Genomic DNA, 67698 nt, shown 5'->3' on the forward strand with positions numbered 1-67698 from the left:
CATGCCACGCCGAATTGAGGCAGTAATTGAAGCAAAAAGAACCAGTATTGAGTACATGTACAGTAAATGAACATACTTTCCAGAAGGCCAACAATTCACTAAAAATGTTTTTTTATTGGTCTTATGAAGTATTCTAAATTGTTGAGAGAGTGAATTGGTGGGTTTTTGTTAAATGTGAGCCAAAATCATCACAATTAAAAGAACCAAAGACTTAAACTACTTCAGTCTGTGTGTATTGAATTAATTTAATACAAGAGTTTCACAATTTTAGTTGAATTACTGAAATAAATGAACTTTTCCACGACATTCTAATTTATTGAGATGCACCTGCAAAAATCTTACCGATCCCAAACCTTTGAGTGGTAATGTACATTGGCAATATATGTTCAAAACAAATTCTACACTCTGTTTTGATTTGAATTTATTTAAATAACAGTATATATATATATATATATATATATATATATATATATATATATATATATATATATATATATATATATATATATATATAAACATATTTAGCAGAAAGAATGACAAAAGTAAAGCATACTATATTAGTCATTTATTAGTCAAGTTGTTTGTAAAAAAAAAATACAAAAAGTATTAGCTGCATTAAAGTTAGGATGCTATATACCAACAAGGCATTTCACAACAAGTTTTGTAACAGAGCTAGCAAGTTTTGTGTGTGTGTTGGCTTGGCCATCACTTCCTGTTTCTGTCTATGCACATCACTGCCATCATTCTTGTGTGTGTGTGTGTGTGTGTGTACGAGTGTGCAGTTGTAACACACACCACTCAGGCAGTGAGAGCTGTGCTACAAGAGTCACAGAGGGCAGTCTAGGGGGTGACAAGCTAACACATTCAGCCATGCACATGTAAGGAGATCTGTCTCTCTACACCATATCCCTAGGGGCAATGGGCCACTCTCTCTCTTTCTGTGTGTGTGTGGAATAAGAGAAAAGACACTAAGTTAAGCTTGTGACAGACTCAAAACCTTGCAAACTATGAACACAAAGACAGTGGTTGGAGAGAAAGGACACCTGACTTTATCAATGCTAAGCGCTGTGCAAGGTAACAAGAGCGTATAACATTACAAACAAACAAAACAAGGTGGAATGCTAGTCAAACAACATTCACTGAAAAGCTAAGAGCTCAGAGTAGGAAGTTCGAAGGTGGTTGAGGCAGCCTTTAGCTGTTTTTCCACAGTATGATTTGTTTAGGACATAAGGGGAGAGCAAGTGTTGCTTTGACTTTTTTGCACTTTTTTCCTTAGCTGATAGGTTAAAGTGTCTCACCATAATGCATTGATGCAAAACTCTGAAAAAAGTTAATGTGCAGAACACGGAAAACAAGAGTGTTCAGTTTAACAAGTTGATTTATTTTGATTAGTCATATATGTATATATGTATATGTATTATAGTAACATGATCAAAAAGACAAATTCTTTAATCAGCAAAGATCCAATTAAATTGTTTCAAAATTACAGTTTATAATACAGTTATAACAATGTATTATAAGTTTCTATTGTGTTTTTTCTCCCCCTAAAAAGAGTATCTGAGTTTCCGCAACAGTAATGCTTATAATAAGAAATGTTTCTTGAGCACCAAATGTGTGTATTAGAGTGATTTCTGAAGGAACTTTAGATTTTGAAGATTGGAGTAATAACAGTTTAATATTTATATAAAACTGTTAATTTAAATTGTAATAAAAGGTCATATGTTTACTGTATTTTAGACCAAATAAATACAGCCTTCGTCCAAACAAGAAAAGTATTTCAAAAACATCAAAAAATAAATCTTATTGACCCTAAACTTTTGAACGGCAGTGTATGTACACATATGGTATTTTTTAAATGACTGAAAGCCCTACTTTTTGATATATCCTCGTGCACCTGGACTGAAGACAAATGTGCTTCAGAATTAAACATCTATAAAACTAAATGAAACGATGCTCTCCACCGAGACCATTATGCCTCAACTTATGGAAAGAAGTGCTTTGACAGGTTGGCTCGCTGCCTTTGTGGCTTCCAATTCCCCCATTCTCTTCCAACAGCAACTTGCGCTAACATATTAATAATCTCTGACTTTTGTTTCAAATGGAAAACAAATAAGGGACTGTGGCTTTTCTCAAAGCAGCAGTTCTTCAAAGTCAACATTTATGGTGTGGTTTAGAAAGCTCTGTGGTGAGAACTTTTAGCTTGCATTTAGAAAACTACGCTTTGCTACGCTGCCTTATGAAGTTTTTACACAAACATGGCACTCTTGAAATGTTGAATGAATCGAAGAAAGAAGCCTCTGGCCCTTTTTAGCCTGGAAATACCTTCAATGGAGTAACAAAGGGAGTATATTCACATTAGAGTCAAGCTACTTGAACTTGACACCTCGGCTAATTGTTACCGTAGCCTTGGGAGTAAAGCTATACAGCGCGAGATTCAGCGCAGCGTAAAGTGCCTTTGCAATCTGAGTGCTAACGATGGGACAATGGTTTATACTCACTCTCTCTCTCTCTCTCTCTAACATACACTAGTGTACCAAACATAGACCTTGTTAGATAGGGAGGGGTAATAGTTTCCATTAGGTAGGCTGATAGCAAACGTCTGCTGCAAGCGAGGAGTGATTTAACACACAATCTCAGGCACGTACTACTTTAATTTCTCAGTTTAACAGGAGCGATTTAACGGATGCTGCTTACACCAATTAGAGTGCATCCGGAAGCTCGGCATGTGGGAACTGTTGATGCAAGCACTCTCTGTGGGCCTCTGTAGCACTCTACAGATTGGCTGATTTAAGCTTTTTGCTCTAGTTGTCCTGTGAATGAGAGCAAAAGCATCCATAACGTGAGACACCACAAGGACTTTTACTTGCACGTCCAGAGAAGAGGATTTGCTCTTTCTCTACTGAAGTAACAAATGAAGGTTCACTGCATCAAATGAGGAGACAAAGATTAAACAGACTATCAGAGAGAGACAGAACGGGAGACACGGCACAAAAGAAACCTTACTTGCTCGGTCACTGGAGAAGCCAGGCCCCAGAGAGGAAGAGATTCATTTCTCCTTTAGGGTTATTCATGTGCTCAAGCACCGGAATCGCACCACTTAAAAATGAAAAGAGATTGAGTTTTCTATTAGTATGGCACACAGGGGGATCCTGTGTGTGGGGGTGAACACATTGTCCTTGTTCTGTCAGTAGTAAACCAAGTGCAGGTCAGGACAGTTTGAGGCAATGTGTCTCACAGATTTCACCAGCCTAATGTAATGACATGTGACAGCAGAGCACAGAATCTCTCCTTTAATGGTGAACTATGAAGGATTACAATATGTTATCCTGTCCAGGTTTAATGAACAACCACATAAGTTATGCTACCAAAAAGTAGGGTTGAGAGTGAGACCCAAGAAATGTTTCTTATTCCCAATAATTTCTATTTATTTCTAAATTCTGGTGGCGCATGGCATCGGGTTCTGTCAACGGTTCTCAAGTGCACATTCTGGAACATCGCAACACAGAACTCACGCAGATTTTGCAACAAGTTCAAGATGGTCTTGTGATTTTGCCATGTTGACCAACAGAAAGTTGCTTGGCATGAAAGTGACTTCTTTGTTGGCTGTGCTTGATACAATCGCTAGCGCTGCAAAGAGGTGGAAAATTTATGGTAAATTTCAAGAAACATTCCAGGAATTTTGGAAACTTATCAGGATTTTTTTTGGAAGTGAAATTACCCACCCCTTTGAAACCCTATACAGAACAACACACAATGGACCTTGTTGCCTCTGAAATTTAGCTGAAATTAAACATTCTAGAACTTTTTGAAATTTTACAGGCCTTTTTGAAAGCGTTTATAAATGTTCCGATTTTTTTTCATTTACTGCAAATCTTCCACACCTTTGCAACCCTATAGATCCCGAAACTACTGACAATCCACAATGGAACTTGTTTCCTGCTAAATGCAGCTGAAAAGTTTGATTTCCAAACCAGTCTTATAAGTGAGCTCTTTTTAGGTAATCAAAAACAGAGCGTGAGCAGTTCAGTCTGATTTCCAAATGAATTACTTTTTAGTGAATGAAACATACAGCTTAAAAGTAAGCTTTATAGTTATGCTAAGCCTTTAGTTGTGGACTCTTTTGACTTTCAAACGCCTAGCAACCTCCCAGAAGGATAGTTTTGTGGTAGCAACATTGCACAGAGAGAAACCACTCGCATTTATGTGATTTTCCTTCCAAACCAGTTCAGCGTAGAACCCTGCCCCACAACCAATTTCATTAGTTAGCTCAATCACGCAGTCACCTGCCAAGAAAAGTTCACACTTCATGTATTAATGACCAGTGAAATCTTAAAAATTAGCTGCATGGTGGTTTTGTACTGGTATGGGAAATCATGCCTCATATTTTCAGATCTAGTCATTTTTGCATTTGCAGTTGGTGTCAAAATGACACCTTTGAGAACATTGACAACTGGAAATATTAGTACCATGTTCATACATTTATGAGCTGTTAAAGTTTGATTTGAGCAACAAGATACCAGCAAAGCTAATTTGGTCACTCACTGTTATGAGCTTTCCTGGCAACATGCGCAAACAACAGTTAAAAATTGAGATGTAGCTGGACTTTAATGAGCAGCTTACAGCAGAGAGTCAGAGCTGTTTGTAATTACTGCACACTGCAGAGGATGGAGGGAAGAAAAGCATCTTGAAACATGACCGCATTCATACAGTTTTGTCAGCTGAATACATTTAAAAGGCACAAATGTCCCTTTAGCTGCAGGTGTAACCTATTAAAAACTTGGCTGGAAAATGCTCAAGCCAGCGTACGGTGTGAAACACCAGTCCTGCTCCCAGGGGTAGGCATCATAACGGGAAATATAGGCACCTCTTTACCATGAAAAACGGCAATTCGACAGAGTGTCACTTAATCAATGTTGGACCCCAGAGGGGAGAGGCGGCTACAGCCTGTGGGCTCCCACAAGCTACTGAGCAATGAAGTGAGAATAAAAGATGGAGGGATGAAGGAGGAGGGTTTGATAGAGGTCGCAAATGATTAGGCTCCCAAGGTGCTGCTGGAGAGCCCGGTCGGTCCCACTTGGAGGCAACTACTTTAACGACATCATCTATCCTCAACACACTGCGACAGGAAAAGATACAAAAAGGAGAACTGTAACGAGCAAGGTAGACTTAGCGATAGGGTGACAGACAAAAAATAAAGAGCTCTAGTTACAGACAGAGACAGCGTCTGTCTCCAAGATATCAGACAGACTCAGGCAGAGAGTTAACATGGGAGACAGCCAACAGGAACACATGGCCTAAAACAGCATTTCATCCAAGCTGCTCCTCACTTTAACAGCTACCAGACTGGCAATGACAAAGTTAACGTGAAATGGCATTCACCGGCTATTCTACTTCTTTACTTAGGCGTATTTCTGAGCAGAAAATCCATAGACAGGAACAAAAACGAAGAAGGGGGCTTAATTGTATCCACTGAATTAATGAGAGTTACATATCAGAATAAAGCCAGATATTAATTTGATTTTGTGGATTTGCATCTTTCCTGTAATGCCAGTGGCCCCACTTTGACAAGAGAAGGAAAAAAAAGTTCAATTTCAAACTGTCTGTTTCCCAGTGTCAAATATTGCATTATTTTCAAAAATTTACATTACTTGAAATTAACAATTTGCTCAATTAAAAAAATTAGAAATTTAGATTTTCTTAATGACTTTGCATATTTAATGTGAAATCATTACCTCCTTCGAAGTTGTTGCAACCCAATCTCAAATGTAACTATTTTATGTGCTGAGAATTAGTTACAAGTTAAGTTGTATGAAAGCGTTTTTTTTTTTCAAAGTATGACATTTCACTCCTAAACATAGATTGTATTGGTTGTTGCTTTATTTTAAAGCTCTTTACTAGACAAATGTCTGTTGAATTGAGGCGTGTTTGCTGACTGCACTCAGTTGAATGCCATGTGTTTTCTGAAAGGATGGAGGGGGAATCTTAACACCTTATCTCCTCAATATCCACTTGCACATTACACAGTTCCCCATCTCTATCTGTTTGACAAGTGCTTCCCTGTTTGATATCTCGACTCTCCGCAATATTGAACTGTTTTCACCTATACTCCTCTATTCAGCGCCAATCAATCAAATCCACTGCAATCAAAACTGGTGCAATTGCGGCTGTTCTGCCATGCAAATTTGGACTTGGATAACAATAATCTTAAGTCAAAATATATATAATATTTTTTTATTTTTTTATACATAAAGAGTATATACATTTAAAACATTACAGTTAAAATAGTAAAAGTTTAGAAGCACAAAACTATTTAGCAGAACAAAAGAAAAAAGAAAAAAACTAAACGTGCACCTAACAATACATGTCTTTAGTTATCATGCTAGCAGGATGGTAACAGAACATTTTTCGGAAAAGAGGGCTGTTACTAACATTTCCTGTTGATAAACCCCCACCCCCATTTTCTTCTGCTATCGTCAAACGACCACCTCCTACTCTTTGACTTCCAAGGAAATGACAACGTGCAACCCAACCATGCTAATCTGACACTCATCAGAGTAGAGGACTGATACGCGATGGATCGCGCTTCACCGCAAACAGGATGCATGTAAATAACAGCAGCATCACACTGCAGAATCTCACTGCAAAAGATCAGTTCATACAGATAAAGAAACCCGAAAATCTCTGTGAAATGCCACAGGAATGGAGACATTTGCCTTGAATGGGTATTATTTTGAAGACAACACTTCATATTTAAACAAGACTTGCTGACGTGTTGTTTTGCAGAGGAAGCTTTTAACTAGAACAAAAAGGAATGCACTATTTGTTGCACCTAAAATAAAATATATATATATATAATATATAAAGTATATATATAATTTATTTTTGTTTAAAGTACATACCCTTCAAATTATTATGTATATAATAAAAACGGTATCTTATTACTGATATTAAGTGCTAATATCAATAACACTAAACTTTTGTGAAAAATTTGATTTGCAAAAAAATACTACAAAAAAAAAATAATATAAAACTACCCAGAATGACATAAATGTACAATGGAAAAAGTCGTATTTATTTAATACTGTGAATCAAGCAATTACGACAATGCCACAAATGAAATCAGTAATTTTTCACAACATAAATCCATGAAAAAGCAGAAGTTCCTTGACTGAAATTAAGGATACATCCGTTAGTCTTAGAGTGAAGGAATCGTAATGTCCAAGCAATAATGTGCCCACTGAGGTCTTTCTTTTCCCACCGTAAGAAGTAGGTCTCCATCATTGTCACTGTCCAGTTCATCAATGCTTATGATATGCAGTGGAATCCTCTGAAGGCACGGATCAAGTAGCTCTCTTCTGGTTGCTGCTTTCATGGCGTGTCTTTTCGTCTCAGCTGCACACTGATGGTAACAGTCTCCCTCGCTCTATCTCTCTCCCTCTCCCTCTGTGTTACTGCTGCTAATAGAGCGTCTTTCCCGAGGCACATCCTCTTGACTCGTCAGCCCCGCCTCCAGCCTCCAGCCTCCAGCCTCCAGCCTCTCTCCCAGCTCCTCAATCAACCGTCTGGGCTGTTGCAGCTCTCCACCGCCACGCTGGAGCTGGAGAGTCACACCATCTACCTTAAGCTCACCGTCCTGTCTGGTTATATCTGTCTTTTCTTCAGGTTGTGTTTCTTTAGGCTGCTTTTCCTCACTCTCTTCTTCATCCTCAGAGTCAGTACCACTGCTTGAGTCTTCCTCCTCTTCTTCTGCTTCCTCCTTCACCAAAAGTTCAGCAGCTTGTTCGAGTATCTCCAGCTCCAGGTCTAGATGGTTCTTCTGCAGTCTGGCATCATGTAGGGATTCAGCAAGTGCAAGCACATGTTTGGATCTGATGAAAACAACAACAACATTCAATTGAGGTTATTAAAGGTATTTATGACTGGACTTTTGCATTTAAGTGGCTCATTGTCCATATACATTAAAGATCGAAAGGTTCATAACACATACTCATACTTGTATGATTCTTTTTTTTTTGTACACCTTGTCCCTGGGGCAATACCCTCAAAAAGACAACTGTGTGCCTTATTTACCCATAAAAGTTTCAAAGTAGTACTTAAGGGTACATATTACTATTACATAATTAATGTACTTAGGTACTAAAGTCATTTTCTGCTGAAAATTTTTGGAGCTTACGCTTTTATCCAAAGCAACTTACAATTGCTATATATGTCAGAGGTCGCACGCCTTTTTGGAGCAACTAGGGGTTAAGTGTCTTGCTCAGGGACACATTAGTGTCTCACAGTGGATTCAAACCCGGGTCTCTCACACCAAAGGCGTGTCTTATCCACTGTGCCAACAACACCCAAAATCTTGCCCTTCACCTTAATTCTCAACTCTTATTTGTACCTAATTCTATACAAATAACTCTGAAACTTTGAAAGTTTGACAGGACATAATTATGATGCTTTTTTTTTGGAGCTCAATAGCTCACCACTTACTTTGCATTTTAAAGGAGCAGCATGAACATTCAGTTAAAGATCTATATTGACATTCAAAAGTTTGCTTTCAGTAAGATTTATTTGATGTAAAATAATGTAAAAACAGCAATATATTTTTTATTTCAATCTATTTAATCTATTTTTTTACTATATCTAATTTATTCCAGTGATGGTAAAGCTGGTAAAGCTAAATATTCAGCAGCCATTACTCTAATATGCAGATTTGGTGCTCAAGAAACATTTATTATAATAAATATCAATGTTGAAAACATTGGTGCTGATTAATATTTTCATTTAAAATGTAATGATTAAAAAGAAAAAAATTATGAACAAAAATAAAGTCTGTATTTGAAATAAAATAGTCACTTGTGATCAATTTAATCCATCCTTGCTAAATAAAAGTATATGTTTAATATTTAGTGCTGTCAAACGATTAATGCCGATTAATTACATAAAAAAATTTAATAACAGAATATATTTATTATGTATATATAGATACAAACTCATTCATGTATATATCTAAGAAAAATATGTTACAGTATGTTTATATATTAAATATATTTATATATAATATAAAATATAAGAATATGAATATATACAGTACAGACCAAAAGTTTGGACACACCTTCTCATTCAAAGAGTTTTCCTTATTTTCATGACTATGAAAATTGTAAATTCACGCTGAAGGCATCAAAACTATGAATTACATACATAACAAAAAAGTGTGAAACAACTGAAAATAAGTCATATCGTAGGTTCTTCAAAGTAGTCACCTTTTACTTTGATTACTGCTTTGCACACTCTTGCCATTCTCTTGATGAGCTTCAAGAGGTAGTCACCTGAAATGGTCTTCCAACAGTCTTGAAGGAGTTCCCCGAGAGATGCTTAGCACTTGTTGGCCCTTTTGCCTTCTGTCTACGGTCCAGCTCACCCCTAAACCATCTCGATTGGGTTAATTTTGGATGCGATTAATTGCGATTAATCATTTGACAGCACTATTAATAATAATAATAATAATAATAATAATAATAATAAAAACAGTACTGACTCCACAGTTTTGACTGGTAGTGTACCTTTGCATTCTATTGAAGAAAGAAAAGCATACAGGTTTAAAACAACATGAAGGTGAATAAATGATGACAGAGTCTTTACTACTGGCTGAACAAATCCTTAAATAATTCATGTACAGCCAACATGTTTTTGTGATCCAAAAAACTGGGTTTGGCAGTTGAGTGAAATGTGGCAGAGAGTATTTTAATATTCAGTTCACAATACAGATGTCTCCATGGCTACTGTAGGAAGAACTCTAGGACTTGAGCACATGCTTATCAGCTAGTGGAGAACTCACTTTACAACAGACACTTCACAAGCACATATTTAGAGTGATATAAACATTAACCAGAGACTAAACACATTTGTACTTACTAGTCAATAAATCAACTGAAAAGTATACATACAAAGTTTTAACAAGCATAGAAATGATCTGAAAAGTAGGTCATTTATATTAACAATATTATTAATTAGGAGATTTAAAATTAAACCTTTAGTCTAGGGATGGGCGATACCACATTTTTTCCATGCGATACGATACCAATACTTTTTGTTACAATTTTAACGATACCGATACCAATACCGATACTGCTTATAATTTGTATAAAGTGTTTGTGATTTTTCAAAATAATCTTAATTTAGTATATATATGAATATATATATATATATATATATATATATATATATATATATATATATATATATATATATATATATATATATAAATTTGCAGTTACCATGGCTACAAGAACAATGATTTGTGGTTTTATTGTTAAAACCATGGGTAATTTTCGTAAGGGAACCTGAATTTTTTTTTAAATAAATTGTGTTTGAGCCCATGTGAAAAAGTAGCACAATTTACATATGATTTACAGTTTATTTTAATAAATATCAAACATTCAATGCAATTGTGCATTATAGCTGACACCTACATGAACAATTACAGTTGTTTTTATGACTGTAAGTAATTCTCCTCAAATGCTACTGACGTTAGAAAAGTGTATACCAATATCGCATGTAACTTTAGAGATGGTCCCTAAATTTGAGACTCTTGAAAGTCCAACGTCAAGCCAACTTCATTTTTTCATAGTTTTCTTTTCTCTGCGCCGGATTGGTAATGTCCTATACCCAGGCATAGATGTCCATCCATCAATTATGAACATTCAGGCGCAAACATGAGGTGCGAGCGGTCGCGAGCGCAGATGGGAGAATGGTGCAGTCCAAACCCCTCCGGGATTTGGTGCCCTACGCAGACTGCGTATAGGGAGTGGCAGTACTGCTGTCATCTTTCGCGCAAGTCGCGACCGTGCATGCCGTGTTGTGATGGTGAATGGCACATTGCACTGCGCGCAGCCGCATACCAATCGGTGTTAACATCATACCACCGCGAGACCTTTTCTTTTTATATCATACACACACCATCCCGATTGGCCTACACACACTGCTTAAAAAATTTAGTTATAAAAAAATTATAAATATAATTAATTATCGATTCTACAATAGAAGCTTCTGAGTATCGAAATATCGATACTGCAGCATCGATGTGCACATCCCTACTTTAGTCATTATTTTAAATTAGGTAAACATATACATATATGTGTACACACACACACATTTATATCCCTTTTTTTGTCATTAATCACTTACCCCCATGTCATTCCAAACCCGTAAAAGCTTTGTTTGTCTTCGGAACACAATTTAAGATATACTTTCCTGGACCTTGACACTGTTATTTATTTGGCAGTCTATGGAACAGTCTCAAGCCTACTGGTTTTCATCCTAAATATCTTAAATTGTATTTCCGAAGACGAACAAAGCTTTTACGGGTTTGGAACGACATGGGAGTAAGTGATTAATGACTAATTTTTTCATTTTAAATAGCCTACATAAATGAATAAATGAATGAATAAATAAATAAATAAATATTTTATTATGATTTTTTTTTTATTATATTTTTCTTTTTCACTAAGACAGACTGATCTTATGTGAATCACGCACAATATATGTAATACACGCAATATTAAACGTCTGGACAATAAAATAAATACATCAATCTGCGTTTCACTAATATCGCATGCTGCCACAAAGTTACCCTGGGGATAAGCAATATGCAAATCAACCTGACAAAGCATTCACCAGGGAAAAAAATATATTGCAACAATACACTCAATGCAAAGATCCCAGTGCTACAAGGGGCCTAGAGGCATACATTATTCATGTAGCAATTGCGACCGGGTGCTGCCAAAACTCAAGTGGCCACTATACAGAGTTGCGAGCTGCTCAAATCCTTCATCACCATGGTGATTAGCGAGCGAACGGGGGGGTCACGCTCCCTGACGGTTTCGAGGTCGTGGTCATTCACAAAAAGGATAAAGCATGCATGTCTGAGCTGCCCCGTCTCTGTAGAGGTGCGTCGCCGTACTCTGTGCTTCAATTAACCCACCGCTGAGAACCAAGATGCCTCGTTATCAGGGCGCAGGCCTAATGATGTCCCGCGCCGCCGGCAGACAGGGATTCCTAGCAGGAGAGCAGCGCTGCGGTCTCAGGAGGATACTGTGTACACAACTCTTTAGTCACAAGTATGCTCGGCGCCTTCAGAAAGTGCTTATCTGAGATAAAGAGGCTTTCTGTGATATGTCGAGGAAAAGTCATGGTTGGATGAAGAAGCAAAACCGGTTGGGCGCATTTCAGAGACTCTACAAGAAAAATGACTCATACAGGCCTTGAAGGTGCTATAAATTATATTTTGAGAATACCACACGTCCTTAAAATACCACAGATGTTACTGATAAATATGTCTTGAGTAATTTAAATAGGAAGTATGTTTTTTTAACAGGGGAGTGGCCTGCTTTTAACAATTTTTTTTTATAAAGCTTAGCTAAACAAAAAGTGCTTATGAATCATTTCAGTAAATCATCAGCGAATGATCAGCAAATATCTGTTGTTTCCTAGACATACACTATTTTTATTTTTAGAAATTAATACTATTTTTCAGCAATAAAGCGTTAAATTAATCAAAAGTAGCAGTAAAGAATAACTTTTTCATTCAAAGAATCTCATACAATCCTATCCCACAGTTTCCACAAATCAGCATCTGGATCATGTCTCACTAAAGTATGGAATAATGACTGATGATTTTCTCAATATTCACAGCACACTCGCGCATAAATTTGTCCCAACATTCCATGTTAAGAAAATGAAACAAAAGTAGAAAAGTAACAAAAAGCAAGTCTTCAAACAGCATAAGGGGTCAATGTGATTATATTTACTAACAAATCCATTTACAATTTGTTCTATTTTCAGCTTTAAAGAATCTACCATCAAAGAAAATCATATGACTACAGTAGCTTCAAAAGAAAAAAAAAAAAAAAACATGTGCTTTCAGAAGAAAAAAGGTCCATAAAACTATTAGACACTTCCTGGAGTAATGCGATTGGTGGAAGTCCCGTAGCAGTGGCGGCGGCGCTTCAAACATTTGCCATATTCGTTTTCTCCCCGTGGGAAGTCATTATTGAGTTAGCATTGTAGAGGCTTGCTTGTTTTCTCTGTCTCCCTCTCTCCATCTCCTTCTTCACTTCTGCAGTGAGAGAATGCGCACTTGCGGTGGAAACAAAGGCCCCTTTTGGGGCGAAGGATAATGTTGTACACAATTCAGTCATTACGATGGCACTGTTGTGGTTCGCCTTAATTAACCAAGAAGGGGCGGCTTTCAAGGTTGGGAGAAGGGGGAAATAAAAGCAAGCTTTCGGAAACAAAGACACACTAGAGGCAGCTTGAGAAAATAGCAGAGACTTTATGTCTAGAGAGACGGGGTGAACCTGCGGTGAATTACTCGTCTACTTCAAACAGAGCTCTTGGGCTGTGTCTACATTAAGCCCTTAAGATACACAAATCAAGGACACGCAAGGATGAAATATACCTCAGACTTTTCAATGAGAAAATTAGTCTTCAACAACATTTAAAATGGCATTGTCACAGATTCACAGTGTCATGCAAACTGAGTAAATTATTCATTTAACACATTTCAGTCAAGCCCTTACTACATTTGCATTCATTGATTTTTCATTCAAAATGACTTGCGGTGTACTCTAGGTATACATTTTAGGAAATTGTACCATTGCTTCAGTCAACCCTTTTCATATTACAAGAATAGAGGATTCTGGGACACTGGAAGAAGAGACAGCACAGTCATTGCTCACACACTGACTGTACGAGCTGAAGTGTTCAAATGCCGCTAAACCACACACTGAGAGGGAATATGATCCACTTATCTGTGTGAGCTCTAAGACCAGGATCACTTTCCTCACACCAGCGGGACACTTCAATCCTCCCTCCCTCCCTCCCTCTCTCTCTGTATTTCACGCATTCAAAAAATGAAGACACTATGTCCTACAGAGAATGGATAGTATAATTGTTCAAGACTTTCCTGTCATAGAACTCATATAACAAACAAAGTAAGACTCTTGTTTAAATGTTTCAGCAAAATCAATAAATAATAACAAATCAAATCTGTACTTCTGCTCACACAAAAAAAATGTGCAACTAAAGAAATTCACATTTTTGTTTTGTTGATATCGGTTTAACAAATAAGGTTGTGTTCACATGACCACCAAAACGCTACTCATTTTGTAATTATAAATAAATATTTTGATGTGCTTTAATATTTCACAATTTTACATGGCATCCATGTATGCTTACTATGCAACAGAAAAGTTTGAAATGATTTTTTTAAGATTAAATAATGAAATAAAATAATATTAATTATTATATGCGTTATTTCATAATGAAAATAGTGATTTGTGTTGAAGAATAATAATTACCGTATTGTCATCAAAATAAAACTATTAAAAGAAAATGAAAAATAAATTTTTGTTTTTTGCATATGGTTAAGGAATACTTAAACATTAATTCTTTTTAGACTATAATTTTTATCATTATTAACTCTATTGATATTCAATTGTAATCAAATTCAGAATTTGGGTGGAAAATACACCCACAGGTATTTCTACATTGGCATGGGTAAGCAAAATACTTGTGTGTGTGATGCTAAGTTTTAAAATTGTCAGTCCAGTCCAACATCATAAATAATTCCTTTTCATAATCACCATGCAGTCTTTTCCCAAACAACACAAAAGCTGATCACTATGATCAGAAGTAAACCTCTTGAATCGGGTGGCGAGCTAGGGTAATATTAGAGAACAAAACCAAAAAAGGTCACGATCAAATTCAAAATCATCCAAACTGAAGTGACAGCAATCCTAAATAATCTAAACAGCGCTATTAACATGCACACACACCAAACCCAGATATTTTAAGCCTGATTTTCTTCAATGCTAGAGGGGGGTTCACATTTCACTTAGCTACTGAAGCAAGAAGTGAAAACAGTTTCCCACACCTCTTTACTCTTTCGTGATTTAACACTAATTGACAACAGTAACGTCCACTCTGGGGCAACTGACCACAAAGCTTTACGAAACCCCTGACCCATGTGGCCCCTGGAGGCCTCCTTACCCTCAATCCAGGGGCTCGAATCCCTGGAGAGAAACACTTGGCTGAGCGTCAATACTCTGACAATGTGTCATTTCTCAATGTCAGAGAAAGCAACTTTCTCATCCTGTCAAAAGATAAACCCTTAAGCTCACCTTTAACAGGTTGTCATGGTTGCCGTTCGGAATCCGACTGACCCAATTAAGGAGTTTGAACACAAAGGGAAAATGGAAAGCAAGGCTCTGTCAGATAACAGTGCCATTGCACTTAGTGAAACACAGTAAGTTACACCTTATCTTTTCTGATTTCTGAATTGGGTGAAGAGTGGACTCACTGGAGTGATTCTGAATGCTGGATGGGAGGGGAAGAAACGATAAGGAAATGCCAGTGGTCTCCGGTAGTCTGGCACTGAATCTCAGAGCTCGGCATCAATGCCACACACTGAATCTCAGAGCTCGGCATCAATGCCACACACTGAAGCCTCGCTGAAATGTGTAACTGAAGTTCATCTGCACTGACCGTAATTGCCTGCAGATTTTGGAGTTGTTGACTTGGTTAACAGTTGACGAAAGTATATATTGTATGGAAGTTTTGCAACTTAGCTAATGCCTGTAGGCTAAATTTCGTATGATTTTAGTCTCTCTAGAGCTATGAGATCATTCCATACCAGATATTTGTTAACACAAATGCGCTTTTTTGTGTGTCCTCCAAGTCTGTTGTTTTCAAGAAATTTAAACCTCCGGATACGAACAAAAGGAAACAATTTCATCAGTCTGTTTTCATTTCTGAATGTTAAACATTCCTGTTAACAATCAGAAGTTCACTAGAAGTTTGTAAACCAACCAAATTGCTAAACTAAATAAAATAAAAATGCATTTTAATTAATAACAAAAAGATAGAAGCTTAGTGTCTCTTTATTTAGTCATCCTCATGGAAGTTCACAAAAACTTCAAACAAATTCAAAATCATTTTATATCTACAAGGACTGTCAAACTCCAACAAGAAAGTCCATTTGACTTCCTAGAAGTCTTCTGAAAATATATCACAGCTTTGTGTAGAGTATATTTGACTATATTTATGGTGTGTTTTTCTCAATTTTGTAGCTTGGCAGTCTGTGATGACTATATAACTGACACTGAATGGAAAAATGCATGTTTAAAAATTCCATTTTGGAACACCATGAGAATGAGCAAATCATTTCAGAATATAAAAAAAAGGCTTGGGATCCTCTGCAATAGCAGATGGCTATGGAACAACTTCCCTGACACTATTCCGACCATTTATAAAAGTGATGGTGGCTACTTGTCAGGCATGTTGCCATCAGCATGACAGACCATGAATTCATGGATCCATGTCAGTCAAACAGCCAGAAAGAGGAGTGTCCGACTCAATCCACTTTGTTTAACTGTTGATCGGGGGGCCGGTACAGAGATTTAAATCACACTTGAAGTCTTTAAGACATCATAAATTTGAGCACGACATTCCTGCAGTCTGGAAGACTTCAAGAGTGAGAACGCCGGTCGGATTTCAGAGAGACGGTATAAATCATGCCCACAGGGGCAGCTTTTATTAATCCCAGCATTCATCACGAGCAGCTGATCGTGTCTGAGTGCCGATAAGAGATTTGAGGAGGAACCGCTGCCACAGACGAGCCTGGATAACATCTATAGTCTAGAGATCTCACAAAGGCTACTTTCACACAGTCAGAGGTTCATTCACTAAACAGTTGCGCCACATTTCACACCCAAAACCCGCAGGAACAGGTTGGAACAATGATAGAACAATGCACAGAGGAATGCATGGAACAATATAAGGAGGAATGGATGGGGTAAATGATAGAACAATAAACAGATGGATTGATGTATGATAAAACAATATACAGATGGACAGACGGATGGATAAACAGATGAAAGATAAGAAAAATATACTGTACGGATGGATAAGTGGCTAATTAGATGGACAGAATGATAGAACAATCTACGGATGGATGGATGGAACAATAGAACACTATACAGATAGATGAATGGATGGACAGATGGATGGTTAAATGGAAGGAAAGATAAATCAATATATAGATGTATGAATGGAACTGTAGAACAATATATGGATGATTGATGGAAAAACAGATGGAACGACAGAAAAATATACTGTATGGTTGGATAGATGACTTAATAGATGGATGGAACGATAAAACAATACACAGATTGGTGGATGGATGCATGGAATGATAGAAAAAATAAAAACAATATACAGATGGATTGAGGGAATGATATGTATGCGATTGATAGATAAAAATATACTGTATGGATGGAAGAATAATAGATGGGCAAATAGATGATGGAACGATAAAAAATATACAGATGAATGGATGGAATGACAGAAAAATAAAAACAATATAGATATGGATTGATGGAATAATAGAAAAATATACAAATATGGCCAGATACGGATGGATTGAGGGAATGATATAACAAAATGCAATAGATAGATTTGTAGATAGATTTTTCCCAGCCCTGCTGTGAACTTAACGACAGTTTAGCAATCTAAAAAAAGACTGACAATCACATTCTGCTGCTGTGTGAACGCAGCCAAAGATAACTTGCTCAGATAACTGGACTGGGGCGTCCTTCTGGGAGGATTTTTTGGGAAGAGAGAATTGTTTAAATAATCTGACAGAGGATATGTCAGATGTTGAAAACGCTGTCACAACAAACCTCCTATGATAACAGGGAGTTGTCTACACAAACCAGAGCAGTGGGGATTTGATCAAACGCTCCAACACTTAAAAGGAGGAGCAAGTCTCCTGCAGTCACTTCCCATGACAAGGGGGGCTCTGTCTGAACTCAAAGGAAAAGTTTGCAGCAGTGTTTGAAGACAACTAAAGATACTCTAAAAGGATGCAAACTGGAAATCAATTTTCGGCGTGATGTTGAGAGATGTCAAACGCCTCAAGGCAAGTATGACTAAGATACATCAGCGGCACTAGACTGCTGTCACAGATCCTGCAAGCTCTGCCTTTCAACAGCTCTCCGGTCTGCTTTTCTTTTGTTCTGTTCAATAAAGCAGAGGAACAGAGGAACACAAGCATTCATTCACAGGTCAATGCGACTGATGCCTCAGATGATGCATTTAGTGATCGATGGAGAACAAGGTACACAGTCACCCAAAGGACACTTTTTTTATATTTTATGATTATTTAAAGAAGAGGAGGGAATAAAGACAGGATAGTGCTTTGCCTAATTTGCCTTTTTAACTCAGAGGCTCAGCAAATGTGATTAAGCTCTCCAGCTCATTCATAGTTCAACTGTTCAGTTCTCTGAGGACCACGGACAAAGAGCCTCTGTACCTACCTCTGTCTCTCTGCTTCATTTTCTCTCTTTGTCTCATTGAGAAAACAGGCACATTTAAACTCTGCCATATTACAGATCCATTATTAATTAGCTGTCAAGGCCGCGTTCTTGCCAGAAAATCTACACTCTGGCAAAACACTGGACTGAAAAATTTCGGCATAATCCCCGCAGGACATTTATCGCGTCTGGGCACCGGGCCTACAACTTCAGATACACATTTTTCAACTGGACTCTTTATAGACAAGCATACGAGTTTAGCTGAACACCAGCTGGGAAGCAGAGTATATCTCATTACTGAGTTATGCACCGGCTGTGGTTTGCATTTTAAACGTGAAAGTGATTACAAAAAATGGCGAGCAGAAATCATGATTGCAATACCATTCATCATGAATCAAGTTCATGCACTGAGACTCTGTTTAACCACTAGAGACTGAACTAAAACAAAAACAATTTTTGTCATATTGTCATACTATAGATTATTGATTTTGCATTATGGCTATGAAGTCTAGAGCAGATCTCATATCTCTTTCACACATGGTATGAAATGTAAGCGGAAGGGACCCCTTGCCCCTGGTAAAATCACCCATCTTGTTTGGCTTACTACTTTAATGAACCATTGATTTAGCTTTCAGAAGGGTTTATGAAAATTGTATGATAAGCAGAAAATCTAAGCGTAGAACCACTTATTTTTAGGGTTAGCAGATTTAGGCGACATTGTACTGGACTGAACATACTTGACCATCTAGATCCAGATGCAGTAGTCTGTGATGTACAGGTCATTGAGGATATAGGCTGGATCGTTCTCCTGGAAGATCTTATGGATGGCCAGCAGACACTTTGGGACAAAGGGCTTCCCTGTGACAAAGAAAACAAGTAGTAAATCAGTCATTTTCTTGCTTTAAGGGGGAAGTCGTGGCCTAATGGTTAGAGAGTCAGACTCACAATTGAAGGGTTGTGAGTTCGAGTCTCGGGCTGGCAGGAATTGTAGGTGGGGGGAGTGCATGTACGGTTCTCTCTCCACCTTCAATACCACTACTTAGGTGCCCTTGAGCAAGGCACTGAACCCCCAACAACTCCCTGGGTGCCGCAGCATAAATGGCTGCCCATTGCTCCGGGTGTGTGTGAAGAGAGCTTATTTAGTGATCAACTGTGCAACTTTTGTTGGTGCAAGAGTGGAAAGTTTTGCTGAGCCAATGCTTTTTGAGCATTCGGGAAGATGATTATATTTTCTCTTCTGGCAGATGCTTCCACAACACACAAACACCTTAAGGGTACCGTGCCACAGTGATGATATTTGTTGTCATAACACCCGTCTCCAAAATAAGGTGCAAAAATATCAGTCATGAAGCAATAGATGGGCCGCGAGGATTCTCGAGCCGCCTACAGAATAACCTAGAAGCCGGTGGAGACATTCCAGCAGCCTCAGAAAACAAACAGTGCACTCGCAACCGGGGAAAGCCTTACACAAACATTTGGTTCCTATTTAAGCTGGAGCTATTACCCGGAGAAGCCACCGTGGCTTCCAGCTTCAGGACATGCGAGAAAAACTCCAGGAACTTGAACCTTACTCGGTCTTTCCCCATTCTTCCACTCTCTCTCGCTTTCTCTGACCTCCATCCATCTATAATTGAAGGGTTTTCTACTTTTTTCTTCACTGCTCCCTGGGAGAGTGGAGGAAAAGTAAGCTTTGGATTCTTCCGAAGACCAGCTGTGGGACTCTGCGGCGCAGTTTGTGCTGGGTTTAGATTGCATGTTGAGCCAGTTAATCATGTGCTGCAATCAGGCGTCTCAGGGGAAGAAGTTGAAGAGAGGAGAGCAAAGAAGAGAGAGAAGAGGAATGGGGTGACGAGGTTAGACTCTGTTAGAACAGATGGTAAAGGTCCATGGGGTGCCAATATTTAAAAGGACAATCTCACGAAGCCTGTCTAAAAAACATGCCTAGGTCATATTTCACCAAAAAAGTCAAAAGAAAGAAAATGAAACCCATTTTTAATGGACATCAAAAATTATTTAAAAAATAAATCATCAAGTGCATGAATCAGCAATCATCCAAGGCTGAAATGTGGCTCTACCATGACAGCGTAATGGTGCTTATTTGTCATAAAAATCATATAAAAATGCAAAACAAATAAAAGGTCCATCAAACAGATATTATTTTATTTGATTTTGACTTGAAATATGACCTGGGTATGTTGTTGACAAGCTTATTGAGATTCATCCTAAATTCACCAATTTATTAACCATATAAAACTGTAACACTGACTGCTAGCTGAGTGGAAAACCCTTACATGACTGAACAAAGCAGCTAACCTCGAAAAACAGCTGCAAAAATGACATTAAAGAACACTGACATCAAATTATGCTGCATCAAATGGCCTACATCTATCATCGTGAATTCTGCAATGTACTTCTTAAGATTGATTACGTTGGGTTAGAGATGACAATTCCTGCAGAGCAAAACAATGAATCTCAATAAGCTGCAATGGAACTTGGCAAAAAGAAAAAAAGTTAAGCTCTGACTGATGTGAAAGTGTTTTTAAAATGCCACGAAAATGAACCTGCTTCCAAATCAAAAGGCAAAACTACTTCCACAAATCAAAAAACAATGAAACACAATTATAATGTATCACTGATTGATTAAAATGGTCAAAAATGACAATAAAAGATTTATAATGTTACAAACTATTTCTGTTTTAAATAAATGCTGTACTTTAGAAGTCAGTCTAAATGATTTCTGATGGATCAGATGACACTGAAGAGCAGAGTTTTGCCTGCTGGAAATCTGAGCGTATAAATTTGCCCACAGTGCATCTTCTAAGCCGTTTCCCACAATCTCCTTGAGGGCCCACTGGCTTTAGCAGGATCTCTCGGAGAACAACCAGACAAGCTGCCAGAGGGCTGTTCAAATATTTACCCCTGGATAGCATTTCCATCACGACTTTACTCGTGCAACATCATTAATGGGTTTGTTTTCCTGCAAACTACAACTGTTTGCTTTCACTGCTGCTTAAACGAAGTGCCTTAAATTAGAGTACACATACATCAGATACACACCACACCTCCATTCATGTTCCACCGACAAATTAATTACCCAGGAGTCACGGTGTGACAGGCCAGTCTGCTTTCCGAGGGGAGACACACCGCTGTTAGCGTTCATTAAAGGGGAACCTTATTGCATGTGGGTCTTTGATGGTAGTAAATTTATAAATTGTACACTGGAGTGAAATGTCACAGACTCTGTGTGAAAATATACGCCAGTGAGTAGATTACAACTCAGCAGTGTGTTTACAAATCTGTACATTGAGGAGAAGAGTAAGAGCTCCAGCACCAGCGTAAACCTCAGAGAGCAAATGGATATGATCCTATCAATGCACATTTAAAAACCTCTAAAGGCAGAAAAATTTCAACACAATTATGGGGCATTCCGCATTGACAGTGATTTAATTTCTGGAGATCATGAAGTCACTGCACTGCTGGTCGCTAGCAGGTGTTTCTACATAGTTGATAAGGAGGATCACAGGGACGCTCTTCCATTGTTTGTTATTGCTCATTTGCAGAGAGTTCAATATTAATAACCGCATCTCTAATTGTCACCTTCAAAACCAAACTTCATTGGAAATTAAACTTCTGCTGTCAGTGTAAAACATGTTCGATGCAGTCCCATGGTCCACTGAATTGTTTCTCATGGATTAATGCAGCATTAAAGGGCACCTATTATGTAAAATCCACATAAATGTGTGTTGGCAGTGTTCGAACACAACCAACCAACAATGATAAATGGTGATGATGCACGCTATCGTGCAACTCTTTTACTGGGTGTTTTGAAGGCAGACCAACATTCGTGATGAAAAAATATGTGCAAACTATAATTAAGCTGAGCTCGTTCGCCAGCTTAAAGGGGTTATATGATGCGATTAAAATTTTTCCTTTCTCTTTGGAGTGTTACAAGCTCTTGGTGCACAAAGAAGATCTGTAAAGTTGCAAAGACTAAAGTCTCAAATCCAAAGAGATATTCCTCAAAAAAGTTAAGACACGTCCACACCCCCCTAAAACGTCTCGTTCTAACACATCTCTACGTCATTATGTGGGAAGATTTGCATAACGCTGCCCAGATGTTCACACAATGAAAGAAGGTGTACCTTTTATTCTCGTTGCAGTATTGTTGTTGCCGCTGCTACCATGTAGTATAGACGCTGTGTGTTTCACTGTGAAAGCTTGTCAGTGAACAACAGCTCTGTGTAGCAAATGCTGCTCTATGTGAATGCATGCAGGTGATTGAGATTTACCTCTGATTACACAACCGGCTTTACAGACAAGATGCGCATTAAATGCGATTTATCATGCAGCCCTACATGAGTGCATATTTTTTCCCCTTTTTTGTCAGCAAAGGAAGCTATCAGTGCCTGACATGAACCTGTGAATGAACTGGTGAGGTGTGATTTTACTTATCTAATCTTGTTCTGTCATCTAGTCTCTCAATCAACCACACTCTGCCTATTCCAAATCTAACAAGGCCTGTAACTGCAGTTATTTATGAGTGCTGAAATCAACATGTGCTGGATAATCTCACCACACACGCCCAAAAACATGTTTACACTGCGCTTCTGTCTCTCCCACAGATGGCTTCTTTGATTTACAGGTTGCTCCTCTATCGGAGATATCAAAGCCAACAGTGTCTACTCTTCAGCTTTCTTCAGAAGTGAGGAGACATCCCTCTCGGATTCCCTCATTCTTAACCTCCCTCCCACTAATGCTGACAGAACAGCAAGACTAAGCACACCAAGACATGGCCAATCTGTTGACTTTCCTGTCATGGAAAACGTCTTTTACCAAAGCACCCCGCTGTTTAGGGAGGGTTGGTGAGCGTCATGTTAAATATGGTCCCGAGTGAGCAGCTCTGTCTGTGAGCAGCTCGAGCTCTTGTTCTCATTAGTACCTCAAAGTCAAAATGAAATAGCATTTGCAGCTCACACTTCTGTAATGTGATGTATTTCTGAGATTAACTAAGAAAAAACTAAAAATTTTAAATATATCAACACAAAATCACATAAATTCACTTGAGAAACAAAACGGAATAATATGTAAGACTTGTTTTGAATAGTTTTATATTTTAATATTATATTTCCTTTTTTGAATTTTTATTAAATACACATTAAATTGAAGTTTTTATTAAATACATACATAATTAAATAATGAAATAGATGAATAATAATTAATTAAAATAACATTTGAGCTTTCAATATTCGAGATATACTCTCTGCTCATTTTACACAATTTTTTATTATATTTTTGTTTGGAGAGGGATTTTTGACCAGGACATAAAGGTTGAAGGTCAGGTTCATTCTCAAGAATATCTCAGTGTATTTCAATGTTAATACCTCTTCTTTTTTTTTATCTTAGACATTATAATTACAAAAATAACATCTTTAACAGTAGTCTAAAATAGACTTAACTTGCTTTTTTGGTTACCGCTTATTAAAACTTTTTTGTAGATTGATTGTGGAGATCAGAAACATGTATTAAAGTAAACAGGTCTTTTTTGATTTCTGATTTTTTTTCTGAATATTTCCATAACTGTTACACTGTTAACATATAAATGTGAATCGGATAATTTTAAGAAACCATTCTCCATTGAAGCTGAAAGAGATATGCTTGCTTTCGTTGTGGTGACAGCAGGGATTCTGGTAATGAGGTGGAAGCACTTCAGGGTTTATAGGGCGGGGAACAGGTCGTACGTTTAGTCTTGACCTTCAACCTGATCCCTTGGTGGCTTTGAAATGGCTAAAATGTCTGGGTTTAACCGGGAAGTAAAGAAAGAGAGACAGAACTCACCAAATGCAAGCAACATCTTTCACAGCTCTTGTAATCAGGAAGAAGTGCAGAGTGTCCTCCTGCAGAAAGAAACCAGCACATCTTGTACAGAGTGATACGTCTGTAACACACACACACACACACACACACACACACATAAGCATGGTCTGTAAATTGCTCCAGATCTGTCCATGCATATTACATCAATCATTTTTTAACTCCACTGGTAATTACAGCAATTTGCTCTAATTATTCCCAACGACTTCTCATTTTATTAGCAGGGTAAATAGTAGGTCAACTTTTAAACACCTTGGCAAACGGCGTGCTTAATTGTAGACAGTGCTTAATCGTTTGCCTCAGAGTTCTTCATAGACTAAGCATCCACAGACAAGTGCTTTGGGGGGAAAAAAAAACATCTTTTTTTTTTTCTCTCTGTCTCTCTCTCATTTTTCTCTGCGTTTTCCAGCCTCCCACTCTCCCTCCCCTCCGCTATTCTCTCAGCAGCTTGTTAAGAATGCACCCGGAGTCATTCGAGCATGTCATCATAGCTCATGCACTCCCCCAGGCTATTAAACACTGGTGTAAATAAGCCTGCTGAGGGGGGCGGCTCACCGAGCACTGCCGGCCGGGGGTTTACAGTGGTTAGGCAAAACAGAGGGTGGGAGAGGAAGAGAAATGAAGGAGATTAAGAGAGAAAGAGAGTAGGAGACAATGATAGGGTGTTGAGGAGAAACTACATTAGCATTTCCTGAAGGAAATACCAGTGCTTGCAAGATAGCTGAAGAATAGAGTTGAGGTTTTAGGACTCTTCGGTTTCAAGTCTTTGTTCTGCAACGAAAGCGGTGTCTTGCGTTCTATTGGCTGTTCACAAGAATCGTCACACAACGCAACAGCATCCTTGCACAATGAAGGTGGCTTTAGATGTAAAAAAAAATGCAAGAATGAAAAGACCAATAACAAGTTAGTATGCAAATAATTGCAAGAATAATAACCATTTGTTATTTGTTTCTAGAAATATTTTATCATTTACTCAGATTTTGTCAGATCTCAGTGAAAGAACCGGATCAGTCTGGAATGAATCATTCAGCCTAACTTTATGAACTGGATCAACCAATTCACACACACACACACAAAAAAAGATTAAATACAAACTACTAATCAATTAATTACATTATAATACAAAATGTAATTAAAACATACTAAATATGAAGAATTGCAATTATTTGGTCATTATCTTTTTTTCTTTTTTTATTAACCAAACTTAAATCATTGATTAAATTAGACTGAACAACTAATATGGTTTTAACAGGAAAAATTTGTTTCTAGTTGTTTCGAGTAGGTTCAATATCAATTTAATAATGACTTTTTTTAAAACTGAGACAAATGAGTCCAATTTGTCAACAAATAATTTATTATGGTTTTGTACGCTGGATCAACCATTACATTGAAAAGAACTCAAGAAAAGGCTCAAAATACACAAAGTTTTTATGAACTCTGAAGGAGAACTAGGCCAGGTGTCAAGACTGCTCAGTGAATAACAAAAATGGTCTGTTCCTTGCATAAAGTCTTCACACAATTTCATAAGTCATATACTATATATATATAGAATACATAAGGCTGAAATTATCTACAAATCCCATTTTGAATACAGTACTTTAAGCCGTTCAGGTTAAATTAGTTGTAGAAGTTTAATACTGAGGGTTTGAGGTTAAGAACAAACTCCTAACATGAATGTTTTAGGAATATCAATGCAGCGCTGCTTTGCAAGCACTAAAAAGGAAACCGTGAATGAGACAATGAGGGGGCAGAGAGTTTGTGCTGTGTGTGTGTGTGTGTGTGTGTGTGTGTGTGTGTGTGTGAGAGAGAGAGAGCAGGCAGTTGGAGGATGTCATTACCACCCTTCCATTATCAGTATTGCAGTAGAGTGCTGGCTCTCAGCGCTCTGAGCTGGGAGAGGTGTCGGGTTACTCGTCCTCACTGTCACACTCCTGGTGGAAATATGGGGGATTAGGGACTGCAGCCGCCCCAGGAGTCAGGATACACGTACACACACGCACACAAGGTCTGGAGCTCTCAATCAAACCACACACAAGCAGTTTAAGGCTGAATTTGTCTCTCGCTGTGGCGTCAACTTTGGCACAGGATGTATTATGCTGATGGTGAAATGTAAATGTCTGTCTACATTTCGCTGTACACGCATGCAAGTTTATGCAAACTACTGATAAGCTGCAGGAGTAATCGAGAACTCAGGAGAGACAATGATCATTCATGAAAACATGAGTCCTTAATATTGTGTTTTGTTAAGGTTGCATTCCGGGTGGTACTTTGTGACCCGATTTACGGGATATGTTTGTTCCAAAACATTAAAACTCTACCTAGTTGTATATTGCACATCAGATGTCTTGTGATTGCTTGTTTTTTGGTTCCGTTGCACAGCATGTTTATATTTAGACAAATGAATGGGTGCTGGAGACTATTTTTGTTGCTTCTGGTTAGGATACATGTTAAGAAAAGAATAACTTCAAAGTTGCTAAGCTTTCAGGTGGACAGTGGCATAATCTAGTAGTATTGCAATGTCAGCAGTGGCTTCAAAAGGGAGATTCCATCAGAGAAAGACATTGTCTTATGTAATGTAATTAGAACACTCCATATCCTTATTTTAGGCTTTGTTCAGGCAGGCAGCAGAATTTAGGATGTTAAGCACAAGTAACGTCATTAAAGTGTACAATACGTTTTGGTGCGGTGTCTGAAAACACTCCCTTTCTTGTTTCCTACATGACAAACCAGAATTTTAATATAGTTTATAGTTTCTCTTAATTTTAGTAATTTTGCTTGCTTTTGTAATTTTTTTTCTGTTATTTTAGTACATACATTTTACATTTTCTATCTTATATCTATAACTTATTTTACTTCAGCCCTTTTTAAATGACCCAAAAATTATTTTTAACAACACTGTGACAAACTGTGGCATTCATTATGTAGACAATCATGAATGGATGAACAAGTCGGCGGTATCTCCATGCATGTGTAAAATCTGAATGTGTAAAAATGCCTAGAGTTCAGCATGATCGACATGAGCAGAGGCCCAATTTCCTTATTTTTCAACCTTTCTTTCCACAGTGACATCTGCTCTAACTTGTAGTATGAGAAAGTCTTTTGGCATTGTGAGATGCTTACATTATTGCTATAGCAACGGAAGTAGATACACCGGATATTGACTACACTGTTTGAACAAACAGATCAGATTTAATCACATGCAGAACGGCAATGCAGACAGCCAGTCCTAAAGATCGGATCTGAAAAACAGCTCATGCGAAAAAAAGCCTGAGTCTCCATAAGTTAAAATCACTCGCTCATTCATTCATTTGTTTGTGCATTCAAGCCCATGTCACATTTTGTTAAGCTGCTAAATGTACTACATACTGTACCTTATTGCCAGCTGAGAGTACCGCTGAGCTTTCTGATGGTCCAGGCTGACTCTACCTGCAAATCACAACAACAGCAGTCAATACTGTAATCAATGATGCCGTACACTAAACAAAGCTCAACTCTACTGATGTCAGACTATACAAAACTACAATAATGCAACAAATGCCTCGTTTGTAATGGATTTTATTGTTTTTGTCTGGTTGCACCAGGACACAGCATCACAGTATGGTGAGGGGTGTAACATTTCCGTCACATGCTTGAGGTATTCAGCCAATCACGACATCACTGGATAGCTGGCCAATCAGAGCACACCTCGCTTTTCAGAACAATGAGCTTTGTAAAAGTCAACATGTTTCAGAAAGGAGGGGCATGGAGGAGAAACAATAATGTACAGTATGTGGAAAATAATGTTTTTTTTTTTTAACCTTAAACCGCATAAACACATTGCATTACACCAAAAACACGAAATAATGTTTTTTAGCAACGTCATATGACCCCTTTAAAAAAATACAGCCTTCTAGTGTGCATGAGAGACTTCTTTCAAAAACACTTTTTTTTATCATACTGACACTAATTACAAACATTTACACAATTAAAACTATATTTTGTGGTATTCTTTAGAAACATAATATTAAGACAAAAGGAGTGAAAGAACAAGAAATGATGATGAAAAGAGGGGAAAATGTTTCTGGATTCCAACTCGCGTCAGTCACATGAGCACAATGGCTCAGTGCACAAGCGCTAACCACCAAGCCACAGCTCCAAGGCTAAATTGATCACTTTAGACAAGGGAATGTTTTAAGAAGGTTTGATTTGTTCTCTAGCTATTATGATTGAACCAGAGCCCAGATTTTGACTGTACATTTAACATATGTTGAAATCTTTGGAGTCAATCCAGCAGAGCTCTTCACAACCGAAGCTCCATTCTATTACTTCAGCTTCAGAAGCCCTGTTTTAAAACATAACCATAATTTTCTTGTTTTTCAAACTTATTTTTACAATTACTACCATGTGCAGTGGCCTCCAAAGAGATTCTCTGGACTGACTGGAAAACATTACAGGAATGTATCAACTTCCTGGAGCTTGGGTGCACGTGAAAATGCCAGGACTCGCATGCCAAACCCACTTACTAGCAGAGAAATGTCTGTGGCAAACAAGCATACACTTACATTGTGCTCTCCCTCTGTAGTGCGCACATCATAGACATATGCGAGAATGATGTCCACCAAACCAAGCCAGACGTGGAAGCGTGCTTTCTTATCCAGCTAGTACAAATGGTTTGTGAATTTCCTCATCTGCTCTATTTCTTCTTCTGTGAAAATTATTGCTGGAAGTACAGAGAGAGAAAGGGAGACGTTCAGTGTTGTTTATCAAGTTATCTCAGGGAGGTACAGTCAAAGTCAATCTCTGACAAATTCTCCCTGAAAAACAAGTATAAACGCAGGGCTCCGGCAGGGAATGATGGATGCCTCTGCTCTACTGAGAGCTTTAAGAAACAAGAGCATGTTCGCCGCAATTATTTTTAAATCAGAGTTGGAGACGAGGCTTTTGAAGCATAGGAGAGTTACCGCACGGGAAGAGCAAAGTTACAAAGCTTGATTGATGCCCTAAACTGACTTGATACTGCACCAGGGAGGAAGAAGTTGAAGGCAGGGCAGTGAAAGAGAGAGAGAGAGAGAGAGAAAGAAAGAAAGGGCAAGTCAGCACTTTAGTAGCAGCTGAAAGTGATCCCCTTCTTGGCTGCAGTGCTGTCCCTGATAGAGCCCCTCGTGTGCATGCTTGCATGTCCATATATACACACACACTTAAAGCTAGTTCTGGCAGAGGTCGAGTTCTGGCTCTGTTGGGAGCTGCTGGATTCCAGCGACATGACGACTGAACAGCTCCCCCATTTTCTCTCGCTCTCTCTCTACCTGATTTACCCTCTAACACTGCATGGCAGGAAACACTGACTCCTGTGAGACCAAAACCAGGAGCTGAAGAGGGAGTTCAGCTCCACCCCAGCTCTTGTCTTCTCTTTATATTAAACTCTTACTGTCACCAGTTACAGATTTATTATTATGTTTTGTTTGTTTCTGTTTCTTTGCTGTATATGAAGGAACTCTTAGATCTTGCGGGACTGTTATATGGTAGGAAAAAGATTTCAAATCTGTTCCTTCTATATATATATGGACATTCTGCTAGATAATTACTGAGCTGCAAAGAAATAAAATCTGCCGTTGAAAGCCAAAAGGCTATGAAAGCCTGTTTCAGCTTTACATTAAATAAACAGGTAACTGTGATTTTATACAACTTTAAATATTTTATATTTCTTTAACTTAATATCTAATGAACAGACTATTTCTCAAAAGTACCGTAAACTTTATTTTTCCCTGTAAGGGGAGTCTTTTTTAAAGGGTACTTACACATTTCTAATGTACAAATACTGGCAATGTCTTGTTGGGACTATAACAGACTCCTTTTGTGGAATGCATTATAATTTGTCATTCATTCAATGGCAAAATCTGCAAAAACACCTGACACCACACAGGTGCCCAGAGCACTAACACAAGCAGCTATTGGAGTGAGATGGGGGAGTGGAATAATGAAGTGCATACATGCATAAACACATAAGGTGAGGCCATCATCTCCGTTGGGACCTAGAGTGTGAAGATACCCGATACACATGGGAAAGCAAGTACACAGACACAAAATAAAGGGAGAAGGCAAGGAAAAAGCTGAAATCTTGAATTAGAATCTCAAGCAGTGAACTGAACATGTTTTTATATGTGTGTGATCTCTGTCATGCAGGAAGGTTTCTCATCATGAAAACAAAGCGAAAGAGTGAAGCCTTTGGGTATACCTATTCACAAATCTGTTAATTGCACGTAGAATGTACCAACGAGTCTGTAAAGAAAATGTCTGGGTATGAGTTTCTCTCTTCCACCAACCACGAGTGCACCTTTTATTTTGAGGAGAGTAGTGGGAATCATGGCTTACTTGGTGTTCTGAGGGTGATAAAACATGACCAGAGGGAAATAAAAATTTAGGAATATGACGCTGTGAGTTCCACTATAGTGTATTAGATTATATATATAAATAATTGCCAAAATTTTGTGATTAAATAATTAGTTTGAAATTACACTTAAAATCCCCTAGGAACTACTGTGTGGCACAATGTATAAGATGCTTCTTTTTTGACTAGTCACGAATTGCATTATTTCAGTGGTGAGGGTAGCGCTGTGGATATTCAACCATTAAAGGGTAACTCCACCCCACAATGAAAATGTTGTCATTAATCACTTACCCCCATGTCGTTTCAAAACCCGTAAAAGCTTAGTTCGGCTTCGGAAACACAACTGATTATAATTTGAATATGATTTACTTGGCAGTTAATGGGACAGACACAAACCTCCCGTTTTTCATCCAAAATATCTTCAATTGTTTTTCTGAAGATGAACGTAGCTTTTAGGGGTTTGGGACGACGTGGGGGTAAGACATTAATGACACCATTTTCATTTTGGGGTGGAGTATCCCTTTAATCTCAAACCATTATAAAAAAAAATAAAAAATAAACCCATCCTGGTTTCTCATATCTAATGACAGCTAAAGGATAATGAAAAACGAACAAGCACATCCTAATACCTAAAGAGTGAAGGCCTTAATTAACTTTCATGGCTTAATGAGCCATATCCAGTCAGGAAAAACTTAGAAAACAGTGAGGAGTAGATATATTAGCACTGATTTGTGTGCACTTCACTCAGGATGTTCAGGATGGCATGTCCAAGCATTTAGTAGCAATTAATCTGCTCCATGCATTCAGCATACTGATGAGAACACTACAAATATAGTTATAGAAGCGCCTGTGTGCCAAGTAGCTGCACAATGTTGTTTGATTGATTGACAGCAGATACAGGCAGTTTGGAATGCATATCTTGAAACATCTCCATCTCCCTCTGCTTAATCCTTCTCCGTCTTCTTCTTCTGTGATAGGACCAGCTGTGTAACCCCCCACCACCCCCCATCCCCCCTGCAGCAACATATGTTCGCAGATCAGAGTAATTTCCTCATTCTGTAATCGGGCACTGAGGAATTAGCACCCTACTCTAGTGATAAAGAACATGCTGGTGTGGGACACAATCGCTTCTCGGCTGTCCATGTCTGTGCCGCTTTATCACACACGTCTCACACACGTCAATATTCCATGCAATTTTAAATGTGCCAGATACGTTTTTCAGAGATTGTTCTATTACAACAGATGTGCCAAGAAAGAAAGAGACAGACAGACAGACAAAATGACACACACACACACACACACACAATATATATAAAAAAAATGAAAAATAGAGCTAATATATATAGCTAGATGAAAAATAGAGCTAAGATTGAAAAAAAAACAGACGGATTGAAGAGAAGATGAAGAAATAAGAAATAAAGGCATAGATAGACAGAATGCAAGCTATAAAGAAACACAGATCGACAGACAGAACAATATAACTATAAAATGATAGATGAACCAGAGAAAAAGCAGAATGACAGAGAGATACAATGATGTATAGACAAAGCGATATAAATTTTTTTTTTACATTTACATTCAATCATTTAGCAGATGTTTTTATCTTATCTTACAAAAGAAAGAAAGAAAGAAAGAAAGAAAGAAAGAAAGAAAGAAAGAAAGAAAATATAAGCTGCTTTGTGGGCACAAAAGTGGGCTGAGAGGTGGTTTGTACCTCGCTGACTATACTAACTCTGTGACTCACACACAGCCTCATCATCAATATGACTCAGCAGTTATAAAACAAAGACAAAAACACATATAAATCTCCCAAAGAGTAAAAGTATGAGTGTTAAAGCAGTGCGAGGCTACAAATAGCTTCAAATCTCCTCCCTTGTGCAAGGTGAAAACACGACGCTATCGCTAGTCTCAGATTATGGTCCCGTGATGATGAGTTTCCGGCAAAAGCGCGCCACCTGCTGGCAGAGACTAGGAACAACTTCTGGAAATATTCCAGGGTTACACTAAATCTTGGCGACCTTACCTAAACCCCAAATTCTTCTTCGAGACCCACGGAAAGAGACACACAAGACAAAGTGATACAGTTCATGCAACAATAAAAAAATTCATTTTTTTTTGTGTCAATACAATGAAAGTATGTGATGTACAAAACAACATTCTATAAAATATTATCCTTTGTGTTTAGTGTCTTGTGAACACTCTCCCCAGCTGTTACTGGTCAAGCAAACAGAGAGTCCCACCCCAAACTCATGCCATTGGTTGAGCCACTGTTGCCGTGTAGGTCTGGTCGGGATTCTTAAACAAACATAGGAATGTTTTGAAAGCAGCCACAATATTTACTCTTTTCTGGGAAATCGGCCCACATGTTGCTTACTTATAGTTGTTTTAACCTATTAAAGGGTTAGTTCACCCAAAAATTTTAATTACCCCAAGATTTATTTACCCTCAAGCCATCCTAGATGTATATGATTTTCTTCTTTCAGACAAATACAATCATTATTTATTAAATAATGTTCGGGCTAATTCATGCTTTATAATGGGAGTGGATGGTATCCCAAAATGTAAAGTCTAAAAAATTGCACCCATTCATTATAAAAGAAATCCACATGGCTCGGTGGGGTTAATAAAAGCCTTCCAGAGCAAAGTTACAAGTTTTGTTTACAGCAAAGGAAAACCAGTGTCCTCTTGGCTTATATTGAAATCCTCCGACATTTTTCTTTACAAATCCTTGTTTTGAACTACTAATTCGGGACAGGAGTTTTGTTTTGCTCTCTCTTCTGCGTTTCCACGTTCGTCACTTTTGCATTTGCCTACATCCTTTCAACATCCGCTGGACACCCCTCACACGTGAATGTGCATACGACAGTTAGTGGAAGCTAGAGATTAAGATTCATTAAATTGTAAATATGGATTTATTTTTTATTTTTTTACACAAATGTATTGCATCGCTTCAGAAGGCCTTTATTAACCCTCCCCGGAGCCATGTGGACTTCTTTTATAATCAATTTGTCAAATTTTTTTACTTCAAATTTTGGGCTACCATTCTCTCCCATTATAAAGCTTGGAAAAGCCATGATGTTTTTTAATAAAACTCAGACTTTATTTGTCTAAAGGAAGAATGTCATATATACCTAGGATGGAGTAAATCATGGGCTAATTTTCATTTTTGGATGAACTATCCCTTTAAGCTGCAACAGGAGAAAATATTTTAACCATTAGAAATGCACACATCACACTTAAAATGACAATACTTGCCTTGATTATAGTCTTTACAGATTTGTGAAGGATTTATAAATTCTTATGTAAACACAGAAAGCAATTAGAGGTACTTGATGATAGACGACTGCTAAATTATTCACTGGCTGTCGATCAAAGACAACGTGGTGAAACGAGGCCAATGAGATGTCAAGCAGAGGATCCCGTGGCCATTAGGTATAATTAAAAGCGCTAATAGGCAGCTCATTACAAGACATGTCTGGACTACGGCAGATCGGTCAGACATAATCACAGTGCTGCCTCTGCCGTTTCTTTCTCAATGAAAGATTGATAAGAACTGCACAAAAGAAAGCAATCGAGCATAATCAAACTGAAGTTGAATTATAATAAAGAGAGAAGAGACTGATGGAATCGGTGAGATGGATTGTTATGATGCCGACATCTCGACCAGCTGATTAAATGTGAGAATTCTGTGCTATAATTAAGTCTGCTCTGCAGAAAGGAAGACAGGAAAAGAGAGAAACAAAGAGAGGATCTCCATTTCTAAAACTGAGTTCATTATTCCCATTCCTGGAAAACAAATATAATTTTAACTAAACTGGATTGGACTAGCTTGGGCTGTTTTCAGCTAGACTAGCTGGCTAAACCAGATAAAAGCAGCTGAGCCACTGACTTTCAGTGTTTTTAGCAGGTATTTCTTACTGTGTAATGATATATACTACTGTATAACTTTTTACATTTACATATACTCATGTTGTTCCAAACTTATATAAATTTCAGTTTTTCTGGGGAATATGGCCCTGCATTTTTCACATACATTAAAATTCAATGTTCACCAACACTGTTTGGTTACAAACATTCTTCAAAACATCTTCTTTTGAGATTCACAGTTAAAGTAGATTTTATATTGAATTTTCTCTTTTGGGTGATCTGTTCCTTTAACTCTTTTTTTATGTTATTTTATTGAAGACACAAAGAGTGAGGACGGAAAATTCTGAGAAGGAAACTAACAACTCCAAACCCATGCTTCTCACATGTGCACATCTGTTGTGTGACAGTGTGCTAATTGCTAATCACTCAAAGTTGTTTTTGATCTTCGACTTTGTCTTTTCTTATTTAAACAGGAATTTGTGGAAAGAACTAAATTGTTGGGGCAAAAAAGCTGAGGGATTATATTCCACACATTACATGCCGAATGGTTTAGTCTGTGAGACAACTATGCATTAAACAACCTATAATATTAGACCCTACTAGAAAATTAAAGATTAAAACAGTGTTATATAATAAAATGACAATAATTGCTTTGACTGTAGTCACTCCAGATTTGTGAAAGATTTGTAATTACTTTTTACTCTCTTTAAAAACAAAGAAAGCAATTAGGCATTCTTTATGATAGACTACTGCTAAATTATTCACTGGCTATCGATCAAAGTAGACACGCTGAAAGGAGGCCAACAAGACGTCAGGAACAATCCTGTGGCCATTACTAAGCAACTGGAAATCTTCATGCTACTTGGAGAGCAGTTTGACATTCTGAACTATTGTGGATATTGTAAATTCACAGACATGTATAAACAATAATAATAAAAATAACCTAGCAATCAATTCCATGGGAACTGTAGGAAAAAGCTAATCCTTGGGCAGCCAAATAGCATTGCGTTGCCATAAATTCCTTAATATTTTATCTTTTAATTATTTATTTATTTTTGTAAAGATGTACTTTTGGTTGGTATACTGTATTCTAAACTCAATCCTTAGCCGATTCTAAATATTACTATGCATTATAATGAATAGTGCTTTTTTTAAAAAAATGTCCTGTCTCTTGTAAATCAGCCAGTTCTAAAAATGGTTATTTCTATATTTTGCTGTTGTGTGTCAAAAATAAATATAAGTTTGTATTTCAAAACATTATTTTTTGCCATTAATCGTAATAATCCAGTGAGATTTCTGTTTGCACAAGGAGTCTGACAACAGCCAGTGGTCCACACAGAGATTTAATCTCATTATCATCCAGTCAGTCTGGAATGACATGAAGAAACAGAAAAAACTGAGACAGACTATATCCAGAAGAACTGAGGCAACGTCTCCAAGCTGCATCATGACAAGAGACCTAATAATTTTAGCCACCACTGTCATATATTTACACATTACATTTTTGGGTCTCAGTCTTATTTGTAGTCAAAAAGCATTGTAAATATCTGGACCTATGAGTACTTTCCTGTGTTTTAACATAATGCCAATCATGGTGTTTGCAGGGAAGTCACCTGAGAAAGTAGGGCTTGGAATATAACTTAAAATCTTCTCCCTGGATGTAGGTGTGAATCTCAGAGGTTCTGGTGGACGGTACACGATAACCACAGTAAGGAAATCTGCATCTTGCAGTGTTATCATGATTACACACAGCAGAGTACTGCAGCGAAAGGAGAAAAACACAAACAGTTATTCAGACATCTTAAACTGGTTGGGTAAAATTTCAGTTTATTCAGCAGGATCTTACTGACTCAGCATTAAAAATATAATATAATATAATATAATATAACGTAACATAAAATAACATAATATAATATAATATAATATAATATAATATAATATAATATAAAATAATATAATAAACAACACAATCCTAATGGAATCAAATTATCAGAGACTAAGTTTATACGGTAAAATATAATTTTACTTGAAGCTCCTGAGGCCTTCTTTTTCCCCCTGTATTTTCATCTTTTAATTTGTTAATCTATCAGTGATGCCGTCTCGTCACAGTTTCTCTAATCAACTAATAACAGCACAATCACAGACAACAAACAGTGCGTTCTCATTACTTTGACTGTGAGCAAATCTCTAAAAGTTGCTCCTAAACTGAAAACCAACTACTTAACAATGTAATATGAAGAAGGAAAGACCTTAAAAAGTCTGCTAATAAAGTCCCTGGTCAATTTGACATGAAGTCAAATAGATATTGGAAGAGCAGAAAAAATATGATAGCTTACAACTCCACCTTGTGGTTACTTAAATTGAATTCAATGAGACATGAACAACCGATTTGCCAACCACTGTAGCACATTATAAACCATGAAATGTGATTAGTTTCAAACTAAATTTGACTCTATTTCAGTACAACGGTGTTGTTCAGCAGTTAAGACACTTAAATAAAAATACAAATAAAAAACTCGTCTTCAAAATAACCAAATTCGCTCTACAATTATGATACCTGCACGCAGGCTAAAAACAAGTCAGAAATGATAACTAAAGCCCAACGCAGGTAAGAAGCTGTCAAAAGTCCGCCTATGTTGTTTGTACACACAATGTTTACGTCAACATAAAATAGACAGGACATACTCCATGCACTATTTAGTACTTTTACGTTTTCAAATTATGTATTAAGATTTAGAAGGCAATGGCAAACAATATAATATTTTTAAAACAAAACTGATACCTTCACGCCTGTTCTGTAAAGACTTCCTTTCCCTAAATAACATCAGTAACACATATACAGCACATGGACTGCTTCCTGCTCTCTCTCGACTGGCCATGTTTTACCGTAATGTCACATATAGGGAGGAATGAAAACTATTTTAGATTTTACACTCAATTTCCAATGGTGTAAAAAACATGGCACTTAAAGTAATTTTAAAAATCAATATGCATTTGAAATAAATCAAATGCAACAAATCAGTTTACACATAGTAACTGCAGTCAAATCGGATTAAAGAAGTTAATGAAGAAAAACATACGTTTGAAAACTTAAATAAACAAGTACACAGTAAATACATATAAAAATGTAATGTTTCAGAATTATTTTCTGGTTTGAACCATTTTTCCAGCAGATTTTTATTTATTATTATTATTATTATTAATAATAATATTTTATTATTATTATTTTTTTAATTCAAGAACTGATCAGAAGCATAAAGCAAAAATATAATATAAAAAAATAACATTATTATGTCAGACAGTTAATATCTTCCTAGCAGCCAGACATGGATATAAAATATACTAATATTAAGTGACATAATATTAATATAATATATTAACGTCAATATGATGAATATGAACAAATATAATGTTTCACATCATATGGCCAAACAAAATAATTATGTAAAAAATCTAAACACCAAGTAAGTATTTCGTTTGTATTTTGGTAGAGTGCTTCCCCTACGTTTGTATGGCAGAGGAATTACAAGTATTACGGTAAGGAGAGTAAGGTCCGCCTTCAGAGAATCATTTACGTGTGTGATATCTGCGCTAAGCTGAGCAGCATCGTCTTCTTCATCATCACAGTACAAATGAAGAAGTATGGCTGCACACTACAAATATGTCCCCTTGTTTTAACCAGAGTCATGGTTAAAACACTTCCAGTCGGACTGAACACTTTTTCACCATGAGGATCCACTGTAAGGTTGTGGCGATCGCGGTATGTTTTGGAGTTTTCCTACTTTTGTACTTTTTCGGGGGAAACGCTGCGGACGAGCCGCCGCTGAAAGAAGTTGCGAAAGAAAAACATTTTCAATCCTTCAATCATATCGAGGATATAGAACCGGCGAAAGAAGCGAAACAAACCAACGAAGAGCCACAAAAACCACCGAAACTAATCCGCAAAGAGCCGAAGTTGAGCAGCAGAGGAGGAGGGAATGTCATCGCAAAGACTCGGTAGGAAATTCTTCTCAAGTGCAACATCACGACCAACAACCAGTATGATCAAAGCAAATGCAGTATAAATCTGTGTTCCAGTTTGTATTCTAACAGTTTATAATAATATAATATAATATAATATAATATAATATAATATAATATAATATAATATAATATAATGCATGTTCTCCTTCTGAAGTTGATATATAGGCATCCTTTCAACTCCCTTCTGTGCACGAGCAGTGCTTTAGTTTCTCAAGGGCATTTATGATCTCAGTGTGATTTGCAAATCAGTGCAAACACATGATTTAATACCAATCCATAAATCATTGATCTTTTTCTGTTTGTCAACACGGCCAATCCAACCAGACATTGCTGTCAAAAGCCTTCTTTGGCAATGGATATTTAGACAAGAATGTATTGCACCGATTGTGCAATCTTAATGTAACAAGAAGAAAACCATGCTTGACACAATTTTTGCACTATCCACATCCAGATTACTATGCACTAATGTCTTAAAATTTACTAGAGACCAGTGTGTTGTGCATGCTGCAAAGCCGAGTCCAGGAGCCCACTGTGTGCATCTCAGCCACGATTATCTCAATTGTATTTTCATTATGGCTTTATTAAAAAGGTCACCTTGAATGCAGTTGCCTCGTTCCCAATGGGTCTCAACAGAGGACAAATTCAATGATTGGTTGTGCTGAGTGAATGTACACGCTCCCTTGTCAGTGGAGGATGGAGTAGTTTATTCATCAAGATGATCAGCCTTTTCCGAGACATAATTAAAAGGGGCTGTCACGTTCCTCCTTTAAGTGAACTTGAGATTGGTTCATTTGTGTCAGTATTTTTATAGTGTAAAATCAATAATGTCAAGGTAGGCGAACTAGACAGATGTCCTTTTCAATAGTGTAAAATCAATCCTGCATGGAGGATGAGTTTAATATTCATGGCTTGTCTTCTTTCAGCAAGCATATGTTATCACCCTTCTGACAGCTTCACATAAATGCCACTAATTGCACTTGTGGGATATCTCAACCCTTTGACCCTCCTGTTGGGTTTCCAGCAGTGATCCATCTTGATGTCCACACCCTTGTGACTGCTCTCTGCTGATAAACCCACAATGCAAAGGGGCAACACAGCCACAGGGAAATTAGTTAAACAGATCCACCGTACAAACAGGAAAGATGAGAGGGTGTGTTTTGGAAAATGATCTACGTGTTTAATTCCTGGCTCCCTATCCATCTCTGTGGAAAAAGTAGGAGGGGCAAACCGTCTTGTCTCTTATGACCTGTTGTTTCATTTGGAAGTGATTAACTCTTACTTTTTAAGCACATCCTCCAGACGTGCTTCCTGTCTGGCTTCTGCAAAACACACAAATGTGTCCCTGATGATACGTTTCATCACGTACAAGGGACCCAGAGGGTCAGTTTCGTCCCAAGGGCTCTAAAAATACAAAACTTTGGATCCCAATCTCTAATTTCTATTTTATTATTAGCTGATGTTGTATTATAAAAAGAATAGATCACCAACATGTGAAGATTCCTTTGTGTACTTAAAGGGATAGTTCAGCCCAACATGAAAATTCTGTCATTAATTGCTCACCCTCATGTTGTTTCAAACCCATCTCCGGAACACAAATTCAGATATTTCTGATGAAATCCGAGAGCTTTCTGACACACACAAACTGCTGTGTTGCCAGAAATGTAGTAAGGACATCGGTAAAACAGTCCATCAGTGGCTCAGCTTCAGTTTTGTGAAGCTACAAGAATACTTTTTGTGCGCAAAGAAAACAAAAATAACATAAATGATTCTACAGTTCTTCTCCCTGAGTTACCATCTTCCGCCATTATGAGAGTACTACGACGCATGTGCGCAATTTCCCCAGTAACATAATTAACGCAATCAACGTTATTGCCTACGTTTAGATTTTTACTTCTGGGGATTGTATTAAGCCTTAAATTCACAAGTTTTTTTTTTCCCCATATTTTTTTTTATGAACATAAGTGAAATAACATGTAAGAATCATATGGAAACAATATCACCGTAGTAAAATCTATTTGGTTTTTGTTGAGGGAACCAGGGTGATGAGATATTCCAAGTTGGCCAACAAAAATCCGTCATCACTGCACTGTTTTAATCGAAGTAATATTGCCCATTATTGACTTTGTGTAGACACTGTATGGGCATGTTTCTAAATATATCATTTTATTCCATAGATCATGGAAAAGTCATACAGCTTTGTAATGACTTGATAGTGAGTAAATTATGACAGATTGTTTTCTTTTACTACAACTAAGCATAATTACACTTAGGTAACAAACGTGCAGCTGTACCTTCATGTTTCTTTCGCACGCTTTCCAAATAGAACCTGCTTTACTGGAAAGCTATGTGCTCGTAACACCTCTCTTGTGTTTTGCCAAAACCACAAAACACCGCTGCACACGTTCCTGCAGCACCTAGGAATAAGTGTCTACTAACTGTCAAACGAATAGCTCGCTCTGTCATCTGTAATGCAGCTATGACTGGAGGCAACTGCCGCGTGGCAGCTACATTATATGAAGCCATAAACATGTCACGGAGGAAGACTGAGAATGCTACAGTTTCTTTCTCTCTAGCCTCTTTATCACAGTCTACACAGAACACAGATATCTCTCTATTGTCACTCGTGCCTCTCAATATGTTGATTCCTCCCCTGCGATCTTTATCTTCTAGCCTGGAGCACTCTAACGTTTCGCTTCAGGTTTTAAAGTCAGGGTGCCATGGAACAGCTTGCTCTGCCAGGACAAGCATGCAGACATTCTGAAGAGGGGAAAAGTGCTTATATTTGGACATAGTTTATGGAGTGCACTGCATAGCTGAAAAGGCACTGACTGAATTCCATGCACGCAGCCTTGTGGGCCTGGATTGAATCAGCCATCGTATTCATTCTAAATATGCTTTTTTGGATCTATCGTTGTTGATTTCCAGTTAAGTGTTTTAGCCTAAGATTTGTTAGCCTAAGATGAACTGAAATTATGCTGGATTGTGGGAAGTTTTGGTGGTTTGTGCATCGTGCACACTACAGATCTGCTTTATGCCAGTTTATTCTAAATTTCTGTTCATGCCATGCTGTCCAGTGGGACAGATAATTGGATGAAAAACATTTGCTTGCTTCACAAAAGCAATAACAGTTGTGAAGTTACTTTTTTGTTATTACATTTTCCAAAACAAAACAAAAAGTATAGGCTTATAAATATTGCAAGTATCTATGACCGTAATATCAAAATTACTTTTGTTGATGTTGCATAATTAGACTAATTGTGCAGCCAATTTATCCAAGAATTAAAGCCATTCTTGCATAAATTGTTGGACTTAATTGAATGCATCCAAACATAAAAAAGGATTACATGAATTAGTTGCTCCCAAATTTATTCTTCTTGTACAAATTATACTAAATAATCAGAATTTAAGGGAAGAGAGATATTTATAGTTCACAATGAAGTTCCACCACAATAGAAATTCTCAATCCTGTTTCATTTTCATTCATTTCTGGGTCACTTTTAAGTTGCTTGGTTATGGTTATTCTGTTTCACTGGTCTATGATCAATTGTATTTCTCAACAAGGAATCATCAGTATCAGCTTTAAAACGGTTTTAGGAATTTCTGCTCAAAAAGGAGTGCAATATTTAATCGCCTTCTCCGAGCCTAAATGCTTCCAGATGTGTTCACTCAGACTGCAAGAATTTTTATAAGCTCAGAGTCTGTGAAGATTTCATGTTGATTAAAAATGGTACCAAATTCAAGTGTTGGCCGTATGCTTCATGCGTTATGATCAAAGTGTAGATGCCTCTCAAATGATTGAAAAAAATGAAAAGAATAAATTGTTTGATATCATTCAGTCAGACCATTGAATTCCTGTTGCTTAATTTGCAGTTCTGTAAACAAGGGAAGCTTTTTCCACAGGAAACCGCAGCCATCAAAACAGATTCTAAAGTATTTTGTGATACTAGTCAGAAAAATCAGAAAATGAACTTTCAGGTCTGAAAATATCCCTTCTTCCCTTTTATCAAAAGCCCTAGGTGTTTCCATGATTTTCCTATTCTTTATTTCACTTCATATCAAGGTCTGTGGTTCACTTGAAATGAGAGCAAGAGTGTTTGCACGTCCTTGGCTTAATGGAAGCGCTTTGATGTTTGTTTGAAAGGCTGCGTGCTTTTCTAGCGGTATGAATTTGTTTCCTCCACCAAAGCCTCGGATAAATGGAGGACTTTTTCCCCAGAGGTCGTCTCTTAGAGAGTTCGTTCGAGAGCTTACTTCCCTGGAGTGATGGAGACTCAACATGAATCACAAAAGCAAACACCACCCCAATAACAATTATGTTTTGGTGACTCAAGACAAGGTCATGAGGAACAGGAGTGCTACGCCCTTATGTGTCTCCTGTTGTCTTCAAAGCGTTAATTCCTTTAAGAAATAAAGAGGCAATGGTCAGGTGATATCTTTTATTGATTTGAATGGTATTTAATATAAATAATTAGATATTTTATTTATTATCAAATTAAATTAAGTTCTCCCTTCTTGTGTGTTCTCATCAAGTTACTTGCAAGCTGGTTGGACTTTGACTCTAAATAGTTTACCCTTGAATCATTTAAATGAGGTTCTCAGCGTGCCAGAGGAACCGTGTGCAGCATAAGGAATATTTCACCAGTGTGTTGTCTCATGGTTTGACCCAGCTGATTTGTACCAGATGTTTTTGTTGCTGATGTCACACTCTGGATGAGTTTTGATGGATTTAAGGTTGTTGTTGTTGTTTTTTTCCTCTAGGCAGAAAAGTGAGGTGGGGCGGCCTGGGTCAAAGGTCACACAAGCAGAGGATGTCATGCACCTGGCAGTGGTGGCTTGTGGGAACCGTCTAGATGAAACGCTCAACATGGTGAAATCAGCACTGCTCTTCAGCATAAAGAAGATCAAATTTCACATCTTTGCAGAGGAGGACCTGGGCGAACAATTTGAAAAAGGGGTGAGAGCATGTCCCATGGTTCTTTCATCTTTTCTGTGGTGACCAGAGGTTTTTGATGTTGATGGTAATGTCAAGAAAACTGGTTACCTATATATAGATTTTTTTTAAAACTGTGATTTGAGGATCTATACTTATCTAAGGGTTATCTTTATTCTTTGAAAAGCAGTTCAGTGGGTAACTAAATTTTAGTTCCTACTGAAAAGAACATCTTGCTGGCTCTCCAACTAGTTAATCTCTGCAGTGGGCTATATTTTACCTCAGACAAAGCTTCATCCTCTAACTATGCAGCTCTCTTGGACCGAAAAAGTCTGGCACAGATTTCAGGCATAATTTTATGGATGATTGCTTCACTCTTTTCCTTTAAAGTCTAGAGGTAATATTCCAGTATAACTAATAGGGTTTTAAATATTTGCTTTGATAATGATTCAGTTTGATTACTTTTTTCCAGTTTATTTATTATTTTGGTAATAATAAGGCAAACTCATAATTATTATCACTTATATTTCGGGTTATGGACCTTTTGAAGACCTCCTATAACAGCCAAATCACCGTTGCTCTAGCTCAGGTGATATTTTTATTTATTCATGTCATATAATTATTATTATTTATAGTAATTCTAAACGATTTTTATGATGAATGTCTTTTTATTTTATTTATTTTTTTATTTTTTTACCCAAGGTTAAGTGTTGGGTTATATGGTCATTTTTTCAAATCGTCATATCGTCAGCCCTTGAGATCGACGATACACGATATTATCGTGCATGGGTGGAGCAAAAGACCCTTTGTTCTTGTCATAGCATAACGATTTGGTGTTTTAAACCACGCAGGCGCGCGCGAAAGAGCCTATGGAATCACCGAGAATAAAAAAAATATATACTTTAAAACATACTGATAAACTAACGTTAAATATAAAAATACTGTATTTTAAACAGCTACTTCATATATAGTCAGACGCAGCTGTTATACCGCGCATCCTGTGACCATCTGCGCACGGAAGTTATCAGTCTAAATGTTCTGCAAAATCAGTAAATGGTGAAAATCAATAGTAGATTTCATTTAAAGTCCAACATTTGAACACTAATATTGGACATAAACGAACTCGTTAAATATAAAGTATCCAGCACAGGTAAGTTCATATATTTGGAGTAAAGTTGAACTGAACTGATGCATCAGTCATACATCAGTCATGACGAGCCCGACGCACCTCCACAGAAACAAGAATGAGATGCATTCTTACATAACTGTGGCATTAAACTCCGTTAGTGAGGGCTTGTTTAAAATATTGCACATATTTAGGCCATTCAGTTTACTTGTTAGAGTGCAATGAGATACCTTATATCTGCAGACGATGTACGTCTGTTTGTGGATGGAGACTTTGTAACAAACAAAACTATGTATTTTGCATGCATCACATTATAGTTCGGTGTGCATGAAAATAATAACAAGGCGGCGGAGCGAATTTATCATCCATAGTGGTTCGCAAGTAGTCCTTCTACGTCATCAACTTCATAGTGAGTGTTATAAGTTAAGTGATCCGTCTTTAAGAGAAGGACTACGTGAGATCCACCATGGATAAGTTTGCTCTGCCACCTTGTTATTATTTTGTCTTTACTTTATTTGTAACGCCAGTTACAATAACTCTCTCATAAATGAGAGAGTTAATCTGTCATGTATGAGAACAGCGCGTTGCTGTGTATAAGCCATTAGATGTGTGGGACACCAACTCCTCGTTTTCTATCTCTTTCATTTTATGGATTTAACAAGTCAGAGCGGACAACTTCAGCGACGTGTGTGTGTGTATGTGTGTGAAATGCGGTGCTGAAGTGAAATAGCTGGGCAGTTTGATAGCCAAATTATAATAAGCCGCCTAATTAAAATTAAAAATAGTAGTTATTATTATTATTATTATTATTATTATTATAATCTAATACATTAATAGGAAAATGAGCCTAATATCGTCTTGATTATCGACAGAGAAATCAGCTTATGTCGATATATCTGACTATCGTAGATACACGATACTATTGTCTATCGGCACAACCCTACCAAGGTTTCTCATTGTATTTAAACAGGCCTATGACTAAAGCCTTGAATGTCAGTTTTATTGTACTAGTGGTTTGTGGTAACCCTCAGACAATGTCAGGCTAACCCTGAAAACCAGTCTGGTAATGAAGGTAATGTGAGAAACCTATGTGTATAAATCTATCGATCTCTTGCTCTTAACACATTTTTTGGTTTCTGGTAGAGCGGTCTTTCTTCACAGTCCTAATTGTTTGCAGTGTTTCTCTCCACAGAGGGGCTGTTATTGAAAATAGCAGTACATTGTTTTTTATGCTTTGACAGCCGATGCTTTTTGAGAAGTGCCCTCTGGCCTAGAACTGATCTTGATCAAGTCCTGCACCATATTGCTGCAGATAAAGAAACTGGAGGTTTCTATATATATATATATATATATATATATATATATATATATATATATATATATATATATATATACTATAGAGAAGTAATGCAATGTCATGTTTGTTATTCAAAAGATTTCCTCAATGTTTTTCTGCAGCCTTTTCAGCAGTAGCTATTTGGCTGTCAGCGGGATATTATAAGTCGGTAGTTATTAACTGGTGGGTTATGACCCCAAAATCGATTGCAGGTCTGTTCTGATGGGGTCGTGGACGGCTGGAAAAAATAATGCTAAATGAGAGTAATAAAACCCAACCAGCCATATAATCATGGATGGTTAGGATCGGAAAAATACAATGATTTTTAACTTTCCTAAGTACAGGAAAAAATGCTTTAAATGTGTTTTGTTGTTGACGTGCATAAGAAATTCACACAGTTACATTTAAAATTAAAATTTAATTTGCAATAAAAAACTATCAAGTTTACAGTCAATTGGTATTATGGCTAATACTAATAATGTATTATTTGTAATAATTTTTTTCTGTTTGTTTACCCAGTGTTTGTTCCTTGTGTTAAACTGTTTAATGCTTTTTGAAAATATTTTCTGATACTGAATAAGTTTTCATATTGCATTTTTTTTTTTTTTTTTTTGCCATTTTGTACATCGAATGTACCTCAATCCTGGTTCTGGAGGGCCAACTTCCTGCAAAGCTTAACTCCAACTTCCCTACCTGGAATATTGTAGTAACCCTGAAAACCTTGATAACTTTGGTTCAGGTTTGTTTAATTGAAGTCAGAGCTGAACTATGCAGCGCATTGGCCATCCTCGAGCAGTATTGGCCACCCAGTTTTAGTACTGTATTTGATTGTCTCTTAATGAAAGTGAAAAAGTGAAGTGAAAGTGACATTCAGCCAAGTATGGTGACCCATACTCATACATCATTTAACCCATCCGAAATGCACACACACAGAGCAGTGAACACACACACACACTGTGAGCACACACCGGGAGCAGTGGGCAGCCATTTATGCTGCGGCGCCCGGGGAGCAGTTGGGGGTTCGATGCCTTGCTCAAGGGCACCTAAGTCGTGGTATTGAAGGTGGAGAGAGAGCTGTTCATGCACTACCCCCACCTACAATTCCATCCGACCCGAGACTAGAACCCACAACCCTTCGATTGGGAGTCCGACGCTCTAACCACGACTTCCCGTAATGGCCAATGCATCTTTAGGACTCACCCATCCAACAAAATTGCATTCTAGAAATCACAGTTCTTACAAATATTACAAAATGTTGCTTTTTTTTTTTGTTGTTGTTGGTTGAAGTATTGGTATAGGTTTGTTCACAAACTTCTCTTCGCTGTCACCTGTAAGCAATAGATGTGCGGCTTACTGAAGACTGACAGCCATGACATTGACTGATTCTTTCAATTTCCTCTCACAGTTCAGTCAGTGGCCTCAGACAGTGTCCTCCAGGTTTCACTACAGCATATATCCAATCACCTTCTCTGTGGGGAATGCAGATGAATGGAAGAAACTCTTCAAGCCATGTGCTGCCCAGAGGCTGTTTCTTCCCGTAGGTTCCTGCCACTGCTTAATGTTCTCTCTTCATTTGTTTGTGTTTTCCACCTCCCCACACTGATTGTAACCAGGTATTTTTCTCTGATATCAGGTTATCCTGAAGGACGTGGACTCACTGTTGTACGTGGACACAGATGTTTTGTTTCTCCGGCCTATGGATGACATCTGGAAGTTTCTGAAGGCTTTCAATAGCACTCAGCTAGCTGCCATGGCCCCAGAGCACGAGATCCCTAAGATCGGCTGGTATAGCCGCTTCGCAAGACACCCTTTTTATGGAGTCACAGGGGTCAATTCAGGGGTCATGCTAATGAACCTCACACGGATTCGTAGCACTCTCTTCAGGGTGAGGACTTGACATTTTAGCAGTTTCATATGCTCAAACTTAGGTCACAGGAGGGGATGCTCCCGTTCAAATTATTTATGCTAAGTATCAGCATTCACAAACCACTGTTATTTTTAAAAGAAAAAAAATGCTAAGAGCTTGTGAGCATGACGTCATAAGTTGGAAATAGGACGTTTTCGATAGCACGTGAAGACCGCAGAGAAGCGCTCTTGCTCAAAACAGTGGAGTGAATAATTTTGTTAACTTTGTGGTTTATTATTTTGAGTTGTATGGGACGCGTAACACTCGTCCCTCTCACAATGTAACATTAATGTCCTTACAGTGAAAAATGGCTTGTTTTATAGTTTATTTAATTACATCAATATTATAAATTGATTTAGGCTACAATAAATATTTTTACTGCTACTATGTAAAGGGAACACTGCTGTAAAAAGGACCTCTCTATATATATATATACACACTCACAACCAATATGTTGCTGTTTAGCTCTGCTTTTAATGAAATTTTAGAGTTCCAAAATCCGTATTCACATTTTCAAACACTAGAGATACATGAAATATCAGTACAAGTTTTCAGCTAGTATGAGAGAGATTTATTTATTTATTTATTTATTACATTTCAGCCGATATTAAAACTAAAAGTCGATTTTTTTTTAATTATATTTGTGTATGTTTTTGATTTCACATTTTTGCTTTACTATATTTTTTTGTGCTTGATTATTACTAGATATTGGCAGTATTTTCCTTGTGTGGTTTACATCTCTTGGTAGTGGGCTGAAGCTTTGGCGTTCACATGCGTTCTGAGGTTTCTTTATGCTTTTAAACCCTTTTAACCTCAGGCTGTTTTTAGTAGGCAGTGATGGAAGTCTACTGATTGCCATCCGTCGAGAGCAAGTGGGTGACAGCAGTCTGGATTAGCATATTTCTGTAACTCAGCTAGAAGTGTAATTTCCAACCCAAGCACATTTTCAAGGCTGTCTGAGGGGACAAAAAGGAAATTTCTTCTTCTGAAAAAAACCTAAATTTCCATATCAACAGCTGTCTGAAAGTGGCTGCCAGACTCACTGTTGAGGAAAATAACCTGCCACTATTGATTTTACAGAACAGCATGATCGCCAGCGGTCTGTCATGGGAAAATCTGCTTCACCCTCTTTATCAGAAATACAAGAACCACATCACATGGGGAGACCAAGACCTACTTAACATCATCTTCCACTACAATCCAGGTATAAGACATGTTTGATAATAATGTGTCATTTGACAACACCTGCAAAAAAGAACTAAAGCAATGCAGTGTTTTTTTTTTCTTTTTTTTGGACACGTACCATATACTATTAAGACCCTGTTTTTGGAAATGTGCCAGAGTAATACCATGGAATTCTATAAAATACCTCGAAACATCTTGCAAATACATAATTTAGGGCTGCACGATTAATTGAACATGATTAATCGCGATTGTCATAATCCGTAAAGCCGGTTCTGTGATTAGCAGTAAATCTCCATCACCTGTTTTCAGGTGAAGAAGCATTTACTACACAGAGCCGTAGTTCTCTGAAAAGCTATGCAAAATCGCATTCATAATCGCAGACTATATAATTTTAGGATTATGAAATTGACGTTTGTGATAATGACCATTGTTTGCGATATCTTCTCAGTGAACAACGGCTTTGTGTAATAAATGCTGCCCCATCTGAGAGCATGTGAAAATACTACATTTAATAACATTTTTTAACTCCAAATTCACTTCATAACGTCAGTCGAGTGTTCAAAATAAATCCTTCTGTGAGATGATGTGACTTGTTAAACAGAATAATTAAGGCAAAATATTTAGTATTCTAAGCAGTGATAAAGGCTATGTCGATTAGCATTTCATTATAGAAATAGTTTATTATGAAGAACTCCGATAAACAATATATTGCCGTAGTCATGTGTTTATTAGTCACACTGAATCAATGAAAGCAGTTAAATCTTCTCTTTATTCAGCTGCAGTGATGTTCTTCTTCGGGGCAATTTCAGCGCGAGAGTACCCTTTGGTCTTTGGATGGATGGATATTTACTGCTGATCACAGAACCGCGTGCTTCACTGAAAGATACGCATGACAATAGCTGCTTCTGCCTAATCGTGATTTATTACCTTTGCGATTTAATTTCGATGAATTGTGCAGCTGTAAGACAAGTATATATCAAAATACCTTGGTTATAGCTTGTTTTTTTTTTTGGATATGTTCTATTGTATTTTTTTAATTTAGACACCGTATCCTGTAAATACAAATAGGTATATTAAATACATCATAATACATGTTCTATATTAATACCATTCAAAATACCCTGGCTTTGTACATGTACCATGATAATGCTATGATCAAAAGTACTATGTACATTCTGTGGTCAATATCAAAATACCCAGTATTATCATGTTCTTGCACATTTAACATGGTGGATATATGAAAGTATGAGTATTGCTGATAACATTACTGAACTTTATAATAAGAAACCATTTCTTACCCAAAAGACTTACTCTTTTTTTTAGACGTTTTTGAGTGCATCTTTAAAACAGGCATAGAAACCTGTCTTCTTTCTTTATTTTTGTTGTTTTGCACTCTAGAGTGTTATAGAACTCGTCTAATTATGTGTTTTAGCTGGAGGCTTCAATCCACTTTCAAAAGCTGTTTTACTTATTTTACTTGTGAAGCCCTGCGGCATTTTATCATGAACATCTTAACTAACCTTTCCAACTGTGATTGCTATTTCTAGTGCAGAGCCTGGTTCTGTGTGTTTCGTTTCTCATAAAATCAAAAAGACCTGGTATGTCACAGGAAATGTTTTTTTTTTTTCAGCTCACTCTTTCCTTGCCCTCATAAAAGTTGCTGTTTTGTCTGGTTTTTATAGAGATAAAGCCCTTTTGTGTCGGTAAGTACTTCTGTTGACTGGAACCGGTGTGACAGATACTGGCAGGTGCAGTTATTAAGGTTCCTGAATTGGTGAGACACTTGGCAAGCATAGTGTTTGTTTGACAGCTCCAATGGAACGGGTCCAAAAGACTAGACTAGAAGTGCATGTGTTGCATGGGCATGTTATTTGCAGTTTGGATAAAATGTTGAATATTTGTCTTTGTGTCTGCAGAGTGTCTGTACATATTCCCATGCCAGTGGAACTACAGGCCAGATCACTGCATGTATGGAAGCAACTGCAAGGCTGCGGAGGAGGATGGGGTGTCTATTCTTCATGGTAACCGTGGTGTGTACCATGACGAGAAGCAGCCCGCCTTCAGGGTGGTGTATGATGCCATACATGAGGTGAGCTGCCACTGCCTTTTCAGGAGACAACTGTATGATAAAAGCAATAGAATGGCTGTTAGACTAAAAAAAATATGTTGCCAGATTTACAGTGTGAAGGCTGCACAGAAATGCTTGTGAAGTGGCATTTAGGTGGTTTTACCCAGGCTGTTCAATGCTGCGTAGAGGTGGCATAAAGGCATTTCTATATCAGTAATAACAGTATACTTATTGATACTAGGGTCTGGGCGGGTCAGAGCAAGCTTAATTTAATCTGCCATTTATGTAGAATTGCGCCTTTACCCTGAATTTTGAGCAGGCACAGAGCAGCCTTAACTCAGCTGTGTAAAGACACCTTATGCTATGCATACTAGCATTAAAAAATGTGGCTCAATGGCAAGTTTCTTTTTATTATTAATATTTTATTTATCAATGTTGTTGATTTGATGCTCAATAAATGTTTCTTATTATCCACGTTGACAGCATACAACACAGTTGTAATATAATTTATTCCTGTGATGCAAAGCTGTATTTTCAGCATAATTACTTCAGTCTTCAGTGTCACAGAAATCATTCTAATATGCTGATTTATAATCAGTGTTGAAAACCGTTGTCTTTTTTTTTAGATATTGGGATAATATATATTTTTTTAGTTTTTTTCTGGATTTGTATTTTATAAAACAGAAATTTTGGGCTGTCATTTTTTTCTTTCTGTTTTTTTAAAGAAATTATTACTTTTATTTAGTAAATATGTGTTAAATGGATAAAAGCAAAACAGTTTCAACAAAAATAAAAATAATTCAGCATATTAGAGTGATTTCTGAAGGATGTGACACTGAAGACGGGAGTAATGGCTGATTAAAATTCATCTTTGCATCACTGGAATAAATTATACTATGAAGTATATTAAAATAAGAAACCAGAATTAGAAATTTTTATGACATTTCACAATATTACTGTTTTTTTTTTATCAAGTACAGCCTTCTTGAGCCTAAAAACTGCATTTAAAAACATACAAAAATCTTTCTGATCCCAGACTTTTTAACAGCACACACTCTGCTGTTCAGAATTCAGTCAGATATGAAATGTGGACCTTGTTCATTGTGCCTCAACAAACAAAACAAAGCAGTTCCATGAACACTTTGAAATGTAATGCATTTCATCTTCTCTTTCAGTATCCTTTTGAAGAGAACTTGTTCCAGGCTTTATTTTACCCTCTTCAGACTAAGTTCCTAGACACCGTTAACACCCTTTGTGGAAGGATCCCACAAGTGTTCCTCAAACAGATCGAGAAGACCATGAGGGCTGTTTATGAGAAAAAAGTGGTGCACCATGTCCGACAGCCACTCGAGTAATGAGCCTCTACTGTGTTTCGGCATCACAAGAAAGAATCTCTGCCTGCTGCTTGAATCAGAGTGAACTTTTCCATCGAAGACGAGCAATGCCAGAGGCAAACTACATTTGGTCCATTAGGCACAGTATGAGCTTCATGAGCCAGAGGAGTTGGAGATTCAAGCTGGAACAATTTCTTTTGAGCAGACGTTTGGCCTGCTGCATGGAAACAGCAATGCAGGATGAATGCAACATAAGCGAAACCATCAAAACTCTTGAGAGAGAGTAGTGAGCAAATGAATTGAGTGTCTCCAACTGTGGGTAATCAACCACTTGAATGTTCCTGAGAGACTCGTTGGCAAAGCTGTTTTTAACCAATCCAAAAATATGGATTCAGAGCTGTTTATTTTACAACTGTGTTGTACCATTTTCAGCATCTTGTTTTATTATGTCTGGTATTACACAATTGGAGCATTTGTGTCTCACTTGATCTAATTCATGTATTTAAGTGGCTACACCAATTTGTTTGTGCATTTTGCTGCTTAATAGCATGAGATAAAGCCTTGTTTTCAAGCCACATAAATGAATGTAGCACGCAGAAACAACCAAAGAGAACTAGCCTGTAGAGCTCAGTAAGATGTACATTCAGTTTAAGCACAGCCCTGATGGTGGATGTTCACACTGTTTACATTGAAGATGACTTGCTAGTAGAAAGGGGCCTGATGTTGTAATGTTGTCATTGGGATTTTAATTTTAATATATAGAGAGAATTTCATGAGGAAACCTTTGGCCTTTTATGAGAATTACAATTAGGTCTGTTGTCCTGTATATTGATATGACAAGCCTATTCTGATGGACATAATGAATTTGATGTTGAATTTGTGGTGGAATGTGTTTTTAAGGTAATTTGCAACCGTTCGTGGGAGCTACGTAAAAGGTCTAAAAGGGTGTCAAAGGGATAGTTCACCCAAACATGACAATTTGATGTTCATCTGCTTTACCCCCAGGGCATCCAAGATGTATGTGACTTTGTTTCTTCAGTAGAACACAGACAGAGATTTTTCACTCAAACTGTTGGAGTCTGTCAGTCGTATAATGTAAGTGGATGGGAATCACGGCTCTGAGAGTCAAAAAAAACATACACCAACAAAACCAAATTAAACCTGTGGCTCGTGACGATACATTGATGTGTAAAGACACAAAATGATCTGTCTTTGCAAGAAACAGAATATATCGCAGACTTAAGTGCATTACCACCACCTATCTCTCAAGTGGACCACTGACACTTCTAATTGAGATTAGTGTAGATAGAGTGTCATTGGTCCACTTGAGAGATAGGTGGTGGTAATGCACTTAAGTCTGCGATCCCCCATAAAGCAAGAAGAAAAAGATGTCTAGCGCAGGCAGAAGAAGAAGACGCGAATGCGCTCAGGACAGTTCAGACATTGCGGTGAAAATGAGAGGTAAAAAAAAGAACATAAATACTGTTCAGTGTCTTGCACAGACTGATCATTTTGTGTCTTTACACATCAATGTATCGTCATGAGCCGCAGGGTTTAATTTGGTTTTGTTTTCTTTTATGACTCTCAAAGCCGTGATTCCCATCCACTTACATTATATGACTTTCAAACTGCAACGGTTTGAGTTAAAAATCTCCGCTTGTGTTCTACTGATCAAACAAAGTCATATACTTCTTGGATGCCCTGGGGGTCTGCAGCAGATAAACATCAAATTTTCAGTTTTGGATGAACTATCCCTTTAAAGTATTTTTTTGCAATATTCAGTCCAGTCATGTTCAAAGAAAACATTTTGTTGGTTTGCCCTGTTTGTAAGGATTTTCTGCCATAGTAGGATTGAACTAGCTAATGTGATCATTTAAAACAAATCATATTATGTGCTGATTAGAAAGGTTTGTAGATTAATAACTGTATTATATAAATAAAAACAAAACTATAATAAAAGCAGAAAACAATACACAGATGTACAATTTACAGTTAAGTGCACTTTGTAATAAATGCTGAATATGAAGAAAATAAAATTAAAGACTCTCTAACTCTCTAACAACCAATATGACCAGTTCACCAATTTCTTAAAAAAAAAAAAAAGAAAAAAATTTTTTAGTGTAACCACAGCTTGTTAATTTGTTTACGGCTTCTGTGTGAAAGTATGAACGTCAAATAGAAAGCAAGAGTGTGTTGTGATGTGTAATTTGAGCACAATGTGCACAATGTGCTTAATTATATTTGTGACCGGTTTCCAGCCTCCTGTCACTGGTCTGGGATCAGTGATGACATTTCTTTAACTGGAAGCTCGGGAGACTCTTATACATCTCATGTTATCTCTGCCTGAAGAGATGCACCAGCGATGTTCATTGTATCCAGTGTGCTTTTCTCTCTTTCTGAATGTCTTGCATTGTATGTATTATTTTCCTTTTTATACAAAAGTGTGTATGTCAGAAATGTAATAAATAAATATGCATTTAATATTGATTTAATTTTGGCTCACAATTATTTTTGCATTATAAATATATAAATAAATATTTTAATAAAGTGCTATGTAATATAACTTATTGTTCAGACAGTATATGCTCAGGCAACTATTCATAATTAGTTTAATTAAGAATTGTTTAATACTCTAAATTATAAAAAATATAATTAACATTATAATATATTAGATGGTTTGGTTACTACAGTAAATTTATAGGGGGAGAAAACAACAGGCCAGACATTTTACAGTAAGTAGGTTAAAACTGAGAGCAAGATGAGTCATATTTGCTTTTAAATAAACATAAAGATGAGCGTTCAATTATAAATAGGCTAATAATTCCAGTCAGAATGAACAAGAAATTCAGGCCGTGTTTCAAAACCTTTTGAACCTACCTTGACAGCATTTATAGGCATAAAGTTTGTTCGAAACGCGCCTATTGTGCTCAAAAATGTTGTCTACATAGGCAGCTCACGAGGTTTTAGGGCACATTTCCAAAACTATTTACGTCTACAAAGCCCCCAAAATGATGTCTAGCTAGGTGGGTAAGCAGCTCACAAGATTTTGAGACGCAACCATGCTATTGCGCAACAGTCCCCGACCAGCGGCCGGCAGTGACGTCGCAGACGCCGCCATATTGAAATGTTTCTCCTCTTCTCTTCTTCACAGAGCTCAACAGCAGCCATCAGCTCTCGCTTTCCAACTGGAGACAGGGACAACAACACAGACATGGAGATAGACACTCTTCTGGAAGCTCTTAAAGGTGCCCGTTTGTGTGTGTTGAGGTGGTCTGCGTGAGTTTAGAGAGGAGTTATTTGTGCTTATAAGCTGGTAGTGTGAGTTAGCTAATGTTAGCATGGCCTGTAGCTAAATGGCTTTTCCTGATTTTCGAGGTCTGTTGTGTTTTAAGATCAAATGAACGGGTTACTTTTTCCTATTTTATGACTCCTATCCCTTTTTTGACCAAAATCACGGGTTAGTTAATTAATACGCTAATAAGCAAGATTTTTGTAGATTGAGATAACTAGTTAACGTTAGTGGTTTGGGATGATCTAGTGTTGATCTGATTATAGTACACGTCTGTTAATTCAGTGTTAACTCTAAACTAGTGAATAATTGAATGGTAATCCGATTTTCTTGTTAAGTTTTCTTTATAACATGGATTTATTTTTATTCTTTGCCATTTACACTTTGATATACGTTGTACTCGGTTTTAGTACTAACTTTATTATTATTATTATTATTATTATTATTATTATCATTTCTAGTGTTATTATTGTCTATTAATAACACTATTATTAGAGTGGTATAAATAGTTTTTGTGTTTTAATGACAAAGCTCAGATTTATTTTACAGTGCCTGTACTAATTCTTATGTAACTGTGATAGGAAAATGTATTAATATTTTATCATATTTGTCATGGAGCTTGAATATGACTTATACCTAAGTGCACTATAGTTGTTCACTATTAAAATGTTTGATATAGTTAATATTACTTTTTTTTTTTTTTCATGAAAGCATATGTAAGTCAGAACTAGAATGGACTAACTAGATTTCGAACGGAAGGTATTTTAAAGTTGGAAGCTTGGATTGCATCCAATAAAGATTTTCATATGAAATCCATGATCTTTGTATTGTGCTTGTTGCAGATTTCGACAAGAAGGTAAAGAAAGAGTCGACGGCGGTGTTGGATCAGTTTTTGTGCCATATCGCGAAAACCGGGGAAACCTTGTAAGTACCTCTAGATATCAGTGAGTGATCTAAGATTGGCATTGAAACCCCCTTTACCTTTGTGTGACCTCTTTTTCAGTGGTTTGTTTAAAATCATAACTACTTTTCTTGGTAACACCACAAGGTGGTTTATTGCACTACCACAGCACTTTTGGTTTTGTTCCAAAACACACTGAACCTTGTACTTATCGACTGGATCTGCTTTAGACGACCTGTTCTCATTTCATGAAGTAATTGTGGGAATACATAGTTAGACACATATCAAAAGATCGAATCTGTGTATGTCTCTCGAATACCTTCTTCTGGTTGGTCTGTAGTGTTCTGTAGTCAATTGTTTTTGCGTAATGACCACTGAACTGTGTTTGATCCTACATAGATGTGTTAGTTTCATATTTCTGGTATTAAGCTGGTCTCTTTTCGCACAATAAAACAATTTCAGCTGGTTTTTCAAATCTAAAAATCCCATCCTCGTGACAGCTCCAAGTTTAGCTGTCTAGGAGTTACTAATGCTTAATGTTGTTTCAGGGTTTCCTGGTGTCAGTTTAAAAGCTACTTCATATTCAAACTGGAGAAAGTAATGGAGGATTTCCAAGCATCGGCCCCAGAGCAGCGAGGGCCTGCTAACCCCAACGTAGAGTCGGTTCCTTTTGAAGAAATGAAGGAGAGAATTCTTAAGATAGTCAATGGATACAATGGGTGAGTAACACGCTAATTAACTGCATGGTGTGGCACCATCACCAATTTTCCTTTCAGAAAAGCACTGGGTTTGTTCCCGTCTCTTTACCCCAGAGCATGTGAGCTATCTTCTTGCTGTTGAATTTAACCTAGCCTAAACATTTTCTCTATCCAGGATCCCATTCACTATCCAGCGCTTGTGCGAGCTGCTCACTGAACCTAAGAGGAACTACACAGGGACAGAGAAATTTCTCAGAGGGGTAGAGAAGGTCAGTGTGTGATGCGTTATTCAGTTTAAGAACTAATCGGGCCAAATGGATGCTGTTCAGTTGTGTGTAGTGGTGCACTTTCTATAAAATACCTTGAAGAATCTTCTTCACCCTACTCTACGTTCCATCCAAAATCAGATGTGAAATATTATTACTTGCTGTCTTTAACTTCCATAAAGGCATGCTGTTGATTTACGGTCACTTGTATTTGTTTTGCAGGTGTTTGATTTATAAATCTAGAGGATCATTTACAGTGTTTTACACACTTCAGTTTGCACACTTCATGTTTGCAGTTTGCTAAATGGGTTTTATTACACAGTGTTGGAAGAACTTTGACACATTTATGTGTTTTATGTGCTTAAGTGATTTGATTACCTTTTAAAGGCCCACATTTTAGTCCAATTCAATAATTCATTCATTCATTTTCCAATATAGGAAGTTGTAAATGAATTTGCATTATGTTATTGATACTGATTGTTTCTTCTCTTTATCAGAATGTGATGGTGGTCAGTTGCATTTATCCAACATCCGAGTAAGTAATTACACATTTCTATTAAAATGTAAAGTTACTACATATTAACTGAACACTTAGACACCTTGAATCTATTTATTTAGGAAGAATGGGTGCAGCGGTGTCAACAGAATGAATGGAGTCATGTTGCCAGGGAACATATCTGCCTTTACAGAAAGGTGATGAAAGTATATGGAGCTCAGGACTAATCATAAAAAATAAAAAATAAATAAAAAAACATAGACACTTGATTTCCCTCTATATTACAGGAAAGTAAATGGTCCAGGAACGCCCAGACCATTAAACAGACAGAAACACTCCATGTCCAGTTCACTGGCCACAAATGGCCTTCCGGACAGTACGGAAAACAAAGAAACAAACACAGCACAAGGACACAGCAATTCGGCCAGGTAGGTTAAATTTGCCATTGTATCGCATCTCATCTGATCATTACTCAAGACCAGAGATGATGAAAAGCAAAAATTAAATGCCAAGATTTACATAAATAACTGGAAAACAGTTATTTAGTTGATCATTGAATCAATGAACATGTTCACTTATTTTCACATGATATAAACTCTGAATATTTTTTACGTCAGAGAAATACTGAATATATCTTTGTGTTCCAGTGATGCATCAGTATCGGGCGTTGATTGGCCTCTCGGCAGCTCTGTAAAGAACAAACACTTAGATGATGAGGAAGATGAGGGAATGGAGGCAGAGGAACATGAAGTAAAGAGGCTGAAATTCAGCCAGGATGGCAATGATGAAGAAGAGGACGAAGATGAAGTAGACCAGCAGGTTGTCGAGAGACCGAGATCTACATCAGCTAATAGCTCCTCAGATAAGTCCGAGGATGCCGAATCCCCGTCATCCATGTTTCAGGAGGGCAGTGAGGAAGAGGAAAGTAAACCTCAAGGATCAGCTGGAGGCTCTGAGGACCAAGGTATCGTAATTTTTTGTCCCCTTTTTCTTTTAGGTTGTTAACACACTACACAAAACACTTACATATTCTATTCTTTGGTAACATAGAGCCTTCCAGCACACAGCCTGAGTGTCCTGTGGCAGATTCCAGAGAGGCTTTTACTGAAAGAGAGGTTCCTTGTGGCTCTGATGACTCCTTAGAAGATCCCAGCGATATGGACCAATCAGAGCAGAGAGCCCCAGCGGGCGTGGCCTCAAGCCCTGAGGTGAGAGAAGGGGAGGAGCCAAGCGAGCAGGTCAGCAGCAGTAGCACTGATGAAAATGCCTCTGGACCCACATCCAGCAGCAGTAGCGTAGAGTCACCCACAGAGGGCGACTCTGGGTCAGGGGCCCTGGACTCCGAGAGTGCAGAGGAGGAGCCAATGGAGCAGGACTAGAAGCCTGCAGACTCAACAATAACAGTGCTTTTGTGGAGTTTAAGACGACACACACTTAAGTGGCCTTCCACAAAGGCCATCAGAATCAACATCCAACCTACCGCCATGCGCCTTTTGGTCGAGAGTCCCCCTAACTTCTCCAACCTTCCCAAACGGACACTTTATGCAGATGTACATAGGATTTTATTGCTAAAGTGAAGGTTTTAAACGGTCTTTTTTACAGTTGTTTTTTCCCGCTTAATTGCATTTGTGTCATCGGTTTCTGCCTGTCTGTTTCGTCACAGAGCTTAAAGTGGTTTGACTGAAGTTTTTTTGATATCTAGTTATCACACTGTCAAGTGACATCATTTAAAGCTAGTTAAAGAAATATTCTTGATTAAATACAAGTTAAACACTACACAGCTGTAGCATACCTTTGGTTACTACAGGAAATGATTCCAACTCCGAAAAAGCAAAAGTGTAAGTTGCTTGCTCTTAGACTTTTAAAATAAATGTATTTCAAAGCAAATATATGTTGTCATAATTTACATCATGTCTGTTGTTGTTAAAGCTTAACTTGTATTTAACCATGAATGTTTCTTTTCATATTTTAAGTCTTGGTTCATGAGAGTTTAATCTGTATCCTGTCTTGTTCTAAGCTTTAGGTCGACTAGGACATGTCTCCTCTGCATTGGTGTATTAATATTTTAGTCACCTAGTGTTGAGCATCGGGGCAGTGGAGTTTATCGTCTTGCTCTCTCTGAAGACCCATAACTGGCTGCTGTTCAGGTTACGTCTCAAGCAAACACAAGTCATAGCTATATTTGTTCTTTTAAATGATTCAAGCCTAGCGTAACATCGTTTCATTCTGGTCGTTTGTGTGTAACTGACGGGATGTTAAATCTCTTTTCTCAATTCTGTATTCTTGCGCGGTCTGCGCTGCATTGAAAGTGAGTGGTTTATGTCAGGTACATTTACCTCTTATTCTAACTGATTTCATGATTCATGTTAATTTATACCAGCATTTCAGTCTCCTGTTTTATAAGAAGTTGTTTTGGTTTTTGTTGTTTTGGCAGGTGGTTGTTGACTGCTCTGACTAGCTCGATTACAGTGTCATTTGTGGCGGTCCAACCCCAAGTTGCCTCAGCTGGCTGCCATTTTGCAGCTGTGTGTTTTTGATATTTAGAAATTAAAATTTCTGTAAAGTAGTGTTTTGTAGAGCATCGTGTTTACTATCTTTTGTGCATCCATATATAATTATTATTATAACTTTTCTTTGGTGTATTACTGAATGCTTGTGTTTTCAATGCAGTATTCAGATGAAGCAATAAATGTTATAGTTTAAAATTTTTGTAAGACCATTTAATTTGTCAAACAAACGTTTGTTTCATGTTTGTCTGTCTGTTGTTTTATTTCATGTACCATAGACCTGTTTAAAGGAAACCGCCATCGTTTTTTCATATTCCACTATGTTCTTCCGTCAACTTAGACGAGTCGATGCATACTTCTCCCGTCTCAGTAGCTAAACATGTAAATGTTGGGTAGCTTCTAAATTCATCCCTGTTTGGATCCCAAGAAATTAATGGTGCAAAGCTAAATGCTAGCATAGTGGTGCCGCGCGATACAGCGATTGACTGAATGCACTGAGACGGAAGAGGTACGTATCAACTCATCTAAATTGAGGGAAGAACATAGTGGAATATGGAAAAACGGTGGCGTTTTCCTTTAAGGTAAACATGATTTTTATATAAAGCTGGGTAAAGGTGTTCTTATGATTTCATTAATCATAGACTTTATAGTAATTAGGTTTCTAGATGTCTTTAAATGAAGTGTTCGGGATTATTTTTGTCTATTTTATTGATCTCAAAAGCCTGGTCATTTAGAGAAGTAATAACGCAACAATCCTCAACAAGCCACACAATTTGATGCGTTCAAGTTCACAGTTTGTGCTGTGGACGAGTTTCACTCCAAAGTTTAATACTTGGCGAGCTCCGCTAACTTGTAGGATGTCGTTCATAGGAGGATTATCGTTACATAACGTCTCTTATGCTTTCATCTGGGCCTTTTCATAATCCTTAATCATGTTCCTCAAATTAATACTTGCCTACTAATTCATTTTGCTGTTATTAAGCTCTTGCACAAATTATTCTGCTTCATTTCCCGAATACAAGTTTCCTTTTCTTATGTCAGTCATAAGTCTCTAACAGGCTCCTGCTGACACAGAACAATGATTTCTGCAAGTTCTTTCAAGAAAGGAAAGCTGTATTTCACCTGTCTGGCTGGCTGATTTCAGAGTTGCATGAGTATGGTTGACTGAAATCGTCACTTGAGAAATAAACCTGCATTCTGTGGGAATAGAAAGAAGTCTTAAGTAAATTAATTGCTATTTGATACACGGGACAGGGAACTGAAGCACTTATTAATAGTGATGATGTTGAGTTACTATTAAGAAATTTCTAGTTCCGCTAAAAGAATACTTTCTCAGGCCCTAAAATTTCAAATCTTTTGTATATGGGTAAAATCTCATGCCAATATGTTCAGATCATCTATAACCCAAAATCAAAGGAGAAAAATGTTTTCCTTTATAATGAAAATTAAGTTTATCTTTCAGACTATTAATAGTATTTATTTGGAGTAACAATGCAAAAATGTATCTACTATCATAATGCATTTTAATTATTTATTTATTTTTCCAGTAAAAATGAACTGTTAGCTTTAAATTGGTACACTAATAAAATGTGCATGGTTGCTCAATTGTTCATTATAGCCATGAAGCTGTATCATTTTCTGTCATATCAGCCTTTGACAACAAAAAAAACATTGTGTGCCAACTGCAAAGGACTAATTACATGGGGATAAACAGGGTGAAAAAACACAATAATGTCAAATTTGCATGAGAAAACATATGCTAAACATGATCTGAAAAACAAAGTTTGCTCATTTCTGGTAAGATGTTGCATTAACTCAGAGATAATGTGAGAATTATTGATGTTTTCCTGCACTCTTAATTGTTGGTCCGTCCTCATGTTATAATGTAAAATAAGACTTAATAAACCTGTGTGGCCTGTTATTTACATAGTTCAAGACAGATGCCAGTCTGTTATTCACTGGGTGATTATTAGTCAGATATTGGGACTTGGCTCTATGCTTTCAGAACTTGCAGTTCATTGCAGAGTAATGTAATAATGTAATAAAATGTTAAGTTTACCATTTAATATAGTTACCCTATTAATATAATTCTCTCACTGGTGTCTCTGATACATGGGAAGCCATGGAGATCTTCTCTACTTCTGTATAACCAATCAGTCCAATTCATAATTTGCAATTACCACATGCCCACTTCATAAGGCGCATGTCTAATTTGATATCATTCCCAACAGAGGATTTGTTAAAAGTGTCTGAGACCAAGACTTATGAAAAGTATTCAAACGTTTGGCTGCTGTGGGGAAGTGGTCCTGTCCTGAAGTCTTTATCTTGTAATGAGGACCGGATAATAAATGCAAAAGTGTGTTAATCATGAATGCACAGTGCTGTCGGTTGGTGTCCACAGTTCTTTGAAGTTCTTTGCATGAAATAAAAATTTACTCTTTTCTTTATTTTATGTTTTGGTCTTATTGTGAATAATTCATCAGTGCACAGAAAAAATACTGTCTTCATTATCTTTAATCAAAATGTAACATTGCTGGTCACTTTGTAATAAACACTTCTAATGACATAATAATAATAATAATAATAATAATAATAATAATAATTGTTATAGTTGAATACATACATAAATTATTATTATTATTATTATTATTATTATTGAATAATCATAACCAGGAGCCAAATATTTAGGCATTGCTTTAGCCAACTCAAATTCAGTTTAGAATAAGATAATAAAGTAAGAGGCAGTGTAGAGAAAAAAAAAAGATCTCTGATAGCCGAGGCACTCCGTAATTAAAATGTCTTTATTGCAAAAATGACATGTCCTAAATGGACAACTTTAAAATGTCCACGCGTAGGCATAATAAAGTAAAATGAGTTGCAAATGGCATTGGATCGGATTGGAAGTTCACTGCTTGGTCATTGCTGTAACCCTTAACGTGGTTCGAGTGAGGGTCAGCCTCACCATGCACAATCTCTGTGTCATCCAATAGAGGGTAGTGTTTAGTCTCCCAGCCAGGCCTAACAGGTTTACCCCTCCCCAGAACGAGGAGACAGACTGACTGCCCCAGGGCTGTAGATATGGGATGCTGTCGTCCTCTGTTCTGCTTCCCCTTCATCCTTCTCCCTGGCATGACATCTCGATGACTGCTCAACTGCTGTGGGCACCGTGGCCAATCCAACCTTCAGATGAGACTCCCAAGTGGCTCTCAGCTTAAAGAGCCGTTTAAAGTATGTGGAAACTGAAATGAGGGAGCAATCACAAACTCAAAAAATGTATGACTTTTTGAACTTGGTTAAAGAATACTTAGTGTCATGACTTCAGACCACTTAAAGTCTCTTCCACTTTACAATTTGTCCTGGTCAAAAACTGCCCAATTAGACAGGAAGAAACTGCTTGAGCAGTATGCAAAGTGACCAGTCACAGAATGGTGTAATTTTACATTTATGCATGATAAACTGGGTTGTCAAAAGGATGTCAAGGCAAAAGTTTGGTCTTTCAGCATGTGGATGACAACTGGCAAGGGCAGGCAGATAGTTGAGTGAAAGATGTTTGCGTAAGGCAGTTCTAGTTTTTATTTTAAACATTTAAACCTCTTGATGATCATACATCTGTTTGAATATATCTGTAGAGGGATGAGTTGTCAAGCACAGTTCCCCTACAAAGCTTAAAGTCTTGGAATTGGCAGACTGTTGCAGAAGTGCGATGCAAAAAATACACTTTTCCCAGGCTCATGTTGTTTGAACTACCACTGACTTGTCAAACAGACATTGACCAAGACCATACTGGACTTCATGTCCAAGTATGAGGCAAAGTCAGTTCACTTGTTTTTCTAATGCATGAGCTTTTGGTATCTAAAGATATACCATTAAATGGGAAAATAACTCCCAAATCCTCCCATGTGTACTATTTGGAATTTCTACTGAGACTTAAAACGAAGCTTGGTGAGAGATGAAGTAACAAGAAAATGACTGCTTTCTTATTGCAAAATGTATCCGACATCTGCTTTTTGCCATCTGTTTTCCCTGCATAAACAGGTGAGGGAACATATTTAACGCACTCTGCCAAGCCCGTTTTCTTGGCTCAATTCTAGTTACAAAATGGAATCGGTGGCAAAACGCCTGTCATGTAAAGTACCTTGACTGTTATGTATGGTCTTACTGTATAAACCCTTAGAAAAATCTACCTCAGTAACCATAGTTTCTGGCTAAATAAATAAAACAGTGTAAAAGACATTTAAATATTCTTGTAAATAATAACGAGTTACACAACTAAATTGTAGCACCAGATAACTAGAAACCTATTCTGACAGAAACTATTATTGTCAAGATTTTACATAACTGATTGTATTATAAGACTTGTATTGTAAGACTCCTGTTATATTTATGTGTAATATCACACTCAGTGGACTGAATCATCCCTCAAGTGTAAAAATAAATGTGATATTATATACAGCACCTGTTCTATATCAAGGGTTTTAAACAGTGTTATAAAATGAATTTCAGACTTTTTTTTCAATCTTTCATTTAGGGTACCAGTACACTTATATAATTTTCAGCTATCTACATATTACATGTATATATATTTGACAGATGTTCTTATCCAAAGCAACTTGAGTTGCATTACAGGCGTAAATTTGATCTGCTCATGCATTTCCTGAGAATCATAATACTGTTGTTGCTGGTGCCCTGCTGCTTGAGCTACAGGAAAACACATCATGTTCTGTGATACATCTGTGATGTGTATTAATAATGCTATAAATGTGAGAAATACTGAGAGGACCTGCAATGTGGTGTTGATGTACTGGCCTATACTGATCACAACGGAAATTGTCTGCAGCGCACTGTTGCTATGGTTACTTCAGGTGAACGGGACGTCTCTTGTCATTAATATCTATTTGGCAACTGGTGAAAATATGCACTTTCATTTGTAATAGAACATCTGTTATGAAAACGCAATAAAGTGCTCAGAAATACAAGCTTTAAGGGGTTCATGCCTTAATGTGATGGGATCAGATCTTCACAAAACCCATAATAATACATAATATATAATTTGCACCCTGGTTTTAAATAATTTTAATGTTTGTGAGATGCAAAGTAATGTAATCAATCAATATATCATTTAAAAATCAGTCGCATTGAGTGAGAGTGCTGATGCATTTTGTTGGATTCTTGGTTGTTCTTTTTATTTTTCTCTCCCTCTTTTTTTTTGACAACATTCAGTTCTCTTTTTTTATGATCTTCTTGTAATGGCTTGGAATTTTGAAAATGACATCCCGCTTAATGGGTTTTTTTGGTGCAGTGATGCAAAACCAGTACAGGTCATCTATTTGAGTTTAGATGTTCAGTCAGACATTCAATTAAGTGTTACAGTACAGCACAACATAATGTATCATGTATATATTTATTACCAAAAGATGCAGAGGGTTTTGCAAACCCTTTAGCTGAATAAAATGTATACTATTATACCTATTGTATGTATATACTATGTCTCTACCATTTGGTAAGTCATTTGTAATGACTATTTCTTATGTGAACTGTACACATTCACTGCATAATGCAGTTTATACAAGATTGGTTTTACAAATGACAAAAATGTTATACACACAGTGTACTTACGTAAAAGATTACCTACTACATTACTACAGGCTGCCATTTAGCCTTTGTATAGTCTATAACTACCTCTCAGGTAGTTTCTGTTTCAACAAACGCAACTCATTTCATATTTTGTTGTACTTTCTGACTAATGTTTCACCTTAGCATTGTTATGATCTGCTTCAGAGAGCTGGCAGCTAATTCTGAGTAACACACACATTGATTGGCATCATTACAGGGTTCGTGGGCCTGTGGCCTCTGCTGGAGTATTACAGTCTAATGAAGTGCTTTAATTGACTCTTGTGGAGGCTGTTCCATCATTGCTCCATTTATAGATGTACCCTCGGCCTCTCAGGCTAATAGCGGCTGAGGACCAGGTTTACTACACAGCTAGGCTTTTAGCAGCCATTTTGTGCAGGGAATGCTGCTTTTTGCAAGAGGCTGTTAAAAGTGGAAATGGGAGACTAATAAAGAGGCAATTTGAGTGATTTTGCCCCGATTTAGCGGGGAAAAAATGTGCCCGTCTCTGGGTGTATGTTCACTACATGAGGAAAAGGACTTGGGAAATGGTCGGGAACATTTTGTGTTTTGGTTCTGCAATACATAACAAAATGTGTACATCTGACTGGCATGGAAAAAACTAGATTTTGATCATTTTAAAGAAAATGTGCAACATGCAACTATAAATCTACATTCAGTGTTTTCTCAATGACCTTTGCCTATGGCCAAAGTCTAATATCTTAAATATAACTGCAAAACTTTTAGAAAAAATTAGTATGAACAAATGGATACAGTGTGTTGTAATTTTATCGTCAAGGTACACAACATTTAAATCGACTGATCTTGACATCCAATTTGAGCATGTGCACTAGTTAGTGTAGATTATTGCAGAGAGTGCACCATTATGTGGACAAGTCTTTGAATGGCTAATAGCGGTCACGCACTCAATCAATTTCCCAGTGTGATTGCATAGCAAGCTCATAAACTGGTGACTAAACAAGCTACATGTTACCTTATGTAGTTATTATATGATGTAATCTTCACCATTATAACTATGTGAAATAGTCAATTCTTCATAATTGGGGTTGGCGGGTGTTAAAGGACCTGACAAGTGAAAACCAATAAAATCAATAACGTCTAAATACAGTGAGTGTATTGATTTGGAGAAAGCTTGTGGATTTAGGACTTGTGCTGGCATTAAACTGGTCTTTGAACCGGTGTGTTGCTCTGCCATCAGCCGTGCATCATCTCCCGAGGGAGCTATTAATAGTTCTGATGGTCAATAAACCAAATCTCCCATGACATATTAAATGTGACTCACTGTAGTTACACAGGACTGATGCAGGCCACCAAATGGAAGGCTCTACTTTAAAGATATTGCTTACATTAAATCAATTACGTGGAGAATTTAGTGAAACAATTTAGCTAAATTATGTATTAAAAATAATTTAATCTATCAGATTAAACAAATTTAAATGTATTTTTAGTGATTATAAAATAAATGTCATTAAAGTATAAACACTAAATATGAATGTTAAATGTAAAGTTTACATTTAAATTGGCTTTATATTGAA

The 67698-nt window shown here is 37.2% G+C and overlaps 2 protein-coding genes and 1 pseudogene across 2 annotated transcripts; 2 read left to right on the forward strand and 1 right to left on the reverse strand.

Moving 5' to 3' along the window:
• Positions 1 to 7051: 7051 nt before the first annotated feature.
• LOC113096300 (protein SHQ1 homolog) lies at positions 7052 to 37338 on the reverse strand (annotated as a pseudogene).
• Positions 37339 to 38035: 697 nt separating this feature from the next.
• Positions 38036 to 53114, forward strand: LOC113096316 (glucoside xylosyltransferase 2-like). Its single transcript, XM_026261661.1, has 7 exons — positions 38036 to 38463; positions 43249 to 43444; positions 47288 to 47419; positions 47516 to 47767; positions 48869 to 48992; positions 50890 to 51062; positions 52217 to 53114. Exons 1-7 carry the CDS (start codon positions 38195 to 38197, stop codon positions 52394 to 52396), a joined length of 1326 nt encoding a protein of 441 aa, XP_026117446.1. The 5' UTR covers positions 38036 to 38194; the 3' UTR covers positions 52397 to 53114.
• Positions 53115 to 55463: 2349 nt separating this feature from the next.
• LOC113096323 (serine/threonine-protein phosphatase 4 regulatory subunit 2-B) lies at positions 55464 to 60730 on the forward strand. Its single transcript, XM_026261677.1, has 9 exons — positions 55464 to 55620; positions 56507 to 56588; positions 57114 to 57284; positions 57439 to 57532; positions 58027 to 58064; positions 58148 to 58222; positions 58313 to 58453; positions 58673 to 58989; positions 59076 to 60730. The coding sequence occupies exons 1-9, from the start codon at positions 55500 to 55502 to the stop codon at positions 59402 to 59404; spliced, it is 1368 nt and encodes a 455-aa protein (XP_026117462.1). The 5' UTR covers positions 55464 to 55499; the 3' UTR covers positions 59405 to 60730.
• Positions 60731 to 67698: the final 6968 nt, after the last annotated feature.

The sequence above is a fragment of the Carassius auratus genome, chromosome 6 (genome assembly GCF_003368295.1).
Source record: "Carassius auratus strain Wakin chromosome 6, ASM336829v1, whole genome shotgun sequence".
Lineage (NCBI taxonomy): Eukaryota > Metazoa > Chordata > Actinopteri > Cypriniformes > Cyprinidae > Carassius > Carassius auratus.

Coding starts and splice junctions, on each gene's coding strand:
- LOC113096316 (XM_026261661.1), top strand. CDS start 38,195: ATGAGGATCCACTGTAAGGTTGTGGCGATCGCGGTATGTTTTGGAGTT. Junction 38,464..43,248: donor AATGTCATCGCAAAGACTCG/GTAGGAAATTCT, acceptor TTTTTCCTCTAG/GCAGAAAAGTGAGGTGGGGC. Junction 43,445..47,287: donor GCGAACAATTTGAAAAAGGG/GTGAGAGCATGT, acceptor TTCCTCTCACAG/TTCAGTCAGTGGCCTCAGAC.
- LOC113096323 (XM_026261677.1), top strand. CDS start 55,500: ATGTTTCTCCTCTTCTCTTCTTCACAGAGCTCAACAGCAGCCATCAGC. Junction 58,065..58,147: donor TGCATTTATCCAACATCCGA/GTAAGTAATTAC, acceptor CTATTTATTTAG/GAAGAATGGGTGCAGCGGTG. Junction 58,223..58,312: donor ATATCTGCCTTTACAGAAAG/GTGATGAAAGTA, acceptor TCTATATTACAG/GAAAGTAAATGGTCCAGGAA.